Raw genomic sequence first — 67269 nt, 5'->3', positions numbered from 1 at the left:
TAGTTTCATTAGAGTACTGTAAGATAATCTGGGAACTGCTGAGAGTCTTTGGGAGCAACAGGAAGGCTATAAGGAGCGTAGGGAGGCACCTCCTGTTGTGTGCACTAAGATTATCATTAGATGATAGCTGATTGCGTTAGGGCGTTGCAGCTGAAAGGGTAACAGATAATAGGAATTGATTTGTATGATAAGTAGATAAATAAGAACATGAATACATGAATAACTTGAGCTTTTTATATAATATTAGTAAGTCCTAAGTAGTAGTTTCTGTTGACAATACTTTTTTAAAGATATAACACATTTTGGGGTCAGTTTGAAGGAAAGGCAGATATGAAATGTAAAAGTGAAGTCAGAGGTCAAATGTCACATGATACGGATGCACACTATGACACAATATTTAGAATCCCTGACAAATTTTAAAGATAAAATGCATTTTATGAAAGTTTGACCTAATTTGACCTTGAAGAAGAGGTCAGAGGTCATAAGTAACGTGATATTTAGAATCCCCATATATCGTTCCCTGTATACTCATATATTCACAATACAAACAATAGCAGTAAGAAACATAGTTTTAAATAGCTCTATATAGCATTATTGTCACATTCCCCTTCAGATCCAACTGTTGACCTTGAAGGAGAGGTCAGAGGTCAAATGTGACACAACATTTCAAACAAATTCAAACCAAAAACTAAATTTCCTGATTTTGGTCTATTTATTATATTTGTTATATGTAATAAACTCAAATTGTTGTGGTTTATATGTTGCTGATTTACTTATTTATCATCTTTTTTTCAGTTGAGGTGATAACCATAGCACCTAATTATAAGAGTTTAGGTTAATTCTTTTGCGTTATGTATGTAGGTCCTTGAATCTCTTTGAGTTTGTGATTGATGTTGTACAGTGAGTGCTTTGTCTGAGTAATTTGTCTTGACGTTATGTTGTGCAGGCTTTATAGTCGCTCTTTTTCAAACGCAGTCTCGATCTACAACTTGCTGAATAAATTAAGCAAAGACTGTAACAGAATAGGTGCAGTTACATCTACAGTGAGGCTCAGATGAAAGCACCCAGTGGAAAATTCCTGCTTAAGTATTCATAGAGGGTGACAAGGCAACTCTGGATCAGTGTGAGTCTCAATCGTGCTCTGATATAACATTACTGACAGGCAGTTAGACTAACTTTGGCTCTGACTCTGAGTTATAATCCTCCTTGTGTCGGTCATAATTTCTATTGGTTTGCTCATTATATCGCATATACAGTATGTTACAGTGCCTGCATGCTGGTCAGAGATTGCTTTGCCTTGTCAAGGCCCCGCTGGGTTGCACACAATAAGCCTCACAGTGACAGCAGGGTGGCTGACATACAGAACATGTGTTGCATCTGTTTCCAGTGACGAGCGTCCGAATGAGAGTCCATGACCACACAGGATGTATTAACTATGGCAGGATGCAGGTGTCCAAAATTAGCGAGAAGAGTCTAATTTTAAAGAACACTTTGTTTCCAGCCTCACTTCCTATTTTAAACTGGCTGAAAAATATCAAACAGGGACAAAGGATGTGAAGTGTGCTAGGCGGGGTGTCTGGTGAGGAAAAAACCTTGGCTGAACTCTTACATTGTGTATATTTACAAATATCTATGAGGTTTTATTCAACAACTTCTTTACAGAAGGTGAAATGTTGAAGTTGATCTATATTGTGTCGTTTTGTTACAGTTTTGCTCCTCTGGTTTATCTGTATAACTACACCCAATCCTTGGAGTTGGCCTTGAATGCTTCTAACAAAAAATATACTCAAAAACATTAAAGGAACACCCTGAAAACACATCGGACCTTAGTAGGAAAAAAAACCTTGCTGGATGAGGCAGGCTAGTCTGTTTTGCCAAACTTTTATTGCAGCATGAGACCGGGTGTTATTATGCACCACGAGGAACCCAGGACCCACTGCACACCGGGTCCAAGGACTTCATCCTTCAAATGCCTGTTGCAGTATGCCTGTTGCAGTCTGTGCATCATGACATGAATAAGCCTCCCAGACCATCACCGACCAACCACAAAACTGATGTTACAGGCAACACAATGTTTCCTAGCTCCACGCTCTCGAGACTGTGCCGGGAAACACAGCAAACCTTCTGACAATGGCACTTAATCAATGCAGCATGGTGGAAGAGTTGGACTATCTGTACAACCTCCAAATGCAATACTAGTGAAGAAACAGCCAGAAAGCACGAGCAGTGAGAAAATATCAGTGGCCTCCACCTGTAAAACCATTCTTGATTTGGGCGTCGTGTCATTGTTGCTCCTCTAGTGCACCTGTTGCTAATTTCATTAACCCCAAAGCAGCTGAAACTGATTAACAACCCCCTCTGCTTCTTAACTAACCAGATCAATATCCCAGAAGATTAGCTGGCTTGATGCTATACTCTGATTAAAAAGTGTTCCTGTAATGTGTACGTTCAACAGAATGCCTGCTGTAGAAGGGTGGTTTTTGCACCTTGTAAAGACAGGTTTTTAACAGTTGGATTACATCACTCATATTCAACCAATACTTTGGAATAAATATTAAGATATCTCAGCCCCTCCTTTATTTATTTATTTTTTAAATACTGCTCTCATCATAGCCTTAACTTTAAGCAAATTGCAAACTACATCACCAAAGGTTGTACATTCTGCACATAATCCAGACCTATCTGTCCACCACATTGACATAAACCCTCCTTAAACCTGAGAGGTCATGGCCTTCTGAGGTAACCTTGCCCCGAAGAAAGAGGATTAATGGCAAAGATCATCTATATGTCAACTAGTCATGTCATCTTAAAACAATACAGTATATCAGGATACTCTGAACAAAGACACACACACACCTCTTCTTATCTGACCTCTTCAAAGACCACAACAGGGACTTTTGTGTGCTCGTTTTCACCCAGTGAGCTTTGGAGATCTTTCTTTCAGCTCCTCGGGTTTCTCAGTGGCTTTATGGTTTAACCTTTGCAAGGTCAGGGTGAGGTCAGGGGAATAAAGGCAGCTCCAGGATTTACCTTTCCTCCTCTATCATCCACAGTCACTGCGCCCACATGCTGAAAGTGACATATTGTTTTTAAAGCCTGTTTCAAGGACTGGGTCTGGTTTCAGAAGACCTGCAACTACAGGAAGCCCACGGGAGTAGACAAAAGAAATGCAAATATAGAAACGTTGCCGGTGCTGTCAAATTCATTAAGATCTTGTCTTAATTTGTTTGGTTTTTTGTAGGTGTGTCCTAAAGTTGATGATCTTTTATTATCAGAAATAACACAGAGTAGTAAAAAAGTAGAAAAAAATAAAGTAGTGCTCAAAAGAGGAAGGAGAGAATATAGCAGGAGGAGAAAACTGCCAGGACTTTGATCAGTGCTGTCAATGAATTTGCTGCACACAGGGACTAAAGGATGGTGGTCTGATGTTGTGAGTAGTTTACAGAATTGAACATTTTTACCTCTTATATGTTAAAAATAATTCATATTGTAATGTATGTGTGTGATATGTGGTACAATGGAAATGGCTGCTGAATGAGGTATTCTATAAATGAGTGTGCTTGTTTGGCATGTTGACCCATGCAGTCTGAAAACAATGAAAACAATACAAAACTTGCAATGCTGCCATCCTCCTCAGCTGTGCTCCATGTTTATCCCACATATCTGACAATGTTAGCAAAATGATAAGAACGGAAAAGTTTGTTAATTGACTCTTAGTGTTTCTATTTAGTTTATGGTAGTTTACAGTTTATCTAGAGACTGTATATAAACGATGGATATTGTCATTATGGCATTACTCTATGTTGAAGCCTTCAGACAGCTGGGAAAAAAAGAACAAAAAATATAAAAAAAAAAAACCACTTACTGGAAAAAGCTGAACAGCAGACCTCTTGAATGTTTTTAGTGCAACCGAATATAGTCAACAAAATAAAATCACACCCACTTGTCAATCAAGGCAATCACATCCTTAACTAGGCATATCTACAAGCCTAGATAAACTTGTAGCAAAATGTTAAAATGTAACCATAATTCAAATGTTGTGACTGGGATAATTAGTTCTAGTGACCAAAATCATTTAGTGTGCCACTGAAGTTAAACTGATTAACATGGATTGGATAAGAAGTTAACAAAAATGGATGGGTGCCTGGATATGTTAATTTCTGTTGTAAATATGACCATTTTTAACATGATTCTTTAGTTTTGGATCCAGCCTCGTGTGGCCATTGCAGGAATTCCAGTTTTTGGCACTTTCCCATAAAAGCTATACTATACGCTTCTTCTGGGCTATATTCTCAGCAGCATATTGTAGCGGGTCAGGGCTGTTCGGGGTTCTGTTTGTACAGTTATGTTTTGTTTATGTTGCCATAGTGACGAGTGACGCCCTCTCGCTGCGACAGTGTGTCCTTCCGGGGTCAGAGGGCGCCCTGTGTGTTGTTGTTGCTGTGCTGTTGCTGCGCTGAGCAGTTAGCTAGCGGCAGTGTTCTTCTGCAGATGTCAATAAACGGCTGTGCTCCCTGGCTAGCTTACGGGAAGCAAGACCAAACGACACCTCCATCTCCTCGTTGTCTGAGCTCGCCACATTGGTGTCAGAAGTGGGATGATGGTGGCACCCCATGTTCTGACCCGAGTGACTTTTCCCCCGCCGGTCGTGACCGGCCGGTGCGCCAAAAGAAGGCACCTGGACATTTGCAAAGTGAAAGCAAAAAACAAGCGCAAATTCAAACGCGATTTCAATATGTCACATATTGACAGTGGCTCACCGATTCAATGACATAATTACCCAGCTACATTTCCGAAAGAATGCAAAAGCATTGACATATATTTTTCCTTCCTACAATAGCCCGACGGGCAGGGCAGAGATAGATTTTGGTAGCCCGACTGGAAAAATCGCTAGCCCCGGGACGTCGGGCTAGCGATTTTGCAAGCCCTGTGTTACAGGCATGGCCCTTTAAGGATGAAACCTGATGGAAAATGTATTCGGGATGTGTGTAGCGGGACTGCCTGGTGTGTGTGTGAAGAGAGAGAGCGGAGAAGGGGAAAAAGTAACGGTTAGCTACAGAAGAGACGAAAATAAAATAAATAAAAGGAATATAATAACTCCCTCGACAGCCAGAGTTGTGTCGGCGATGCTCGCTGTGAGTAAACTGTTTCAGCCCACTGTACGTGGTGTTCGTGCCTTAGAGAAGAAATAAAGTTCGGTGAAGCAGTTTCCTACGCCTCCTTCGATCTTTTTGCTAGCGGAGTTGACCTGTATAGTAAGCTGTTGCCGGCTACGAGTCAGTTACGGAACCTTCAAGTAACTGCCAGAGGTTTCCTTACTACGGTTCGGGGCCGCGGATCTGGCGCGGTAACACCTGCATCTGATTGAGGAATCACTCATCTTTGGAAAAGAGAGTTTATTACAGAGAAATGGCTCTTTCCAAAATAAAAGCTATACTATACGCTTCTTCTGGGCTATATTCTCAGCAGCATATTGTAGCGGGCCAGGGCTGTTCGGGGTTCTGTTTGTACAGTTATGTTTTGTTTATGTTGCCATAGTGACGGGTGACGCCCTCTCGCTGCGACAGTGTGTCCTTCCGGGGTCAGAGGGCGCCCTGTGTGTTGTTGTTGTTGTTGCTGTGCGGTTGCCGCGCTGAGCAGTTAGCTAGCGGCAGTGTTCTTCTGCAGATGTCAATAAACGGCTGTGCTCCCTGGCTAGCTTACGGGAAGCAAGACCAAACGACACCTCCATCTCCTCGTTGTCTGAGCTCGCCACATTGGTGTCAGAAGTGGGATGATGGTGGCACCCCATGTTCTGACCCGAGTGACTTTTCCCCGGTGCGCCAAAAGAAGGCACCTGGACATTTGCAGGACTTTGTGTGGGGTAATGGGGTCGTCGGGGACGACTGACCCCTTAGGTGGGGGCTATGTAGCGGGTCAGGGCTGTTCGGGGTTCTGTTTGTACAGTTATGTTTTGTTTATGTTGCCATAGTGACGGGTGACGCCTTCTCGCTGCGACGGTGTGTCCTTCCGGGGTCAGAGGGCGTTCTGTGTGTTGTTGTTGCTGTGCGGTTGCGCTGAGCAGTTAGCTAGCGGCAGTGTTCTTCTGCAGATGTCAATAAACGGCTGTGCTCCCTGGCTAGCTCACGGGAAGCAAGACCAAACGACACCTCCGTCTCCTCCTTGTCTGAGCTCGCCACAATATTAAACATATCAGGTTCCCATAAGGAGAATCATGTGCTAACGGCTGTCTAAATGACTCGGGTAAAGTTTGTAGTATGCATGCTTGTTGTTTTTGTCTTTGCACTAGGATGATGTCGGCGTAAATGTGCAGTCATATTGGTTGTGTTCCCACTAGTGCTGTCAGCGTTAATCTCGTTGAAATGACGTTAACGCCACAACACGGCAAATCTCCGTTAACGAGCTACCCCTGCGTGGGGCTAGACAGCCAACACGTTTATGAGCTAACTGCGCTAACACACTAGTTCCCACCCATGTAATTGAGCATTGCGTGGCACATCCAACATACTGTTTTACTTTAGTCCATGACGCGCTTACCTTCAGGGTCATATGTCACATGAAAACCAAAATAATTCCAAACGCCAGATCTGAATGAGGGTGGGGGAGGTTCAATTTGCCATGTTGCAAGGAGAGCTTAACTTCTGTCTTGCTAGCTTGCCCTGCACTCTTCCTTCTGACGATGCTGTCTGTGTTGAACGCTCAGTGGATCTGCGCTCGACAGTGCAGCCTAGGCCTAGTAGTCGAACGCAGATTCACTGAGCGCTCAACACAGACAGCATCGTCAGAAGGAAAGTTGATAAAATAAATTACAAATTTTGTATTGTTCGATACATATGCGTACCGAACCGAAAGCACTGTATCGAACAGTTCAATATCGATACGAGTATTGTTGCACCCCTAGTAACTATATAATTGTAGCATTTCTTCTGTTCAGCATATGTTAGCATGCGAGCATGATGGTAAACATAGTAAGCATTATACCCTCATTATAGTCACTGTGAACACGCTGATGTATTTAGCACAAACAGCCTCACAGAAGCACTAGCGTGGCTGTACACAAACAGCTGAGCTGATATCAGGGAGACTGCTGCAGAGTTATATAAAAGTCTACAGCCTGTCTCATATTTTCTCTTTCAAACACTTCTTTCAGCCCTTGCTGTAACCTCTCGAGGTCTCACGTTACCTCCACTCTTCTGCACAATTACCCAATGAAGTAGAAGCTACTGTGTTTGGCGTGCGGATGAGTTTGCATAGGGGTAGGTTAGGGGCGGGGTTGGGTGGAGGGGGAAAGCTTTTGTTTTTCTTTTCCTTTTTTTCACCCAATCTGACTGGAGAGTTCTCCATATGTGTGAAGTCCTGAAGTGAAAAAAGATTGGGGACATGGATTTTGGGGTGGGGGATTATTGGACGAGATCACAGGGATGCCTTTACAGATTGCATGCAAAGCCCATCAGATTTTAACACAGTCAATCTGCTTTCAGTGTGCAGACATAATGCTAACCCCCCATGTGTGGATCAGACACCACACAGACAGATAATCCTTCCTAAAGTCTGTCATTTGATGTCGACCCCCCATCCCCAAGAAAGGCATCCATGTGTTATGCATACTTACATGCATGTTCTTGCACACACTAGCAAGGATTTGGGGTCACAGCATGCAAATGCTCTTTGGGTTTGGGGGTGTTACTGATTTAGTACCCTGGCCAGATGCAAACACACACCACTGACACAGTGTAGTCTGAATAACAGTGCACAGCAAACCTGTCCAATAAAAGTAACATTTGATTTGTGTAGAGTAAAAGCTTCCCTAAGTAATAACAACCCTGTTAATGTTTCATTCATATCTAATATACTTTAAGTCCATCAATCCATCAGCACAATAGCAGTCATCTCTTCTGTATCAACACAGCAAATCTCTTCATCTGCTGCTCTTCATCTTTGCGTCCTTCTCCATTTCTGCACCTCAGCACTTTACTTCTCAAACATCTTCCTCCCTCTCAGCATTCCCATCACGTCCTCGTCTCCCCATTTGCTCAGATTTGAGGTTTTATTCTCGGGGTAAGATGCAGTGACTGTTTGATATGTAACTGATACATTTCACAGTTCTGCAGCTCAGAGGAGAGCTGCACTCCTTAGCCTACACCTTGCTCGGTGTGTGTTTTTGAACGGCTCTGTGAGCTCGATCACATAAACGGAACTGTCAGAACGAGAGAGCGGGACCAGACTCAGGAAGGAAGGAGCTCTGCTCACATGAATCTCCGCTGGACGGCCCAGCAAAAGGAGCGCTGCCATTTTTGGGAGCAAGGAGCCATCTCCTAGGTGAGTGCCATAGCAACAGCCAACGTGGGCCCCAGCTTTCCGAGCTGTCCTTTTCAAGCTTCCAATCAAAAGTGGCAGGCCAGGTTTTTGTTGTTATGTGGCGTCTCCTACCCTCTCTCTTGGCCATTCTTCTGCCTCTCCTTTTCTCTGCCTCTGTGACATGGGCCTGGCCTTGTTCACCAGGGAGGCTGTGAGAAGACTGTAGAGGGAGAGGCTCTGTGGGAAAATGTTGCCAGACAACACAGGGGTATGTGACAGCGAGGGTAAGCTAATATTGTCTAAGTGGGGGGAAAGGGGTATATTAGACGTTTAGATTGTCAGATTGTCAATAGTCCGCTACTGTGGTATGTAAATTATGCAAACTGCAAATTTAACGCTTTAACTCACACCACAGAGCGTCATATTTAAACACAAACCAACATGCCTGTAAAATAACTGCCCTGATTCCCTCAAGTCTGTCAGCTTCAAGACTTTGTACTTGTTCTCAAACATACTTTTAATTTTGCCTCACGGTCCCATTAAATATTTTACCTTAGAGAAATTAATTTTCTAAACATCCTGCTATTTTGTGGGAAGATCACGTCTTGAAATCTCACTACTTTCTGAGCTTTTGATTTTGGTTTTGCTTGTCAGGTTGTTTTTCATACAGTTAATGTGACTTGTGCATTTTTTATTTATTTGCAGATGGCGGATGGTGGAAGATGGTGACTCTGTGTGTGGACTGGGAGCTGTTTTAGCAGTATAATATGTTGCACTTCACTCCTCCCTTCCCGAGGAGCTTCTACCCTGAGGATGGCACAGTAGTGCATTAAATAGCTAATCTGGTTGTTTGTATGTTGTTTGCAGAGCATGCATGTTTTTGTGCCCTTCCCATGCTTGGTTTCTCTCCAGGGACTTTGGCTTCCTAACTAAAGTCCAAAGGCAAGCTGATTCTGAACGGGCTGTGGTCCACCAGCCAGCAATGCTAGTCCATCACAGGCTGACAGACAACCATACACACAGCTCTGTGGTTGTCTGTCAGCCTGTGATGGACAAGCAACCTGACCACATGTGCGCCTTGTTTTCCCCTGCTACAAACACAGACAGGTAATGATTCCTCTTTATAAGAATGAGATACTTTCAGCTCTCCTCTTGTCTCCTAGGTCAACATGAGTTTTTACACCAGATCCCCTTCATGATGTAACCCCAACAGAGATTTGCATCTCCAGCTGGATTCGATCCAGAGACCTTTTGGTTGTCGAGCGAATGTGTAAATCATCCCTCATAACGAAACTAAAAGTCTTGATCTGACGTCATAAATGTAGTCAAGTAGTTTTCTGAGATAGTGTGCTGATCACTGATCAAAGTAAAGTAATTCAGGCTGCAGTGGTTGTTATTTTGAGCGTTTCTGTATTGCCAACTTTAATGTTTAAAAAACAGAAAAGGTGTTGGGCTGAAAGCTCGCATACCGCAAGAAGCCACTTGCACACCTGCTCTTCATCAGACCATGAAGACGATGACCCTGATGACACTTTGGCTTCTAACCAAATGGCCACAAAACTAATGATACCCCCATCAGCCAGAGTGGGTAGTGCTAATGAGCAAATACTATGCTAATATGCTGAATTAACATGTCAGTCTTGGTTCTACATGATAAACAGCATGCTGTTACCGTGTTAGCATGCCGATTTAAAGATGTGTTCAAAGCACAGCATCACAGAGCTTCAATATGAAACGTGGTGGAAATGTGGTTGGTGTGGCAGAATTATATTTTAAGTATTAGTTCGTAATTTTAGATTCTTTGCTGTTGTTGATGTATTACAGAGTAATGGGCAAAAGTCTTGAGCCACCCGTCATTTCTTTATATTTTACTTCCAAGGAGCCAGAGCAACAATCCTCCAGGCTTTCTGAAGGTCTTCCAAAGTTTTTCTTTGGACATTGGCTGCTTTTTTACAGATTTTCAGTACACTTGTTGTACCTGATAATTTTCAGAGGAGTGTTTCTTAACACTGACCTAGGAGTTGTCCAAGCATGAACAGGACCTGAGAGATGGATCTGACCCTTCAGTTGGTCTCAATGCAAGGATGGCTCTCCAGCAGCGATACTTAGGAAAGGGAAGTGGGGAGAACTGGACTGTAAATGAGTGGCAACAAGTCTTATGGTGTGATTAATCCAAATTAGACATTTTTGGTCAATTTGTACAGAGAAAGTCAGGACAGAGATAGAACAGTGAGTATCTACAGCCATCTGTAAAACATCGGAGACTTTGTCATAGTTTGGAACTGCATTTGTTGGAGATTTTGTCAAAATTGATGGAATTACCGGTATGAACACAGAAAAGTACGATCATGCATCCATCTGGAAAGTATCTGATTGGGAACAATTTCCTTTTTAAACATGACAATGACCCCAAATACACTGCCAATGCTGTAAAAAGCATAACTGGATGGAAAAAACATACACTGAAACACTATCAGTCATGGATTGGCTTCCACAGAACCTGGACCTCAACATTACTGCTATCTTCTTGACAGATAGAGGAACAAAAGGAATCAAACATCCAAAGAAGAGCTTTGAATGTTCTTCAAGAAACCTGGAGACCTATTCCTGAACACTCCTTAAAGAAATTAGAAGAAACAGCCTAAGAGAGTTCAGACTGTGCTGAAGAATAATAAAGAAACAGGGATCAGCCCAAGACTTTTGCACAGTCGTGTATATTCATTTGACATTAATAGTAATGCCCACGTTCTTGTGTTTGATGATCTCCCACAAACTATGACACATCTCAAGCTTTATATGTAAAGTTCTGAAATAATTATAACCTCTTATAACCACAATGACAACGCTGACAGTAGGTGTGGTGTTACACTTTATTACATTCATACAACAGTGATGAGTAATAGTCTTATAAGGTGCATGTCAACGAGTACAGCGCTCAGAGGTTATTAAAACGGTACGTCCACATCACAAAACACATGCTGAATAATTCACACATCTCTCACCGTTTCTGCTGTAGTTGTAGGATACATGTAATGAAAGCTTCTGTCTTTATGTAACCAGAGAGCCACCTTGTGGATAAACGAGACACACCAAAGAGGAACGGAGATGACAGCATATATGTTATGTTAGTTATTAAAATTTTTTAAATACACAAGGACAAGGATAAAGAAGAGACTAAGTTAGAAGGAGGAAAATATTCAGTTTCCCTGTTTTATTATTTATTAACCTGTATTATCCTATTCCATGATCAATAACCTCAGTGTGCTCTCTGACTACCGCTCCTAACGTGAACCTATTCTTTGCCGCAGCCAGCCGAGGTGGCGCGACACCTTCTGGAAGATGTATCCTTTGCTGCAGTCGGCCCCTGTTGGCTGACTCACCACACCAGTGAGGAAGAACACGTCCCTGTACAGGGTGAGCAGGGGGCTGCCGGAGCTCATGGTGCAGCCGGCGTTCTCACGAGGTGCAGTGCAGCCCATCTTGTTGGTCATCAAGTTTCCGTGAGTTTCCAGACACATGGGAAGCTTGTTGTACACCAGGGTGTTAAGAGTGAGCGAGCCCTGGAAAGCAGACCCCTGCTGTGGTTCCTTCCAGCCAGTGACCACCGTTGTGTAGTCACCTGCCATCAAAACGCTCTCAGCAAAGTCTCGTTCTGGCAGACAGGCAGCAATCATGTGTCTTTTAAAGATGATGCGGTCGCGGAGCTCAATCACAGCCAGGTCGTTTTCAGGGCGACCTTCCACATAGCGCGGGTGGACATGAATCACTTTAACATACAGCGTCTGTTGGTCAGTATTACTGCTGCTGTCTTTACCTGTGCAGGAGATAAGGAAGGGCGATGATGTTAAAAGTTCTAAAAATCGAAAAACCGGCATGCAGCACAAGATTTACTGCACTTCTGTGCTCGAGTTCAGTGCAGAGCTGTTGCAATAATTATATTAATAGCTTGATTATTATTATTATTATTAGTATAATTATTAGATTATAATTATTTTATTACATTTTAAAACAGCAAAAGAAACCATATTTAAATAAACACTAATTTGCTGATGTAATATTCATGATTTATAAAATGACAATTTTGGAAACTTCTTTTTTTGATCGATTTATTCTGTAATTTTATTTAACAACGATTATAAAATGGTAGAATTTTTCAATTTGTGGATTTGTGTTTATTTAGGTAAATGCTATTTGTTCTGAGCAGACAATGTGAGCTAAATAAATGTCGGTCTTTGATAATAAAACAGTTTTTACAGTTTTTACTGTGAGTGTTTGTGCTGATATGCTGTGTTTGGTTTTCACCAAACACAATGCTGTGCATTCTGGCCAGTTATCTCCACCTTTATCTTATTAGTCTGTTTCCAGAAGTCTTGTGCTTTCTTCAGTTATAAACCTAAACTGTGCTGCGTCTGCTGACTGAAAAGACTTTTCACTTAAATATTTATATTTTAAGGCACATGCTGGCTTCTATACAATGTGCTGACATGTATGTGTTTTCATGCCATTAAAAAATTATAATATATCATCACAGGTGGACATGTAACATAAACCAAAAAAGAGACAAATTTGTTCTGAATCTGAAAGGAAAGCTTGGATAGGTCCCTCCACACACAGTAACATCTATGGTACTGTTATTATTTATCCTCCTGAGAACCGAGGGGAAAATTAATCGTTGGATTTAATTTTTTTGTGATGTCCTTCCTCTTTGGAGCTGAAAGAGGTCACCCAAACACATTAGATATCAATGGAAAGCCCATGATGTCCTCTATTTAACACATCAGGATTTAGTAGGATAGCTTAAATGAGTCTGAAGATATAAAGACAGAAAACAAATGTCCATTACAGAGGACATAAACTAATTGGCTGGTTCTCAGGAGGATATGTTATGGATTTCCTTCATACAGGATGGAAATCATTACAAATGCAAACACCCCCCTTTTGAATCTATACTTAAACATTTTGTATACATATTATGTACATTTTTTATTATTATTTTAGATTACATTTTTGGGGGGCAATGGAAAACTAATTGTGTATTATAAAATGTACAATACATATCAATCACTACCTACTTGCAGTGTTTGTATAATCTTTGTTTACTCACCAACAACCACCTGGAAGGATGAGTATTTTTTGGCACACTGAGCTGTAGTCAGGACAAAGTTCTCCTTCAGTATGACTCCGCTACAGAAACCTGCAGACTCTGAACTCACCAGAACAGCCTGCAAACAGCACGACAGTTAAGACCCTGCATCTCTTTTTCATACCTTTGAGAAACGCACACCCACACACTGAAATCATTGTGTCTTTATGTTAACAAGTGTCCTCCTACCTGCCACGGACATTCTGATGACAAACAGGCAATTCCTTCAGGGTTGCTGGTGCTGATTCTGGACAATTTGCCTTGCAACTGTTGTAGACGGACCGCCTTACCGCAGGGGTACTCGACTGACAGAAGGAGATGATTATGATTATTTCTTTGACTACATTATTTTTGAAGTACGACGGGCATATCTAGCAATAGTTTTTGTAGTCAAAAGCAGTCTGTGGGGAAATATCAGAAATCCTCTTTTCATCTGAGCTGGCTGGATGGGTGTCTTGATTATATCTTTGACAGCATCATGTAAGCGATACAATGTTAGAAAAATGACTGAAAAAGTAAACAAACATGGGCAGATGGGTCTCTTGTCTATGCCCTCTAAGAGAAAACTGTTTTTTCCTGCTCTAAACGCCATTTTCACTTCAAACCCTTGTGCTGTAATAAATTCAGCTCTTCATGAGGCACTATGGAGGTGTAGGGGTCCTCCATAGTACCTAATAACAGCAATTTTGCTTTGAGGCAACAATGCTGGTTGGTTGGAGGCTGTGTGAAGCTGGCATATTTTCACTGTCCCTGTGGGTTTTCCCCAGTATTCCAGCCTCTTCCCACAACCCAAAGACAGATTGTCAGATTAAGCAGAGATGCTAAATCGACTGCGGTACCCTGGTGTGACCTCATTTTTATGCAGTGTAAAAATGGTCACAGAATTTCTAAACACAGCCAAGTGGTGGAGGGTGGCCTCCACCACTTGCCCTTTGGTGGCCTCAGCATCACCTCTCTTCTGGCTTCATTAGTAGGTGACATGCATCTCGCACTGGGGCAGTTAGCAGCCAAGTGTGAAGCAGCAAAAATGACAGATAGCACCTCCTAGTCTGAGGCCACGATTCCCACTTCAGGTCAGGGAAAAACTGGTACCTGAGAGAGGGAGTTCAAATATGTCAGGGTCTTGTTCATAAGGGTGGAGCGGGGAGACTGACAGATGCATTGGTGCAGTTTCAGCAGTGAAAGTAAAATGAGTATATCTGAAGAGAGAGCCAAGTGTCACAGTTAAGTGTTGATTGATTTACATTCTCGCCCTCACACACGGCCACAAAATCTTTGTAGTCACAGAAAGAATGAGATTTTGGATGCAAAGAATGGAAAAGAGATTCCTCGGCAGGGTGGCTGGGTTCTCCCTTAGAGACAGCAAGAGGAGCTCTGTCATTCAGGAGGGCCACAGAGTGGAGCCACTACCACTCCACATCGAGGAGTCCTTAGTATATCTACTGTGGTGCTTCCTAGGTGAAGTATTTCTGTTATTTCCTACAAAGAGGAACACGATGGAGAGATTATTTATTATATATATCTCAGCTGGCCTTAGTGATCTTTGAAGAGCTGGAGGAGGTGGCTCACTGAGTGGGTCTGTGCATTTATGCTTAGACTGCTTTTATTGAAGACCCACATAAGTGGCAGAAGATGGATGGATAACCTTTATGTATTGTTTTGATGTACTGCCAAAGGTTTTCCACCACCCACAATCACTGGCAACTAGTAATCTGCCATGTTATTCAGTAAATAATAGACACAGGCATAAAACACGGATTTTTTTTTTCAAACTCGAACAAAGAACATGCAGAAAAAAGTAATTTCAATACATGACAGACGTACCTTGAGGCACACACTGTTTCTTGTCTGTGTTGAGCTTCCACCCACGGGCGCAGGAGCATTCGTAGGATATGTAGCCTGGTTTACAGAACTGAGAGCAGCCCTGGTCCTTTTCCAGAGTGCACAGAGTCTCGTCTGCATTGTGAAAACAAAGTGGAAAGCTTGCAGAACTTGAAAAGCAAATCAAAAATGATGTTCACGTGCGAAATCCTGCCGTCTCCTTCTCACCTTTCTCGCAGAGGGCTCCAGTGAAACCCGACTTACAGACACAATCAAAGCCTCCAACGCTGTCTGAACACATGGCTCCATTCTTGCAGGGCTTCTCTGCGCACTGATCTCCATCTGAACACGGAGAAGTTAATAAGCTGTAATGCAGTGCTAATGCATAGGCAGTAATGGACAATCCTTTTAATAATGCACTTACCAACGTAGACTGACCAGAAGATATCCTGGAGAAGAAATAACACGGCACAAGTAAACATCTGGAGCTGCACAGTGGCTTTCTCTTTACAAACAGAGGCGCAAAGGAGGTTTGAGGAAATGAGGAGGGGATTAACAGTGGGCTCACCGTGCGGTATGTGTCTTGGAAGAACTTTCTGGCCTCCTCGTAGCTGCACACCTTCTCCATGCAAGCCTGCTCCAGAGTGGAAGGTGTATTTCTCTTCTGACGGGAGATTAAGGAGGTTGCCTGCTCCTTGTCCAAAAAAACTGAGGGGACACATAAGGTCTCAGATATCATAGCATCAAAGACTCAATATAGCTTAGAAGTACTAAACAGATCATTAACCATTAACTTAATATAAGCCAAATAAGCAGCATCTCACTGACCCAGCGCCAAGACGTCTGCTCCATAAAACGACTGACCTGACTTTCTTAGCACTGAATCCCTCTGACATGTTATTTGCTGTCTGCTCTCACAAACCTGACCTTTAAATCTTTGCTTTTTATTACAACTGACCGCTGTTGAGCCCTGTGGAGTCCCCTGGCTCCATGCTGCCCTCCTTACCTGTCTCAGGGGCGTGAATGGCCACCGATGCCCCAGCCAGCAGACACAGCACCGCAGCAGGTGTGGTCACGAAGTGCATGGTGTCACTGAAGTGTATCCCAGCTCTGAGGCAATGTGTCAGTGATGCAGGGACCGCTGTACAGAAAGACACAGAGACAAGCAGAGTTTTTGATGCATGAGGATTTCTGGGAAAAGACATTAAGCAGTAGAAGGACATGCAGAAGAGAAAGAAGTAGGCACTGTTTAATGTTTTAGAAGGCCGCAGTCAGTTAGAAAGAATGAAAATCGCTGCCTGGGTGTTATGAAGCTGTAGTTCACTCAGTTATTGCGCAGTAGTGGCCGCAGCTGGCTCACTGGTTCTTTATAAAGTTAAGCACTTCATTTGGGGAGCTCTCTGAAGCGAGCATACAACAGCACTACCAACCTGCTAGAGAAACTGGTTAGAGATGTTGAGTCTGGATTCTTCTGCGACATTTAGACGGTTGTGTGAGAATTTGCCAGAAACAACATGAAAGCATGGATCCCTCCTGCTTTGTATCAAAGCTTACAGCTACTGCTGGTCGTGCCATGGTGTTAGAAATATTTTATAGGCATACCTTGGGCCCACAAGTACAAACCCAGCATCATTTAAACACCACAGTCTACTTAAGTATTGTTGCTTCTCATCCCTTTATGTCCACGGTGTAGATGGCACGGGGTGCCCATCTACTGATGGCTGCTTCCAGCAGGATAACAAACCACGTCACGAAGCTCTGATCACCTCAAACTGGTTTCTTGAACATGACAATGAGTACGTACTCACTGTACTCTGATGGCCTCCACAATAATCTCAATCCAATAGAGCACCTTTGGGATGTGGTGGAAGAGGCGACTCACATCATGTATGTGCATTTGACAAATGTGCAGCAAATGCGTGATGCTATCATGTCAACATGTTGAATCTATGACACGAAGAAAAAGCAGCTCTGGAGACAAACGTGGGCCCAACCCATAAAATGCACTTATAAACAAACATCTGCCTCTGCCCAACATAAACAACAATATGCTTTCGGTAGCACGTTAATGGCTCTATTAGTACAGTCTTGGCTTTTTATGCTTCTTTCTAGAGGTACATGGTTGGTATTGCAACAAATACCGATATAAAGCAGCATCTACGCCTTTTAGTAAACAGGATGCTGGGCACCTACATGATGCTACACTGTAGCAGAGTCACTGTTTTCATGGCGGGGTGTCTCAGCAGGCCTGAAGGAGAAATTCTACGAACATTAACAACAACCACAGCAGCAGTGCTGCTCCGTACTTACCGCCCCGGACTGAATGGAGGAGCTCCTTCGCCTCGGTTGTTCTGAGACACGCAGCGGCCTCGCAGACGGATCGGGCCTGTCGATCCAAAATAACGAGTCCTGATTACATCCACGCCTGCCCACTCCTTCCCTGACTCCCTCACTGTTTACAGCTTGTACCGAGTCCGATGACTGAAAACAACCACCAGAGGGTGCTGTGAGACAAGACAGAGCCTGGGTGTGCGGATAGATAGCAATGAAGTTGAAGAATAAAACCATCAAAAACTACACCAGAAGCACAGGCGACTAAGATGACAATACAGGCCTGAAGTTAAAAAAAAATAAAATAAAATAAAGGAGAAGAAAGACAAAGTGAGAGTGAATAGTGCCGATGAACTTAAAAGCCTGTTAATAAATGAGATACTGAACAGAATATAAGAAATACCAAGAATTTTTCTTTAAAGGCTTTATTTCAGACACGTTTCACTGCCATCAAGATATTATGAGTGACATAATCTTTGGGCCTCGACTACCTAAACAGCAACGTCGAGTGGTGAAGTTAAGACAACAAAGAACTGCAAAAGTGAAGTGGAGCGTCTGTGTCTTAGACAGTCTCCACCTGACATCAGGCAATGATAGTAATCAAAGGATCCAATAGAAATGCTTGAGAAGACACCAACAGCAGCACACATACACACTCTGATGAGGTCCATTTTGAATGACTCAAAGTAGTGGAGCTGAAGCCTAGCAGGGCCATCTGTCAATCAAAAGAACCACACAATGGATGTTTTTCTTTTTTTGTTTGGTTTTTGAGTGACTGATACCAGAAGCTAAATAACAAGACAGATTTGCTCTTTCTTTTTTGTGCTTGGCTGATATTTTGGGAATATTATTTAATAAGTGAGTGTGAGGGGTAAGACTGACAGGTGGATTGGGGCAGATCTGTTGTAGTCAAGCTACATTCCTATGACCCTCTTCTATAGACACGAGCTCTGGGTAGTGACCGATAGAATGAGGTTGTGGATATATGTGGCCAAGATGAGTTTCCTTTGAAGGGTGGCTGGGTTCTCCCTTAGAGATAGGAGGAGGTCAGCTGATCGAGAGGGACTCGGGGTACAGCCGCTGCTCCTCCATATTGAAAGCAGCAAGTTGAGGTGTTTCAGACGTCTGAAAAGGATGCCTTGTGCACGCCTTTTCCTGATTGACTCCTCAGCAGGATGTGAAGCAAAAAAGTAAATCACTTGCTTCAAACCAAAGTGATAGATTAGAGGAGTTTAGTATTTCTAATACATAGAACTAATTAAAACATATGTGTTACTGAATTATTTATAGGAATTTGTAGATATGTAAGTCTTTGTTCTGTGATGTTTCTTTGATTGAACTGCTGTCAGCTTATATCCATGCTAAACGGAAAGTATAAAGGAAACCTGAGAGCTATTGCAGAATCCCTTTGATACTGACTAAAAACAAAAGGGAGAGTTTTCCCATCATTACTGCTGTTACGGCCCATATTTCTCTCAGCGGTGTGATCAGAATGAGGAGGTCCTCTAATGTCTGCACACTTGAGCAAACATAACTGGGTCCAATCTGCTGTGATCAATAGGAGAAGTCCAACTGCAAACAAACACACATCAGCTCAGACAACATCAAACAGCCCTGGTCGAGATTGGGGCGCTACAGAAGGGTCTGATCAGGAGGATCAGACAGAAACTGTTGAGGAGCCGATTTCAAAGAGGCTGAGAATATTTTTTTAGGTAAAGCACACAATTAAACCCAATCTTTTATGCTTCATCGCTGCAGCAAATTACAACGGCAGAATGACTTGAAAGGCATTCCTTTAATTCACGAAGAGTTATGAGCCTGCGTTTAGAGCTGTTGCATATTTAATGGTAAACTTTGTGATTAGCGATAGTTGGTGAAGATGATCAAACACACTCACGCACACAGGCAGTGGTGGTAGTTGCTGAAACTAGGTCATCAAGGCTACATTTTACAGAGCCAAAATCCTTCCTCAGTGGCCTTATTTCAATGCAATTGTTTGTGAGAGCAGTGTAATTTACAGACAGGGCCGTGGGGCTTTAGTCTCAGCTGCAGCAGTGTTAAATGTCTCCATTTCCCAAGTCTAATAACAGAAGTATTATAAGAGCCTGGTCAGACCAGCTGGTCCCTGGTGCTGGGCAGGGGCAGAAGCTGGACCACTTAGACCAGGGAGACTCACCCAGGGGTGGCGAGAGCGAACGCAGAGCCTGCTCGGGCGTGCCGAGCTGCAGCTAGATGTGCAAATGATTCTGATAATTTCCCTGGCGTGTCTGGTGTCCGGTGTCCGGTGAAATTGCTAAAGACACGCATGCATAGTATACACACTGTATGAGCGCACATGGGATGTGCAGCGTACACCAGATGTGTTACTGGTGTGTTACGTGCGAGCATGCAGGTGTGCTCAGTGCTGTATGCGCTGGCTTAGAAAGAGGAGTAGAGGAAAACTTGCTCAGTCATCCATCCATCTCTTTCCTTCTGTTATGTTTTATTCAGCATCCCCACTCTTGTGTTGTCTCTCACCCTCCCACTCTCTTTCGCTCTTGCTCCCAATTCTTTCCCACTCCTCTTATTATTTTTGAGTGCTCACTCTAAATTGGAGGGTAGCAGGAAAGAAAGGGTGGCACAGCGCTCACGTGTAACCTCGCTGACCCACTCCTCTTCACATCTATGGCCCAATTTTACAGGCACACTAAACAAACGGCTCATCGCACAAGGCATCTATAATTAATGTCACCTGATACTTGACAACTTTGTGATGAATTTAACAGCCTGGTTGTTAAGTCCACCGGACTCCCTGTCTGGAGTCTCTCCCTCTCTCGCTTTCTGGCTTCCCTTCTTTGCTTTAAAGCTGTGCTAGCAACATGTCGATTTGCCTGCTGTTCCACCACTTTGATCCAGACTCAAATGACTTAACATATTATTCTAAATAGGCTTCCCCAGACATGTTTACACCTGCTGTTCAAACCTGGTTACAAAGCATGGTTGTTTACAATATTAAAAAAGTAACACTAAAACCTGGATCTCCTCCCTCGTCAGTTCGTTAGACCAGAGAAAGGATGCTTCTGAATTTATCGATCCTCAGACTTTTCTTTCAGTCTGTCCAACCATACATGTCAGATTTTAACTTTAAGCAGTGCCTGCTAATAAGCATCGGGTACAATAGCATGCAGATTTAGCACTGGATAAGTTAAAGTTTAGCCTCACAAAGTCTGCATGTAGCCTTGAATATTTCCATTTAGCCCAAGATGGCAAATTATTATTTTTCATGTCATTTATACATACGTATTATACAAACAGCTGTAGATGGGTGATATTCAGAAAAAAGCATTGGGACACCTACACATTACAGCTACAGGAGCTGCTCAGCCATAGGAACTAATGCCATGTAGCTCCCCATGCTCAGATTTTGTTAATGTCAGAGGAGGTTTGGAGCTCTCAGTTGATGGCTGGTGACGTATACGAACTGCACGACCCCGCTCTGTAACTTTATGTGATCAGGCACTTTGTGGCGGAGTTGCTGGGACTCTTAAACATTTCCACTTTGCAATAATACCACTTACCACCGATGGTGGAATACCTGCAGGGAAGAAATTAAACAAACTGACTTGAGGAAATGGTAGCATCTCATTTCAGTATCACCTTCAAATTCAGTGAGGTCTTAGACCGACCCCTTCTTTCACACACGTTTATAAAGGCAGACTGCACGGCTAGGTGCATGATTTTACACACATAACGGGACTGAAAACACCTGAATTCCAATATTAAATGGCGTGGCCCAATACTTTTGTCTCTATAATGTACAGTCATGGTAAAAGGAAAGTACACCCTCTGTCATTTCTAAGTGTTTACATATCAGGACATAATGAAAAATATCTAGATCTTAAAATTAGGTAAATGCAACCTGAGATGAGCACAACAAATTACATATTCTTCCTTAAATATTTGCAATGGTATGGAAGCTTGTTCCCATGGCTGAATGATTGGTCTTATTCACCATTTATGCACCATATAGTGTATGTCAGCATATCACTATGAGACACACAGTCTAAGAGCTTCTGGTTCAGAGCTGGTGCTCTTTTGAAGTAGGACAAAACTGTCTCTGTAGGGATGTTTTCTTAGCTTGTTTGGCACTGTACTTAACATTAGCCAGCTTCTCACAACAGATGACAGATGCTCCACAGAAAAAGCAATCAAATGCCAATAATACTGCACGATACTTTCTTTGCAGTTGCACATTTAAGTATCTGGTATTTCATGTATTGTTAACAGAAAACCAAAAGGCACACCTGAACTGGCCTGGCCTCACACCATTTATAAACCAGTAGACACTCTTTAAGCCTCTGAGCCGGATCATTGGCACCTTTTCTGAAAATTTAGGCTTGTTGCAAAGAATAAAACAAATAAGATAGCTGTTAACATCAGCACAGCACTTGAATTAGTATTTTTATTTCTGTGGCGTTTGCACTGAACACAAATCACCAACCATTTCTTTAGCAACAACCTGCGTTTGTTTTTTTTCTTTTGTGCATCCGGTGCTCGTTTCGGTGATGACCTGGCAGCATGGGGTCCTGAAACACTGCGTGTAATGATGATGTAATGAGTTAATAACACACGTGCCCTGTAACGACCTGCACAAACCTATCCTACCACTGAACTCATCCACGTGCGTCACCGCAGGGCATAATGGGGTCGGGCTGAAGTTCAACCGCGTTCCATAACTAACGTGTATAACAGCCGTCGTCTGTCCTGGTTTGGTTTTGAAAAATATCACTGCATTACACATCAAAAAATACCCTCACACGTACACAGGACAGTATCTGATGTCCTATATTAAATCTAACTGCAAACAACAACCCACATGCACAACACAATCCCGCCTGGATCAAAGCACCACAAGATTACATGTAATCGAGTTTGCGTGACAAGGACCAATGATGATGTTGTATTAAGTACTGGAAAGCAGGCCAGCTCTAACCCTGTGGGGGTTTTTCACAGCTATGCTACCTACTCTTGAAGGATATCTTCCGTTTCCCCCCACATCTCTCTGTGATTAATTCACGTCATCTGGCTATATTTTATTTAACACTCAATCGTGGAGCTCCCCTCCCTGCATCCCTTGCAGCTCATTTGTTCACGTGTTGCAGAAAATAATTAAAAGCACATGATTATTCCTTTCTTTTCTCTTCTACTCTCGCTCACCTTTGTTCCACTTTTCAAGTGGCTTTTAGCAAATACGGGTGAGCCATTACTGGACACTTTAGCGCTCAATTCTTGCTTTCCTTTACACTAGTGCCCATCTGGGTAGAAAATGCTCATAATGCCATAAATGAAGCTCCTAGCGGGTATAAAGATGATGCTGTGATTCCTTCCCTTCGACAAGTAGCTCACGTTTTGTATGGTTCATGCACTGAGAAATAACGTGGCAAATGACACAGAAATGATAGATATAGCAGTGGGTGGTGAGATCTGAGGGGAAAAAAGACCCTCGGGTGTAATTGTAAATCTTCTGCTTGCACTCAGTTGGCAGTTTATTAGGAACATCTGGGTAAAACTAATAAAAAAGCGACTTCTCTCAGCTCTTCCCTTATTCATAAGGAGTCACAACCCAGTCTAATAAAAGTTAGAATGTTTAGTTTTTGTTCAAGCTGCTTTACAGAGGTGTTAATTCAAATACATTCTCATTTTGGAGGAGAACTTTGTTGTGATATTGGAATAAAGTGTTAGGCTGCTTCACTGGAAAGCTAATCATATTCTCTCAATCATGTTCTGCTGAAGTTCAAAGTGAGCATCACAAAGGTGGAAAAAGGTGATTTAAATGACTTTGAATGTAGCACGCTTGTTGTTGCCAGACAGAAACTGCTGATCTACTGGGATTTTCCCACACAGCCATCTCTAGGGTTTACAGAGAATAGTCAGCGAAAGAGAACATATCTGGTGAGCCACAGTTCTCAGGGTAAAAAATGCTTAGTTTATGTCACAGGTCAGAGGAGAATGATTATACTGTTCAATGAACCCAACAGTGGCTCAAACTAAACTCATTCTAACTAAGGTGTGCAGAAGAGCATCTCTGATGTGGCTGATCAGCTACAGCAGCAGATGACCACAAAGGGTGTCACTCCTGTCAGCTAAACAAAACTGGACGACTGAAGATTAGAAAATGTTGCCTGGTCTGATGAGTCTTCATTCCTGCTGTACGCGGCAGAAACGACATGAAATCATGGACCCATCCTGCTGTGTATCAACAGTTCATTTTGCTGGTGGTGCAATGGTGTTGGGGATGTTTTCTTGGTGCACTTTGGGCCTCTTAGTACCAACTGGGAATCATTTAAACCCCACAGCCTACCTGAGTATTGCTGCTGACCATGTCCCTCCCTTTATGGCCACACTAATAATGGATTGGATTTATATAGCGCTTTTCAAGGCACCCAAAGCACTTTACAATACCACTATTCATTCACTCTCACATTCATACACTGGTGGAGGCAAGCTACAGTTGTAGCCACAGATGCCCTGGGGCAGACTGACAGAAGCGAGGCTGCCATATCGCGCCATCGGCCCCTCTGGCCAACACCAGTAGGCAAGTAGGGTAAAGTGTCTTGCCCAGGGACACAACGACCAGGACAGAGAGCCCAGGGATCGAACCGGCGACCTTCCGGTTACAGATGCGATTCCCAACCCCCTGAGCCACGGTCGCTGCACCCATCTTCTCATGGCTACTCCCACCAACAGAGCATACCATGTAATAAGCCCCAATGATCTCAAATTTCACATTTCTTGAACAAAATAATGAGTCCACTATATTCAAATGAGCTCCACAGTCACCGGATCTCAGTCCAACAAAGCACCTTTTGGGATGTGGTGGATGTGGTCCTGACAAAACTGTAGCAACTGTGTGATCCTATCATGTGAACATGGGCTAAAATCGCTGAGGAATGATTCCAGCACCTCGCTGAATCTATGTTATGAAGACTTAAAGCAGTCCTAAAGGCAAAGTAGGGTCAAAGCTGCTACTAGCAAGACACAACTAATGAGTGAATTTTGTATGAAAATCTTGATCTGCAAATAAATCTATCATAGAAATGTACCGTAAATGGCCTCAAACTCGTACCTAAGTAGAGTACATGTTAAAAATTAAAGTGAAAAAATTAGTCACTGGGCTTTCTGTTAACAAGTGTTGATAGAAGAAAAAATTAAATATATATTTGCTGATATTGTTCACTGAATCTAAAGAGCTGTTTGTTTTCTCCTTTCTGTTCCATTAGAATGATTATGAGTCATTGTGAGTCTTTTTTTCTTTTCTTTTATTAAACGAAGAACTTTAGCGTTCCTAAGATCGAGGCTATTGTTTAAAATTTCCACCTGAATAAAACGTAAGTCAATAACGGTTGCAGAACGGCAGAATGCGGACTGAATGGAAATGAGAGACGCTTTAAAAATTTTAAACAAATCTTTTTGTACTGGTGCAATTAGAAAAACTCCAACAACTATTGATAATAACTTAGAAAATTACTTCTGCCTTTTCAGCGTGGCAGATCAGAGGGTAAACTAACAACCCAGCTTTTTAACCTCCTGAAATTCTCAACTCTGACAAATTTGATGTGTCAAAAACAGAGCACAACAATCCCCGTGTCTTTTTAATCTCAGCATTTCAAAGGCTCCTCTTTCGTGATTCTGCCATGCTTGGCAACATTTGAAAAATAGTTACAGGTCGTTACAGTGGTTTCTTTTCTGTTTTTTTAAGCCTAGAACAGCTTACATGAAATTACTCATTACTGCTCTCTTTCTGAAACTCAAGAGCAATTTATTAAATGGTCCAACACTTATCTGTAATATTGTAGCAAAGAGTTTCAGCTACATCGCAATCAGTGGGATGGAGAAAACAGTCTACTATATCTGAGAAGTCTGAGGAATAAACACATCATTTTACACACCAAACAACCAGAGGATCATTTGTAATAACTGACAGATTAATAGAAAATGAAAATAACAGGCAGCTGCAGACCTGCTGTCACACCAACTGATGAACCAGAAATTGGAATCTGTCTTAAGGTGGAATACTTGAGTTTTTAAGTGTCAGCCTAGAGTTCATTAGCACCTTTTAGCTGGAGATTCAAACTGTTCACACTGCATTAGAATTAGACTGTGCAGCCAATCCCAACCCCCATTTCCCACCACACACACACACCTACATGCACACACAAGTCTGGTCATATGTAATTATACTCTGTGTGACATCCAGGATGTGCAAATTGGCTTGTGGATGTAAAGACATTTTAAAGACTAATGGACCCAGCTTGTGATCTGTCCCCTAACTCGATATGCAATCAGAAAGCCACCAAGCAATGAAGAGACACACTGACAGAAAACAAACACAATGACAAGGGCAAATGCACTATGTCCTTTTCAACAGTTGACTTAACCCCCCATTTATCTTTTCTAGTCTATCACATCTGGCTCCCCATCAGTTTTATGATCTCTTTATGTTCTCTGCCCTCAAACCCCTATTTCTCTCCTTAAGCATCCTCCCCTCATCCTCATCCCGCTTGCTGCCTCCACTCTCAGTCTCCGTCTCTCCCTCCCTCTCTTTCTGCCCTTTCTCTTTCCCTCTTCTTTGCCCTCCCTCTCTCCTCCTCCCCGCTGCGCTCCCGACTCGCTCTCATTTCCCTCGCTCACACACTCAGGCAGCATCCTCCCCTCTCCACTTCTACCTTCACACTCACCTCTTCACGCCTCCCTCTCAGCTCCTCTCGCCACCTTCCTTTTTCCGTCACCTACTAACACATATCATCCCTCGCATCTCCCCCGTCTGCTGCCTATCTCGCTCTCCTCCATCTCTTCCCATTCCTCCCTCCTTCTCACTCACTCACTCAACCTTGCGGTCTTGCCAAACGCACACGTACACACACCCATGCTGATTGGCACCCAAGGACAGAGCACCCTCTCCCCAAAACCGGCTTCCAGGCGGTTCGATCTCGTGGCCAGCACGCTTCTTGACACTGAGCTCAGCTGAGGAAGAGGACCAGGAAGAGGCCATGGAGCACAGCCACTTCCCTGTTTTTCCCCCAAACGGGAGCACCTGGAGCACAGGGCAGAATCCCTCTGAAGCTGCCCAGGGATGCCCTCTCGGACCACTACCCGTCATCTATTATAGTGTCCTGCTCTGTCTTGGCCTACCAGGTAAGAGACGTGCACATGAGTGTATTCTTTCACCTGCATGCCTTATTCTGTGTTAATTTGCTCACGTTTTTTGATGACAGTCTGGCTTTGGTGGCGTGCAGTGTTGCATCTTGATTTGTTGTGCACTTACCTGCAGGACTAAGTGAGTGTGTCGTGCACAGCTGCTCCCGAGTGTCACTTCATGCACACATACTGTTGATTCATCAGCCTGACCTTGTGGCCAACACTTGTGGGTGCACATGCACTAAGCATGTATGTGTCTGTGCTTGTGTCCATTTGGAGTTTCTTATGCTTTTGCCTCTTACTTGAAAAGATTCAGGGATAATAGGGAGCGACATACTGATAAGTGAAATTACTCTCTTCCAATATTTCCCAGACATTTGATCTCAAACTATGATATGGCAGCCTCGCTTCTGTCAGTCTGCCCCAGGGCAGCTGTGGCTACAACCGTAGCTTGCCTCCACCAGTGTGTGAATGCGAGAATGAATGAATAGTGGTATTGTAAAGCGCTTTGGGTGCCTTGAAAAGCGCTATATAAATCCAATCCATTATTATCATTATTATTAAACTAAGAGATGACATCTTTTTTATTAATCTGGAGCTGGCATATGTATGTTTGCATGACAAATTGTGGGACTCATGGGTTAACCTCTGGGATGAGTGTGTATGTGTGTGTTACATGTCTCTTCTCTATGACCTGAATTAATGACACTGCCTTGTCGTGTCTATACCATTGAATGATTAGTCCATTCACAGACACTGTCAGACCCATTTACTGTCTCCATCCCAATGCGTGATCTATGAGCACTGACCTAGTCTCACACAGGGAGGCAAAGTGAGGTGTGTGTGTGTGTAACAGAGACAGCCTGAGACACAGACAGAAAACCTGGAGGTCAGATGAAAGAGGAAAAGTGCTGAAGCCTAATAAGAGATTAGGTGAAGACCCAGTGGACTGTCTGCTTTTACCCAAAAACTGAACTCAATCTGGGATTAAAGAGTGTAAAACATAATTTGGAGGTTACACTAATTAACCTCAATTTTATGATCTGATTTATTGGGAGTTCTGACATGACGTGGACTCACTTTGGTGAACAGCAGCACTGACTTCTGATGCCTTATTCATGCTAATCCTCGCGATTAACACATCTTCTTTATTGCCGAACCTCTTTCCTTGATAAAGGGAGTGAGATGTTATCAACAAGCTAAGCTGTGCTGGTTCAAAACAGATCTGCATTGCAAAGTGAAAAGCTCTCGCGTGCCAAGACTGCAGTCGCTCCAGAGATTTGCTGTCTTGTAAAAGTAAAAGTCGTTCTTTCTGATCAAACCTCGCTTAATTGTTTCCCCTGGATGGCAGAGCAAGCAATTTACTTAGCTGTCGTTTTCTGCCGAAATTGTATTTGATTCTGCTGCTGAGTCGTCTTTACAAATTGGATTGAAGCTGGTTGTTTAATCACTGAGTAACAATAACCTGAGAGTGTAAGGCAATCCTACAATAGTCGTCTGAATTAATGGCTGAGTTGAGTGCAGCGGGCTGATACTTTGCGGCAGCAGGTTCGACTTCATTATGACACAGCTCGTTCCACTCAAGCTGAATCATGAATGTTTCATGAGCGCAGCATGTGTGAGTAGTAGCAGCGTGACCCGCAGAACCACACATATTAGACACATAGGAAGGAAAGGAGGCTGTTAATTTGATCGTCAGCCAGTGATTCATTAGTTAACTGAAATGAGGTTTTAGCGAGGCAGCATCGCATCCGTGCAGACAGACTTTGACCTGCAGTGCGGCGGGCAGACAGGGGTCACAGCAAGGCGGGAAGAAGGCGATAAGAAAAGGGATTACGCAAGTGGAGCGGCCGGGAAAGATTACTGTGACCTATAGTGAGATGATGAATTGGAAATGCAGAACAAAAAGCAGATGAATTGGGAGCGAGTCAAAAAAATGGAAGATGCGGACACCCAGAAGAAGAAGAAAAGTGGAGTTAGGAGAGAAAGATCAGAGCACTAATAGAGAGGGAGAGATTAATAACAGCCGAGCTGGCTGAAGTAGCACCTCTGAGCCCCGACTCGGGGTGCTACAGACGACAGAGCTGAAACGAATTGCCACATTTTTAATTAATCGCTAACCCGCTCTCTTTCGTTCTCCACTCACTACAGCACACTGCTTGAGACAGAGCAGACGTGTGGTGGCATAGCAAGCAGTACAATGAAGGCATCGTTTCTCTGGCTCTTCCTTTGACATGATGGAATTATAGAGGTGAAGTACAGCATGTCTCAGAGCGTTCGCCGGTGAGACAAAAATTGTGGAGTGGGAAGCCATCGGCTAATGAACAATGCTGTGTGACAAGCGGGTCCTCGAGAGAGGGTCCCCCTAATGTCTGGGCCAACACAGTCCAACATTTCTCAAACACAATTTGTTGTTTATGGAGCTGTTTACTGACCTGTACCTACACATTTTAAATCCTACTTCCCCTGGTGATTCATCAGCCCTTTCTGCAAACAGAAGCCATTTTGCGTAGCCTGAAGACTTCTGCATCTGAATTAAACACGCAAAACGCGTTAATGAAATGTCTGCGCCCCGAGATAATGCAGCAGGGCACAAAGCCGCTAAGGAGATTAAATTAAACTCTATTGCCTCCAATAATTAACAATTAAAACTTCATTTAATTAGTCATAAAAGATAATTTTACCAAAACAAGCACAGTGTTTGGGCTTGAATAATGGAGTAACGCACAATCCAGTGAACTCATGATACACTGTCCCCGTTGAGATAAAGCTATTCTACACATCGGCCCATTATACTCCATACAAGACAGTCTACAACACAGCACAGCATCTGCGTATCTATGTAACAGTAAGTGTTCTTGGTTTTCAAATATTTTGGTAGCCAATAAGGCCTGATTTAGACTTCTCCGGCGAATCGGTGCAGAGCCTACGATGTAACCTATGTAAGTCTTAGTGCTGTGCAAGTTTTGGTATCGAGCAGATACCAAGTAAAAACAGGGACAGTATTGCTGATACCATTACTGATATCAGTATCCGTAATAGCAGATCAGGCAGATCAGTGTGTCCCGACTTATGAGATGAATCATTATTTGCAGTTTGCAAATTGAACACACGTTTAAAAAAAACACTAAATCACTATGATCTTTACTTTATACAGTGTATAGTTAACACAACAAAACACAGCTTTTCATGTATTTTGAATCTATTTTTTGGGAGTGTCAGAATATAAACGTGCCTGTCTATAAAGCACTCTAGGCCAACTTCTGTTATTTAAATGTGCTTTAAGCTATAAAAGAAATAGACATGACGCAAAAATCATATCCCCCCCCCCAATTTTCATTTACAATATATTTTTATTTAAGTTCATCGGGCTGAATACTGAAATTAGAAAACAAAACCAAAGTATCAATCCAATACCAGCACCAACTTTTAACAAGTGGCCGATATTTGTCTCTGTATTTATATATGTGTGTGTGTGTGTGTGTGTGTGTGTGTGTGTGTGTGTGTGTGTGTGTGTGTGTGTGTGTGTGTGTGTGTGTGTATATATATAACAGTTCTGTAACTGTAACTTTGGTCGTTGCTGTGCTTTTTTTGGAAGTTGAATTTCCCAGAGGAACCCACCCGAGGGATTAATAAAGTTCTATCTTATCTTATCTTATCTTATATCGTTGCCAGCATTTATGTTTGTTCTGGTGCATTATGTATTTATTACTGTGTGGTCATCGCCGACAGAAGCAAATAAATTACTGAGGCTTTTTTTTTTTCGTCTTGGGTTTTGACAGAAATCTCTCTCCAGGTATGTGCTGACATTTTTGAGCCCTTATGCTCATTATATTAGATTATTATTCCTTATATGGAGATGGTGATTGTTATTCTCTAACGGATACATTTTAAAAAACTGCAGTGAAAAAGTAAATGCACAGGAGGTGGTCATAAGGTTATGCCATAGGTTACAGCATAAGGTTTCAGAGAGGTTTGCAGTCACCATGGAGCTATGCCATAGATTTCCTGCTGAAGCATGAATCCTACAGTAAGAAGGAATTAGAAGAAAGTCAGGATAAGAACAAAGTGTCTGCACAAGACATGTAAAGATTATTCTGAATTGCGACTTGCACCATGCCACTTAAAAATATAGAGTTGGAAATTAGCACAGCAGGTCTCCTTTGCACGCTTGAGTAAAGCATCTTAAAATGGTTGTGATGTTCAGTAGCTGAATAAATGTTCTGGTAGAGCAATTCAACTCCAAGTCTGCACACTGTCAAAGAATGTAGCACATTTTTGACCTTGGGAAGACTGAGACTGTTATCTCAGTAAAAAGAAAAAGCACTTCAGCCGTTTCAGTGGGAGACCAGAAAATGATGCTCTTTTTGATGCTTTACTTTCAACATTGTGGGAAAAGAGAATCACATGTGTTGTTTTCAGTCGCTTGCTGTAAAGCTCCCATGGGATTCCTCCCTGACTCCCTGTGCACAAACATATGTGTGCTCACATTTCTGCATGGTACCTCGCCGCTCCTCAAAGCTCCTCACAAGTGTGACTGTGTTCAGGTGTCTCCTCCCACTCACACTCTTGCATCCACGCAGGGGGGGAAAGGTTGGGAAGGTTCAGCACTAACAACCCCTGCCTCCATGTTGCAGTGTAAGGGGCCAGTGTCAGCCGCTGTTTAGGATAATGAAGAGACGGACCCCCATCGATTTTCAGTTTGAGCTATTGATCTGTCAATATGCACCAGCAGCGGGACGTCTGTAGTGGGTTGGTAACTTGTTGATAAAAATCCAATCACTCTAAAGATGTTTTTTTAAAATAGGTGGGGCATGCAAAGGAAATGGATGTGAGGGTATATCCTGAAGCATGAGCAGATTTCAAGTACTGATTTACGAAAGCAGAGAAAGATAGGGGGAGAGTGAGAGCTTGTTATGGGAGAGATGGGCCAGAGATGGCACGGGAGAACAGAGGAGGCTAGAGAGGAGGGAGGTGTTGCTTGAGGCAATAAATCAGAGATGTGCTGTGACAAGAACTGACTTTATTTGACCAGTAGGCAGCAAAATGCTGTCACGGCTGCAGAGAATACAGCAAACTCGGTATGTGTAAGTCGTTTGGATTCTTTGGACAGCAGTAACATATAAATCTATGGCTAATTAGATGACTTTTAATGATTAACATTCCTGATCTTCTATCTGTTTCCCCTTCTTCCCTCCTCACATCTATTATCAAATGTGCTCCTTTTCTTTCTTTTCACACATCACACTCAATTACACGTGCTACATTTTCCTTAGGTGAACATTACAATTGCTGATTTAGTTGACTAATCCTTAAAAAATTAATAGCAGGTCTTTGTCATTCAGTGCACAATACCTGCACCTTATCACCGGCGGCAGCCTTAGCTTTGATGTGAGGACAGTCGTGCCCAAACCTTGACTCACTGTGGCCTGTCTGTAAAATGAATGGCTGTTAAGGTGAGCAGGCAGCAAAGCACTGCAGTCACATCAATACCATTAGCAGCACATAGGGAGAGGGCTTATTTTCTCTTAATATGCCCATTAAACTTAAATATTCAGTTTCCGTACGCATCTCCGTCTCCCCTTCTCTGATTTTTCTCATTGTTAGCTTTATGTTATTGAATTTATTTCTCCTTTGGGCTTCTTCTGAAATCCTCTGTTAGCACTCACCTCACACATCAGGAATCAGGTTGACTGTCACTGCATTTAAATCCCATACTGAATGCAAATGAATGCTTTGTAAAAAAGAAAACCATCATTTTTTATCTTCCCTGTTTGCTTTTCACTGCTTTGTAGTGGGGACGCACCCCTGTTTTTTGGTTTGGAGAAATTAAGGAATCGCCACCCTTCATGTCCAGTCTGACACTTAGAGATAGACAAAAGGGAAATGCTGGTCATCAGGAACAAAGTGCTGTGACCTTTGAAGCAAGCTTTTGATATTCACCCACTCTCCGTCTCTCACCTCGCTTCCTTTCCTCCTGCCGCCCGTCCTCGATACCTCTCTGTCTGTCTGTCTCTGTCCCTGCTCACTCACCTGCCACCTTCCTCAGATCACACTTCACCCTATTCTTATTAGCCTCCGGAAAAGCCATTAAAGCTTGACCTCGATTTCCTCCAAGATTATAAAGGGGAGAAAAATTCCCTAATTGCAATGATGCAATGCTTCTCTTTTTTTAGATCATAATTTCCGTTTTACAATATTGTTTCTGCTTTACATGGGGCCCGTGAGAAAACTTGATGACAGTTGTATAAGAACGTGTCAGTCTCTCTGTCTCTATGTTATACTTGCTGTTGTGAGGGGTTAAACTGTGCTGTGTCATTTGTCGACAGCCCGGCTGAACACGTCCCTTTAGTGGTGGGATGAGTCAGCCTCGTTACACACCTCAGGGAGCACACTCTGCCTTCCCTTTTCCCGCTAAATAACGTCAATGGCCCTGTCCCTCGTTATATTAGGGGCACAGCGGGGGGAGCTGAGACATGCATAAAGGCACACAGATCACCAAAGTAATCACCCGTGCAAACACACACAATCAAAAGTAGACAGACACAGAACAGCCGATTATCCGTCCAACAGGTTATTCTAATTTCCTCTTGGATGGAGATGCTTATTTTTTTCTCCCACAAAGAAAAAAAAAGGAAAGGATGATGAATGTTTTTCTGTCGCATGTGCCTTTCTGTGCGCGCACGGTGTACCTCTCTGCACCTCGGCTTCCCCTGTTCCTGCTGAGACGAGCCCCGCATGTGCCACCCCATACCACCTGAATGCCGAGCAGATCTACCCCCGCTCCAGAGACGACAGAAAGAGCAGGAGTCAATTGAAATGAATAGGCAACCCAGTGCAGGGTGGCTCAGGCTAAATGGAAATGTCAAGCTCTCAACAGATCCCCTTTGTTTGTTTGTAGAGTGCCCTGCCTCGCTGGGGAGCCCAAACAGAATAATACCCAGCCTGTGACAGTCAACACCTCACTGTTTCCATTTTATGTCACTCCCCCTCTGTTCAGCAGTATGTACACAGAGAGGAAAACGGATGGGCAGAGGTACAATAGAGAACGTGAGGCAATGGATTGAAGGTGACGTCTATTATGTGTTTGATTTGTAATGGATCTCCATCTGGAAGACAGCACAAAGTTAGCAATAAACTTTTCCCATAAAAATGCAGTGATAAGACAAACTAATTCATCCATCCTCTTCTGCTTTTCCTTATCACAGACAGACAACCAATGACACTCATATTCACACTTAAACTAACCCCACTATTCTACTCAAATCTATTTACAGTGTTGGGAAGGTTACTTTTAAAATCTATTCCACTACAGAGTACAGAATACTTGTAACGTATTCTGTTAAGTTACTTAATGTGAGCAAAGTATTCTGAATACTTTGGATTACTTAATATATTGTCACGCTTTTTACAACTACATGAATGTACAATTGCTGTGTGATTTATTACTATGACTGAAGCTTACTCGCCATACCAATACCAACTAGATTTTTAAATCTCAATATAAAATGAGTAAGAGTAGGGTGGACATTCGGTAAGGCTGCACTTTTTGCAGTGATCTCGTATAGAAAACTAATTCTGTATCAGTAATATGTTTTCTTTCTGTCTGCTTTCAGAAGTGCACATGATTATCTGCAGCTAGCACGTTGTTAATGCTATCCATCAAGTCTAACAGTCTGCTGTCTATGAACTAACCCCAGCTAGCACCAGCTAACAATGTTAGGTTGGTGGCGAGTAGCCTTCAGTAATAGTAATAAATCACACAGCAATAGTACATCGAGATACTGAAGTGGCACATAACCCAGGTAGCTACCACAACTAAAACAAGTTAGTTGCAGTAGGCTAACGTTAGTTTTTTTTGTTTTTTTTTAAAGAACTTACAAGCAGATGCTTCTTTAGGTTGGAGGTGGAGTCTTTTGATGCTGAGAGCAGCTTAGTTGCGGCAACAGAGTTTGCATTGCACAGTCAGATTTCGCCCATCCTTTTCTTCTTTAAATGTGAAGTGGTGTCAGAATTTCCAAGTAAGAAATGCATTCCTGCCCGTGCACTGCTGGCTCTGTTGTGGTGGCTTCAGGTCTATTGTGTAACTGACGCCACCAACAGGACGCTTACATTAAAGCCTCTTATTGTGTGTTTTGTTTGGGTTTCCACCAGCGTGGAATTACCAAAATTAGAGAGAGACATATGAAACAGGAAAAGACCGCCGTGTAATCCATTTATTTCAACAAAGTAACTGTATTCTAATTATCACCTATTTAAACAGTAACTGTGATGGATACAGTTACTCATATTTAGTTTTTTAAATACATATATTCTGTTACTCCCCCAACACTGTCCATTTATATAGGGCCAAATCACAACAGTTGCCTTAAGGTGCTTTATTTTGTGAGACCCTACAATAATAAAAGAAAATCCCAAATTAGTTTAAAAAAAAATAATGTGAAAGGAGCATATATTTTTCAAATAGGGATTTTTAAAATTTATTTACAATATCTCTGGTGCTGTCAACAGAAACATAGAACCCAAACTGTGAAGAAATATCAGCCAATCGAAAGCCGCAAACAATAGTATGGCACACAGTGTGACACTTTAGACGTTGCAGAACAAAATCTCGGTTTTCCCTGTTCACATATAAACGCATGTAAATTATTACCATGGCTGGAATTCTTTCAAAAACTTAGTTTTCAGTGATCCAAAATGCTGTTCATGTTCCCCAAACACGTAGAATAGAAGCTATGTTTACCAAAATACCTGTATAATACCCTAAAATACCCATCAAGTCAAGTCGAGTAGTAGAAAAGAGGCTATAGTGTTGAAAAATGAAGAAAGCTGCACGTACCAAAAACTGCAGTTCCTTAAATCACCGCTTGAGGCTCTAAGAGCGAACCAGTCCCCATAAACACCAATCAAAATGTCCAGCTTCACCGAAGTGAAAATAGAGTATTTATATTTCAATTCAATTTCAATTCAATTTTATTTATATAGCGCCAAATCACAACAAAAGTCGCCTCAAGGCGCTTTATATAGTACAGTAGATACAGAGAAAAACCCAACAATCATATGACCCCCTATGAGCAAGCACTTTGGCGACAGTGGGAAGGAAAAACTCCCTTTTAACAGGAAGAAACCTCCGGCAGAACCAGGCTCAGGGAGGGGCGGGGCCATCTCCTGCGACCGGTTGGGGTGAGAGAAGGAAAACAGGATAAAAGACATGCTGTGGAAGAGAGACAGAGGTTAATAACAGATATGATTCAATGCAGAGAGCTCTATTAACACATAGTGAGTGAGAAAGGTGACTGGAAAGGAAAAACTCAATGCATCAGTACAACCAGCATCAATGCTGTGTTCGCTTCAGATTACTCCTCACCCCCCACCCACCCCTGTAGCTTGTCATGTCTTCATAATGTTGTGCTGTGGACATTTATGTGCTCTTTGTGCAGAGGAGTTTTTTGTGTTTCCTGTTCTCATGCTGTCCTACCATGGAAGCACAGCATGAGTAGGGGTCTCTTTTTTTCCTCTTGTACTTTCCCCACTGTAGTGTACATTTCAATGTTTTTTTTCTCTGATTCTACCAATCTCCGACCTGTATCCCCATGTAATGTTTGTGCTATATGTGTAAGGTCGGGGGGGGGGTCCCATTTCACTGCAGGGCAACCTGCATGTGACGAATAAAGCTTTGATTGATTGATTGATCATGGGAATCCCCGGCAGCCTACGTCTATTGCAGCATAACTAAGGGAGGATTCAGGGTCACCTGGTCCAGCCCTAACTATATGCTTTAGCAAAAAGGAAAGTTTTAAGCCTAATCTTGAAAGTAGAGATAGTGTCTGTCTCCCGAATCCAAACTGGAAGCTGGTTCCACAGAAGAGGGGCCTGAAAACTGAAGGCTCTCCCTCCCATTCTACTTTTAAATACTCTAGGAACAACAAGTAGGCCTGCAGTGGGAGAGCGAAGTGCTCTAATAGGGTGATATGGTACTACAAGGTCATTAAGATAAGATGGGGCCTGATTATTTAAGACCTTGTATGTGAGGAGCAGGATTTTGAATTCAATTCTGGATTTAACAGGAAGCCAATGAAGGGAAGCCAAAACAGGAGAAATATGCTCTCTCTTTCTAGTCCCTGTCAGGACTCTTGCTGCAGCATTTTGGATTAGCTGAAGGCTTTTCAGCGAGTTTTTAGGACATTCTGATAATAATGAATTACAGTAGTCCAGCCTGGAAGTAATGAATGCATGAACTAGTTTTTCAGCGTCACTCTGAGACAGGATATTTCTAATTTTAGAGATGTTGCACAAATGGAAGAAAGCAGTCTTACATATTTGTTTAATATGTGCGTTGAAGGACATGTCCTGGTCAAAAATGACTCCAAGGTTTCACAGTAAAAGAAAAAAACTGTTTTGGTGTCTATAGAGGTTTTACAGACACATGATCGCTAACCACATCATGCTATCTCATTCATTTATTTGATTGCATGACAATCATGGTGACGGTATATGGTCAGGTAGATAAGGCCCCAGTCATACAGGTGTGCGTTGTGATAGAAGCAATCTGCAAATTCAGAAAATGTGTTGTAGAGTTTGTTCTAGTGTTAACCAGACAGTAGGGAGTACATGAGTTAAGGGGAAAGCCTGTGATTTGATGAGCATGGCATTCGCAGTCGTCTGCCGCCATGTTGTATTTACGCTCTGGTAACAATACGTTCAAGAGTAATAGCGTATATGGCGCGAATGTTGTGGGAATGTTGTGTGAACATTAAATGAGCTATTTGAGTTATGCTGTAAGTTATCCTTCAGCCGGGTTTTGTGTTTTTTTTAAGTTATGAGTATTTGAATAAGTAAAATTATTTTGAATTATTGCGTTTTTTGCTTTTTAAAGTTTGCATTCTGTAACTATTTGAAGAATGCTTGGTTTAATGTGACTTGTACTGTGTGTATAGGTTGAGTGAATGAATGGTAGCCCAGAAATAAATGAGCAAGACGCTAACTTTGGTGTCCTCTCTATTAATCCAGTTTTTTATAATTGGCTACGCAGTGCTCTCTAGCCTGTGTGCCACTTGCTGCTGGTCCACATTTCCCCTAGGTCTGATAGCATCAAGTGGGAAAAAAAGACCAATCATTTCCCAGTGACTGATGACAGTACCCAGGAAATGGATTGCTTAAGCCCCAGTTACACAGGTCTACAGATTGGTCAGTGACTCCCTGGCAACCACCAGTCGCTAAGGAAAAATCGTGCATTCCTTGACTGCTTCATGAAAACATCCTTGTGATTGCTTTGCTCGGTAGCAGATTCCTGATGTTCCCCATAGTTTGCATGGAACACACTGATTAAAAACACTCACCAGCTGCTGTCTGGTTAAATTGCAGGATTAACATTATACATTACTACAGGTGTGGCTGTTTGGAGTGACAGGGGGCTGTGACTAAAGAGTTCATTATTCACACTGTTGTCACCTTCACGAATGGCAGCACAAGAGCACAAGCCAGACTTCAGTGTTGTTTTTTCAGGGTCATGCAACTCTCAATTTTTGTAACCTTGCAGTAGTGGTAGGTTGAAGACAGGAGTGGATTTTTTCTGCCCCCTGGGCGACCGTGGCTCAGGGGGTTGGGAATCGCATCTGTAACCGGAAGGTCGCCGGTTCGATCCCTGGGCTCTCTGTCCTGGTCGTTGTGTCCCTGGGCAAGACACTTTACCCTACTTGCCTACTGGTGTTGGCCAGAGGGGCCGATGGCGCGATATGGCAGCCTCCCTTCTGTCAGTCTGCCCCAGGGCAGCTGTGGCTACAACTGTAGCTGCCTCCACCAGTGTATGAATGTGAGAGTGAATGAATAGTGGTATTGTAAAGCGCTTTGGGTGCCTTGAAAAGCGCTATATAAATCCAATCCATTATTATACTGTATTAGCGCAAAAGCTCAGAAATTACCAGATTATATAGCTTGAAAAATAATTAATTTCTGGTGAAAACTTTGAAAACAACTCAATGATTTCTTTGCTTCCAATTCCCATGTTTTCAATTCCTATATCAGCTCAGATATGGAGGTTTTGTCTGAGTCATGAGGCTTATCACTAAGGAAAATACTGTCTGGCAAGCCCTCAGAACCACTGTAATGGCAATGGACTCACAGCGATGGTTAACAGTGCTACCAATGCGGTCATCTTAAGCCGTTAGCTGTTGTCAGTTGAGGTATAGCTTGCTGTATAGTACAGCCCAGTGAGTGAAATTTTGAGTCCTCATACAGTTATGGATGCAGATTACTAATGTCCTCTCATCCAAATAAAGCCATTTCTGAGTTGGAAAAAAGATGATGTGATGACCGTAATAATAAAGTAAAAGTACTTAAGAGTCATGTGACTAGACAAGTACAAAAGACAATGATACACTGAGTAAGGAAGCAAAACAAAAAGCAATTAGCCTACATATAAATAAAATCATGGTGTCACTAAGTATACTTTTATGTCAGTATGACCCCAGTGACATCTCCTAGACCCTGAGCATTGTTGGCTTGTTAACCTAAAGTAAAATTTATCTGATCAATAATCCCAACCCACATGTATTCAAAATGCTATGAATGACAAAAAAATATAGCAAAGCCATACGTTTAAGAAGCCAGAAGAAGGACATGACATTTTTCCTTCAGACAGTAACTCAGTTAGCCGATTACCAAGATCCAAATGTTTTTTTGGTCTAAAAATCAATGCGCTGACTTTGACTTAATGTCCTGCAAACAGCAACGACACTGTGCTCAGTAACTGGGAGCAACCAACCAAACTTGACCCCTGTTACCCAAATCAACTGCCAACAGTCAAATAAAAAGAAAATCAAGGGTTTTTTTGTTATTAAAGTTTTGTCAAATCAAAGGGAAAAGATTAAAACACCTTCACATGACACAAAATCGCTATACTGTCTCTCATTTGGGGTTAATATACACCTCATAGCACAAACGATTAAGTACCACATCTCTTACTGTTTGATTTGAGTTGTGTAATCTGTAATCTACCAAAATTAAAATCAAAAACAACAACAAGCAGCTTTAAACTCAAAGAATCGATGACACAGTCAGACAAGATTTAAGACGAAAGCAACTCAGCTATGGAGAGGATAGTGAGCTGTGCAATTGTGATGTGACTGATATTTGTTAAGTTGTTGGGTGTTGTGAGCAGCTTTGACGTCTCATTTGTGGTTATTGATAGATCGTTAATGAATTGGTGCTTCCCTAACGATCTGTGTGTTTTTTATGCACATTTGTGGAGCCGCACATGCATTTCTATGTGCGTTTGTGTCGTCTGCTGCACATCCTCCGCACAACTTTAGTCGTTATCCAGAGCTGGCTTTGTAATTTCTAATCAGTTGACAGTGGCAGAGGCTGTGAAGTGTGATGTACCAGACTTCAAGCTGCCATATTTAATCCAATCCCAGATCTTTTACTGCAGAGGGAGGCACAAGGATCACAGAACATACACACACACAGACACACTGTGTGGACTGTGACTGCCACTGAGTGCTTTGATGTCTGTGAAGCTGTTGTGTAAAGTGTAATGTTTACGTGTCTCCGGCAGGTTTGACTTAAAGAGGGTTATGCAGCAACAGCAAAGCACACATGCAATGTTGTGTGTATTTTATCGTTAGTTAGGTTATTGAACTAATAGAGCATGAAATAGAAATCTCTGGATAAACTGGAAACAAGTGACTCAAAACGTGTCTCTGAATTTCACACTGCACTTACGTTCCTGTGAGGACAAAAAAAGGTTCAAATGCATTAAATAAATGGCTGCCTTCACTGAATATTATCAGAACAGAAGGTAAGACTTTACTTGAAGTGCCTTGAATGTTTTCTTTGACCTCAGCTACAGCGGTGCAGGTTGAACAAGGCATGAAACCCCGGTTGTACAGTAACCTAATCTTTGGTAATGTCATGTTATCATAACATTGATGTCTCAAACCATTTTGGTATTAGTTTAAAATAACATAAATGACCTAAAAACACTCACTGACATCGACCATAAACATCAAAAAAGACTCATCCCATGGCTCAGGGTGACACACCTTCAAATAAAGTGGTAGCAAACAGAATTCACGGATCATCGCTTTCAGGGAAAAATAACGTTTATTTTCAAAATGTCAGCATCAGCGTTTCAGGAAGATAGATAACCTTGGTTATGAAAGTTGATAGCCAGAGTCCATTAAAGGTATCCTGAGCATTATGCAGCACAGTTTTTAGGAGAAAGTCCATTTTTCACTTAGAAACCCATTTAGTTGATAAGCAGCCCTACTGATGCTTGCAATCTATTCTTCTAGTGTGTAGTTGGTGGCACTGGTGTATTTAAAAACAACAACAACAACAGGTAGCAATGCACCAATTAAGCAAGCAGAAGATAACTGTTAGCAAACTAATACTGAAAAATGTGTAGAAATAAACAGTAAATATTTCAAGAGAAATGCATTGAGCCGGTTGAGAAGACCTCAAGAATATCACAAATTTGTTTTGCATTGAGTTTAAGTCAGATTTGTTGAAGTAAGTCTACAGATCACAAAAAATTACACTATTTGATGCCTAAAAGAAAAAGCAAGAGAAAACCTAAAGCTCACATTGTATCGTGATGAACAAAGTATTCAAGCTAAAACTTTTTACTGACATACATTGTGTAGGCGTAACAGTGAAAGTCATAATCCTCATCCCTTTGAGGGTTGGATTAGCCACCCATCTATCTATATGCACAACATCTGGGCATGTCTCTGAGGTGATGCTGGGTTGGGTCTTAGGGGGATCTCCTCCCAGTCCTGTATCTAATCTGTGGCACTATTGATCAGTGTCATAATAGGCTGTGTTGATGGTGAAATACACTGCACAAAAAAATTAAGGGACACTTAAATCACAGTATAGCATCAATTCTGTTAACCTTCTGTAATATCTGCCTAGTCAGTCAACTAGCAGAGTGGATTCGTTTCAGATGCGTTGGTGCTAATTAAATTACCAACGGGTGCAGTAGAGGGGCAACAATGAAACAACAGGAATGAAAAAACACAAATAAGCGGAGGCTGCTCCCATTTTTTCTCCCTTGTCATCTTTTCTGACTGTTCTTTCAATAGTTTTGCATTTGGCTAGGGTTAGTGTCACTGCTGGTTGCATGAGGCGATACCTGGTCCCTACAGAGCTTATGCAGGTAGTCCAACTCCACCAGGACGGCACATCAATAAATTCCGTTGCCAGGTTTGCTGTGTCTCCCACCACACCAGTAGGCTAACCAAGCAATCAGAAACCGACTACATGAGTGGGCTGAGGGCCCTGTACTCACTGCCATGGAGCCCCATTGGCATTTGCCATAGAATACCAGGATGAAGAGATTAATTATAGACGTATGATTACGTGTAGTAGCTGATCTCAAAATGAGCTGTGCCATTACATCTACATTACATGCATGTTGTACAATTTGCTAAGCAATTTTTAGTCAAGTATCATGTGTTCTTATTCATATCTGTAAATGTTTATCAAACAGTAATGCTAATAGGGCCTGTAATTGTAATTGCTTTTTCTTATACAGTGAAGATATAGCTTGCAAAGATTATTCATTCAAGAACAACATGTCTTTTCATATATAAATGACGTGAAAAAGTTCCACAGACTTGGCAAAAACCATCCGTAGGGCAGGTTTTTTGTTAGTAAGACATAAAATACAGATATAAACAACACAGAAAGCCTAATTTTCAAAAGTAACACAGGATAAAATCTGAGTATGAATTATGCTCAAAACAAAAGGATCCAAGAATACTCCTCCAAGACCCAGGGACCATGTCAGATCTACAGACACGTAGCATCCCAGAAGGTCTCATTTGAATTCAGCTTTGATCAATACCTTTGAGGCTAGGCACTGCACCCGCTACACCAGCACATGGAGGCCACCTCACAGAAGTAACAAAAAATAAGTGGAAGCATAGGTCCCCAATTAGATTTTATTAGACAAACAGGAATGAGCAGTTAATCAATTGAACGATGTGTACTGAACTGTCAAATTAAGTACCCTCCTTCCTCATACTCGCGGTGATGAAATGTTTTCAATTTTAAAATGTACCAGCAATGCTGATGATTCATTTCACTGATTTTAGTCTTTGTCTCAGTCTTTACTTCCATTCATATTACAGAGTAAGCCAAGCATGCATTTTGTGTGCTGTGCCCTCGAAGTTTGGGAAGGGTTTGAGTGAGGCCTATAAACCTTGCTGACGTGATGGGACTATCTTGGGAGCAATGTGCAATTTGCACTGATTGGAGAAATGGGATGTGCAGGTCCACGTGAGAGCCAGAAAGCTGTGCTGGTGCCTCTCAGATGCACAGCAGTCAGACTAAATGCAGTCGTGAGCTAAATCACATTCAGGCCTTTTTGCACTCCATCTTGGGTATTTACCTGTAAAACAAATGCGTAATAAATCAGCTGGGAGAGAAACTTGGCAGGCTGGATGAGAAGTTATTATGGAGCTTGCTGGGCACATGGAATAAAAATCGAAAACAGAGGCAAATGGAGAGATGGGGTGCCCTTGTGCTTTGTTTTAGGACCGAAATTGCCGGCAGCAGGATGGCACATAGTAGTGAACTCAGCAAATTGCCAAGGCTGCGATGCTGCACGCTGCCCTCCTGTTTTTGTTGTGGGTTCGCTCTTTATTGCAGATAACAATTTGGCCAAAGGCACAGGCAGGTGCTGCTGGAATCACACAGCAGGTGTAGATGAAGGGGATCAATAAACTAGAGAAGGTTTACAGAATAGGAGCTGTTTGAACATGGAAAACACTGTCTGGGAATAATGACAGAATTGAATATTTTTGTATACTGTGGACTGAAACTGCAAGAAAATGTCACAGGGCACAGAGTTCACTCGGCATGCTTTTACACCTGCTTTTAGGTGGTGCTGTTGATGTGCTTTCTTTTTTGCTCAGTTTAAATTTTCTAGCCTCCTAATTTTGGTGTCTGCTTTTTGTGTTGAGCTTGTGTTAGCACCTACCTGTCTGCAGTATCTCTATTGCTATCAACTCCTAGTGATGGGATTTCCAGCTCTTTTTAGAGAACCGACTCTTTCGGCTCGGCTCACTAAAAAGAGCCGGCTCTTTCGGCTCCGAAAAGTGGTTTTATTTATATATGTTTATATGTAAATATATGCGGTGGCCCCTAGAGACAAAGCACGTACAAACTCCAAAACACATTTCTAGCTTTAACTGAACTTCCAAAACAGAGCTACCTAGATCACTTAAATTACACAACTGAAAGCATATGTGTATTGTTTGTGTATTTATACACAAGCACTCATATATATTCACTAGGTAACCACTAGGTAACAAAAGCTCAACACTGCGCCTAGCATCCTGGAGCACTTCTGTTGTCTTTTGTACGTGTTTTGGAGTTTTTACGTGTTTTGAAGTTTGTACGTGCTTTGTCTCTAGGGGTCACCGTAAATATACTTTTATTTATTCACTCCACATAAAATGTAATAAATAAATCATATAATACAAACCCAATTATTCACATTTCAACTTTTAACTATTTAAATTTTCAGCTTTTTCCTTTTAAACCAATTTAAAGTGAAACCACACAAAACACTGCAAACCACAACACAATTAAATAAATTAAAATATGAAAACAAAAAGAACATGCATAATCTCTGTCATATGGACCTGCATGAATAAACTTTCTGAATCCTTTATCATCTGCAACTGAAAATAGTTGTGGATGATTACTATACCATTCTAATGTGATGTTGTCCCTGGCTCTCTTTCTCTGTCTCTCCCTCCCGCTCTGTTCCTGTGCTACTGCGAGTGTAACTATCGCCCCTCCCCCCTCTTCCCAGTGCAAAGCACAAAGCGGAAAAAAGTGCGAGAGAGGGTGCGAGAAAGAAAAAAAAAAACCACGGCTCGCGATAAGGAGCCAGGTCTCGCGTTGTTCACGTCAAAGATCTGGCTCTAAGAGCCATTTCATTCGCGACCGACATATCACTATCAACTCCCTCTCTGTTGCTGTCTTGTTTATTGCTAGCGCTTTCAATTATCTGCTCACTAACACTCAATTTCTCTGTTTTCTCCCTGCCCTAATCCATGCCCATACCTTTTCCCGATCTCATCATACTTTTTCCTTCCTCATCATTTCCCTATTTCCTCTATCTTCTTTCAATCACCTGTCCGCATCCCCCTCCCACCTCCTCCTAGCTAACATCCTGACTGTGGTAATCCTGTCCCAGCTGGTGCTGCGTCGTCAGAAGTCCTCCTACAATTATCTCCTGGCTCTGGCAGCCGCCGACATCCTCGTTCTGTTCCTCATTGTTTTTGTTGACTTTATATTGGAGGATTTTATTTTGGCAGCGCCGCTGCCTCCGTCATTAAATAACGCAGTTCAGGTGCTGGAGTTTTCCTCCATCCACACCTCCATCTGGATCACCGTGCCTCTTACCATTGATCGTTACATCGCTGTTTGTCACCCTCTGCGCTACCACACGGTCTCCTACCCAGCCCGCACACGCAGAGTGATATTCGCCGTCTACGTTGGATGCTTGGTCTCTGCAGCTCCCTACTACTGGTGGCCTGAGTTTTGGCACAGCCTTCCTGGACTGGGTAGTAGTGATCGAGGAGGGGGCGGAAGAGAAGGAGAAGGAGGAGGAGAAGAGGGCGACAAAAGAACGGTGGCCCAGCACGTCCTTGTGTGGGCCCACTGTGCCACCGTGTACCTCCTACCCTGCACGGTCTTCTTTTCCCTTAATGCCATCATTGTGCGTAAGCTGCGCAGACGCCGTAGCTGTTTCCGTCTGCGTGGTTATTCAACCGGCAAGACCACCGCCATCCTCCTCGCCATCACCTCCATTTTTGCTGTTCTGTGGGCACCGCGCACCCTCGTGATCCTCTACCACTTCTACTCGTCTCCCCCGGCATCACAAACTGCCAGCCGTCTGCTCCATGTACTCACGGATCTGGCAAACATGCTAGCACTGCTCAACACCGGGATCAACTTCTTCCTCTACTGCTTCATCAGCAAGCGTTTCCGGAGCATGGCGGCCAATGTGCTGCGAGCCTTGGTCCACTGCCGGAAGCAGCCGCCGCCATTCTACGCCAGCCACAACTTCTCCATCACAAGCAGTCCCTGGATCTCACCAGCCAACTCCCACTGCATCAAGATGCTGGTGTACCAGTATGACAAAAATGGGAAGCCCATCTGCATTTCCTCTTGAGCTCTTAGCCACGAGTTGCTTCCCCTACCCTCAATCACTGGAGGGGTGGGGCAGCGGGTGTATTCAGGCTTGTCTCGATGGTGACCAGCTTTGCCTGTATCTTTTAAGGCTTGAAAATGTCAAAACACCTATTGAGCAAATGGTTCAACTACCTTTGAGCAAAGCAAGGTGGAAAAACAACCAGCAAGGCTTCTGATGTTCAAAAAAGTATTCACAAAGCAGCGACCAGCACTGAATAGGTGTTGATGGTTTCCTTCATGCAAAAAAATAAATCTACTGTAAGTAACTGATGGCTGTAGACTGATAAAAAGACATCACGACCATCTAGCACTCAGTATGAGCCACCATTTGTAACATATAAACTGACAAAACTATAAAAACAAGTCCTCTGTGGGGCGTCAAAGTTACTGCGGGCCGTGCTGCACGCTGCCGATGAAGAGCTTCGAACAGCTGTGTCTTTTGCTGCTGGGAGTCATTTCCAAAAGGCAAAGTTTCAGTAAGAGTGTGGGCACTAAACATCTCACCTCAAGGGGTGATTCACTCAGGCAGAGCCACTGACAGTGTGCCCACTGCCACATGATCCTCACGCTCTTTCTCAAGCAATGTAAAACAGCGCTGTCATTTCCAGTTTAACACGCAGAAGAGTCTCCACGGCATGTTAAGTAGGGCTTTCATAAAACGAGCAGCCCTCCCAGACTTTTCCTTGCGTGTGCTGAGTTCACCCTAGCAGTGCAGGTCACCTCCAAGTCGACACTCGCTGTGGAAGATCGAGTCATCCAACGTCCAAGCTTGCAGACTGCTGTAGGCTGAATAGGCACTCTGCTTATTGTTGGTAAACTATTTATGTGATGGTAGATATGACTGTTATTGTAGCTTTGCAAAAAAAACAAAAAAAAAGATTAAAAAAAATATGACTTGGAGTTGGTGTGGTGCCAAGGTGTCATTTTATGTAGTAATCCCTTCTCCAGTATTAGGATGAGGAAATTTCTGCTGTAAGTAGATAGTCCTCTTTAACTATTAATGGTCCTTGGTGACTTACTGTTAGCCATTAACCGGAAGAATATAATGAATGTAGCTGAACATCTCTTTAACCCTTTATCTTTGTAAGAGACTGAGAAAGAGAGAAAGATAGAGAGGACAGAAAAAGCTGCTCCATTTGTTTGTTTGGGGGGGTTTTGCCCTCCGTCCAAAGTTTTTTTGTTTTTTTGCTCCCATGATGCATCAGTGAATTTGGTCTCAAGCCCAAGGTGACACAGCTCTGCTCTGCTCTTTCTGCTGCTGGGCAATGGCACTTCTGTAACATTTTATACAGAAATATAGTCACGTACATCAACTCTGTCTCAGTATTGCCTGGTAACAAACCATAAACGAGAACACACACACATATACACACACACACACAAACCCTGTACTGTATTGCCCACAGACAGAGTGCACTGAGATCAATGCACATCCATTCTGCAGACACCTTGGGGCATTAGAAGTGTTCATCAATCTAGTGAGAATGGAGCTGTGCCAAAGGGCAGATTTCTGTTAATACCTGGGATGACACACCTCACGTCTTTCTTTCTGTAAGGCTTTAAATCTGATGAATGTGAGGTGTGTCTGTCATAGCTGATAAAGTCGTGCCCTCCAAACTCTTGTTCGACACTGTCTGAGACACTTGAGGGCATGACTGCCTGCATGTCGTTTCTTTGCTTGCACTTTAGAAGCCATGAGAGCAAAAACTGACTAACAATCCTAAAACACAGTGATTAAGTGTATATATATATATATATATATATATATATATATATATATATATATATATATATATATATATATATATATATATTAGGAGTGCAGATCCACTGAGCGCAGCGCAAGACAGAAGCTAAGCTCGTTGCAACATGGCAGCTGCCTCAACGCTACCCGAAATTGAACCTCCCCTGCCCTCATTCAGATCTGGCGTTTGGAACTATCTTGGTTTTCATGTGAAGCATGACCCTGATGGTAAGCGCCATGGACAAAAGTAAAACAGTATGTCGGATGTGCTAAGCAATGCTCAATTACATTGGTGGGAACTAGTGCATCAGCGCAGTTTGCTCGTTAACGTGTTGACGCCGTCCAGCCCCACGCACGGGGCGATCCACGGTAACTCATTAACGGAGATTTGGCGCGTTATGGCGTTAATGTCATTTCAGATTAACGCTTACAGCACTAGTGGGAACACAACAAATATGACTGCACATTTACACCAACATCACCCTAGTGCAAAGACAAGTGGAAGCAGACAAAAACAACAAGCACGCAAGCTGACATTGACATTAACGCCACAACACGGCAAATCTCCGTTAACGAGCTACCGCGGATCGCCCCTTGCGTGGGGCTGGACGGCGTCAACACGTTAACGAGCAAACTGCGCTAACGCACTAGTTCCCACCAATGTAATTGAGCATTGCTTGGCACATCCGACATACTGTTTTACTTTTGTCCATGACGAGCTTACCTTCAGGGTCATACGTCACATGAAGACCAAAATAGTTCCAAAGGCCAGATCTGAATGAGGATGGGGGAGGTTCAATTTGCCATGTTGCAACGAGCTTAGCTTCTGTCTTGCTAGCTTGCGCTGCGCTCAGTGGATCTGCGCTTGACAGTGCAGCCTAGGCGGAGTAGTCGAACGCAGATCCAGTGAGCTCTCAACACAGACAGCATCGTCAGAAGAAAAGTTGATAAAATAAATTAAAAATTTTGTATTGTTCAATACATATGCTTACCGAACCGAAAGCACTGTATCGAACGGTTCAATATTGATACGAGTATCGTTGCACCCCTAATATATATATGTTATATATGTGTATATATATATATATATATATATATATATATATATATATATATATATATATATATATATATATATATATATATATATGTATGTATTGCAGATCATTTTCCCTTCTTCTTTGTACCCTGATAATTGACATAAATAAGGCAAATGTTTAAACAGCCTGTTTTCATTCCCAACTCATTACATACAAATGTTTTGCCCAGACTCCTAGGTGTCATGATTTGCATACGTGCTGGGATGTCTTATGATCGTCAATAGGCTCCTAAATGACTGAAACTGACACAGAGAGACAGCAGGCAAATTTGCTCTGCTGGTATTTTGAATGATGCAGAAGAAGAGTTTGAGACTAATCTGTGACCCCCTCCCCCCAGCAACTACTAGTCGCCAGAAAAAAGTCTGTGAAATCAATAGCTAAACCCCTGTCAGACAGCCCTAGGGATGAGTCAGTGAGTTACTAGGGAAAAATGTGTATTCCATAGTTAACCAGTGGTTGCTGGCAGTCGCTAGGTGAAACTGGTCACAGAGAGGTATATAAGATTGCTTTGGTCGCTAACAGATTGTTTCAATTGCTTAGGGTGACCATATTTTGATTTCCAAAAAAGAGGACACTTGGCCCAGTCATGAAGAACTTTAATAATACTGTTTGCTTAAAGAAACATATTTAACATATTTAAACGATGCCTTCTCTGTGTTATGGCTTTTAGAAGCCAACAAGTGCAAAAAAAATAACTTAAAAACCTCTGGAATTAAATAATGCTACAGTAATGATGCCTCATCTGTATAAGAAAAATTACCAGTACCGGGATGAGGGAAATTTCTTTTTTAGCAGTTCGTCTGAAAGGATGCATTTGCGCTTTGACATCTTTTAAACATCATCTGTCCCATCTGTAAGCCCAGACCAATCACTCACAAAGCAGCAGCTCGGGGATGACGTCACACATATGCGTCCTCTGTAGGCCAATAGGAAAACCCAGGCATTTTCATCCATCTCGAAAATCCCCCCGGACGCCCCGGACAGAACATGAAAAGGGTACATGTCCGTGGAAAAGAGGACAGTTGGTCACCCTACAGTTGCCTGTAGTTAGCTAGCTATGGATGACACCAACTGCTGGCTAACTGCTGCTATCCCAGCAGTGGTGAAATTCAGTTTGAGTTGCATTTTTTCCAAGTTTCACTAAAGTTCGGCTAGTAGTTAGCAAGTGTTTGCATCTTCCATGCAAACTTCAGACAGCTGCAGCAACCTGCTATTGACCAAAGGAATCACAAAGAGGTGTTTGGTGCATCATCCTTTTGATAACCGATTTCACCTTGCAAAGGCCAGCAACCGCTTACCAACCATTCAGGGAACGCATGTTTTTCCCTAGCAGCCAAAGGTTGCCAGAGGATCTCTAGGTGTCACTGAGGCCTTATGGACCACCTAACTAAATTATGCCACCTACCACCCATTGTAAATCTTAACACAGACTCTTTCATCTGGGTAACTCAAGATTCAGAGCAGGTCATTTACTAATCAAGAAGTTTAGTGGGGCAAGCCATGCTCCAGTCTGCATGCCAATGTATCTTTGCACTCCAAGTCGTCCCTGATGTGTTCATCTTAGTGTGAATGTTAGACAAAAGCACTTAGACATAGAAAAAAAGAAGAGCTACTCTACTTGTGAAGTATAAGAGTGCCACATGTGAACCAGTCTATTTACCATCTTCATTAATACAACACGGTATTCCTTAGCTGTTCCATGCATGTTGGAAATGATACTAAAAAAAAGTGATGATGGCCAAGTATTACTATGCAATGAGTTGGGAATTAAATAGTTTTTAAATGTTGTGTTATAGCTGGTGTTGGAGTGCACTTGTAAACATTAAAAAAATATATAAATGTTTTTTATATAATTTTCCTATGCCCATTCTGAAAATTATTTTAAAAAATATGCATTTATAGTGCATTTATGATTAAATCAGTCTTGAACTTTCTTTGGTGAGACAATAAAAGTGGCATAAGAAGATATTTTCCCATCAAATAAAACTTACCATCATTCTGGCAAATAGACTTTGAAGTAATGTAACGTTTGTTTTTTGATAGTCAAATAAGCTTACACATTTCCAACACAATATAACAGTACATATTATGTTAAAATGAGCATATCCACCCATTTATAGCTGACGAATATTAACTTGCACATCTGCTGGGCCCACTTACCCCAGGTGGCACCAAACTGGGCTTTGGTATGCATTTGGTTACATTTTACATGAAAGGGAGGGTATGTTTTCACAAGAATTGATGATGTCACAGATAAACCAAATCAAATTTCTGAACTATCATAGGGCCCTGGAGTGTCTATAGGTGATGAGGAAATGAGAGATAATGAGTTTAGTCCAACTCATTTATTAAGAAATCCTCATTCCACCAGTGAACTGGCTGAACTCCTCACAGAGAGATAAAACTGTGTCCAAAACCTCCATTTCTTTTGTGCTAAAACATTTTCAAGTGCTGCAGTTGTACAAATTCCAGCTATGGGCTTATACAATACAAGTCTTTCCAATTTCTTTTGCCATCAAAGATTTCTTTTACCAGAGTAAACCCAATTTCCCAACTTCCAACCCTCCCGCCTTCTCGGTACATTGCCCGTCCATTCTCGTTTCCAATTTCTTTTTTTCCCACACAAATTGATTTTTTTCCCCCTGAATGCAAACAAACAGAAAAACAAACAAATGAGCGAGTAGCCATCTGCTCCTCACCTCCTTTACTCCTCCTACTCATCCCTCTTTGCTTGCAAAAGGACTTGCTCAAAGTTAATTTCTCAGGTGTCCTCATTAATTGTTAACTGATTACCTTGGAGCCTTTTATGCCTCGTGCACAGCGTATCGCTCCATCTTTTTCACCAGGAAATTTAGGGGCCTTGAGCCGAAACCAGTGGATACTGAAAGCCACGCTCAGCAGCAGGATGTCAGACTTGATCGAATGTAAACGCCATGAAATATGTGCCTCGGTTCTAATCAGCGTTGCCTAATGGCCAACATGCGATCACTAGGAAAGTGCAATTTCAAAAAATTTGCCTCAGCATCAGTGTACGGAGCTCAACCCAGATCAGTGTTGCCATGACATTCATTTGGCGTGTTAACCCCATTCAGTGTTTCGCCAATGTTAATGTGACATTTTATGCGACAACCAGCAGCTCATTGTCACGGCCTCCAGGGAGAGAGGCAGACATGCTGCGAAATCAAAACGGAGGGATGGATGTGTGTGTGTGTTTGTTGGGGGGGGGGGGGGGGGGGGGCGTCACATGCAGGTGTCCCATATTCCCCCACGTGAGGCTGCTGGGAGAAGGTGTTGGTGTGTGAGGGTGGTCAGTGCCAAGAAATATTCCCTATTATGAGGGGGAGAAAAAAGAAAGTGCCCGGGATCTATATTTTCTGCAGCCAGATATTAAAAAGATAACTAAACATAAATCAATCAGAGGGGAAAATTGTATTTTCTCTTTCACGCATCTTTCTCTGCTCCATTTCCTCTCTGTCTCTCTCTACCTGCTCAGCTCTGCAGCGTGTGTGTGCGTGTGCGCGCGTGTGTGTTTGCACAATTGTGTGTGCACAAATGTGTGTGTAAATAAAGTTTATATTAGACAGAAAGGAGCTTTAAAAGTGTTTGTGCCATAGGACTTGTAATGTATAAGATCGAATATGTATTTATACTCAGTCATTAAATGCAGCACACTATTCTAATGATGTATTAATGTACTCATGACGCTTCTGGCATTTTTTGTTGGTATTTTTCTGATAGCGATTTTCTACACAATGACTTTTTCGAGCAGTCTTTTACCCTCCTCCGTGGCAGTATTTCAAATCAGTGTTTTTTGATTGTATTGGAGTGATTATAGGCTTGCATAAATCCACTTTTTTCCTCCTCTTAATGAATGTATTGACTGTATAAGGACTATGTATTACTGTGCTGTGAGAAAGTATGCAGAAAAGTATTGGCACATATTTTTGATTAAATAAATAAAGAGCAGTATGTCTAAGTGTTGAGACACAGAGCTGAAGGTGAAGTGTGTCTTTTTTTTTGTCTACTAATAAAATCATACATTAGTTAACACCAAGGATGTTACTACACAGATGTACATCCATAACAGAAACACAAAAGGCTTAACTGCACTAATGCAGAAACTGTAGAAGTCTTGAAAGATCAGATGTTTTTTTTATTGATAAATGCCCATTATTATTTTTTTAGGTAATCACATAATCATGTTATTTTTTACTAATTTTAAGCTGAAACCCAAAAAGGATCCATTACTATCATTACTATTCAAATTAAAACTCTAAATTAAGATACTCAAAATAAATACAGTTAAGAAACTGTGTTAATAAAATACTTCTTCTGGATATGTGTTTTTAGTCTTTTTAGTGATTTATCAGAACAAAATTTCTAATATGACTAACGCTGACTTTCTAATAGACTTTTTAGTCGTTCTAGCTGAACATGCAAAACTAGGGAAATGTTTTAAACTAATAGGCATCATAAAGATCCAGACTATAAAAACTGTCTGAAGCCTTTAGAGCACTCTAGAGTCTGACTTACTGCACAGCAACTAGTAATACAAATTTTGAGGTTAATATTTCAGATTTTGGCCATTTTGTTGCCTACTGGGTTGCTGAGGCCAGTGTAAGAGAATATATGAGGAAATAAGGAAAGCAAAATAAGTACCTTTTAAGTAGAGCTATTCTTTTTAAATAGTTGCTAGAATGTACACCCATTGGTTTATTACTTACTTATTACTTTATTAGGTACAGCTGTTCAATTGGTTGGTACCAGGTGGGCTGCACTGAGTACCAGAAATTGCTGCTCTAATGGGATTTTCCCACAGAACCATCTCTAGGGCTTACAAAGAATGGCCGGAGGCAGAGGTGAAAATGCCTTGTTGATGGCAGAGGTGGTCACACAACATGTCAAACCTTGAAGCAGATGAGGTCCATGGTGCTGAAGAAACTGAGGCTACAAAAAAGTTGTCTGGGCTGATGAGTCTCGATTTCTGCTGCAACAGATGAACAGAAGTTACTGACGTTTAAAACAGCGGTTCACATTTTTCCCATTTCCATATGAAACACTTTGCACTGCTTATTTTAGCCCATTTATCACTTACTGTGGTGGCAGAGCCAGCGTGTAACACTGATTCAGGACAGCATTTCTCCCCGGTTTGTGCAACGGTGCATAAATCTAGAGTTTCAAATCCAGCTGTGTACCATTAAAATTATGGGAACTACAATCAGTGTGGTTTAAAGCATTTAGAAAATACTGCAGAGCTGGGTAGATGTTATCATGTTGCTACTTACACTGCACTAACAAAGCAGAAGCTCATCGGAAGCAGTCCAGGGGGTTGCTCACAAGCTCATACAGCGAGAGGAGGGATTTGTGTGTGTGTGCGTGTGTGTGTGCGTGTGCAGATATATGTTATTGATGGAATGGAAAGCCAGTCCTCATAATGTAAATCAGTACATTCTAAGGGTGTAAACCTCTAGACAGTGATTGTGAGTCAGTGTCATGCCCTCTGGAGTGATGATGATGCTGTGTGAGTGAGTGTGAGTGTGTGCGTGCCCAATTAAAGTCTTCTGACAGCTGCCCTGAGTCATCCAACACTTTGTTCCTGTCAGCGTCAGTATAAGTGAGAAACGGAGCAGGAGAAGATGTTATTTTATCAGACCATAATCACCTCTGACTGAAGACAAAGCAACACAATTGTGTCATCTTCCAAACTCCCCCTGGTTCGATCCACAGGCAGTAAACCAATCTCTGACTTGCTCATATTCACAGTCTACCAATCATCAATTCACAGAGCTCACGAAAAGCCAATTAGAAAAATAATGCTCACATTTCACATTCCCTGCATAACAGTCACATTAAAAGCAGCTGCACAAAAGAAACGGCGCGTTTGTTTCATGGAAACAACCTGCGAGTGGTCTCTCAATAAATCCACACGGGATTGAATTTTACGATCTGAGGGGACTGCGCTTTTCATCTGCACACTAAGATAAAGTCTGTCTTTTTGATAAATGTGCTGTCCACTCTTACCCATGTGAAGCTTATGCTTCAAAAATGAGGAAATAAGGAGGGAAACATGGAAGGACGAGGAAAAAACACAGAGTCTGTGTATTCACATGGCAAGTGTGAGCAGGCTGTTGCTGCAGTAATAAAGATGGATGAGCCTGTCGGATGCTGCCGATTGTGGCTGCGTGTGCTCACGTGGGCATTCAGTTGTATCCTTGGTATTAACAACAACAATAATATTAAAAAAGAATACATTAATATGAGGCTAATATCCATTGAATGACAAATAATTATGAAGTTGCTATTTTTGCTCTTTCTCATTTTCCTTGATAATGAATTAAAATCATGTCCAGTGCATCAAATCGCATTTTGTGAACGCTGTAAGCAACAATCATTAGAAATGAACGACATCTTGTCCCTATTTATTTGAAGCTTGTATTTGTGCACACATTGACTCCGTGGTATAATTTTTAAACACGTACCCTAAAGCAGATGACTCGTAATCTGGAGAGGAAATGGCGTGTCACAAATTTAGAGGATCATCATTTAGCCTGGAGAAATAGTTTGCTGCTTTATAAGAAAGCCCTCCGCAAAGCCAGAACATCTTACTATTCATCACTGATTGAAGAAAATAAGAACAACCCCAGGTTTCTCTTCAGCTCTGTAGCCAGGCTGACAAAAAGTCAGAGCTCTTTTAAGCCAACAATCCCTTTAACGTTAACTAGTAATGACGTCATGAACTTCTTCACAAATAAAATTTTTATCATTAGAGAAAAAATTACCAGCAATCATCCCACAGATGTAACATTATCTACAGCTACTCTTAGTACCATCGATGTTAAGTTAGACTCTTTTTGTCCAATTGATCTTTCTGAGTTAACTTCAATAATTACTTCCTCCAAGCCATCAACGTGTCTTTTAGACCCCATTCCTACAAAACTGCTCAAAGAAGTCCTGCCATTAATTAATTCTTCGATCTTAAATATGATCAACCTATCTCTAATGATCGGCTATGTACCACAGGCCTTCAAGCTAGCTGTAGTTAAACCTTTACTCAAAAAGCCAATCTCTAGACCCAGCAGTCTTAGCTAATTATAGGCCAATCTCCAACCTTCCTTTCATATCAAAAATCCTTGAAAGAGTAGTTGTCAAACAGCTAACAGATCATCTGCAGAGGAATGGTTTATTTTACGAGTTTCAGTCAGGTTTCAGAGCTCATCACAGCACAGAAACAGCTTTAGTGAAGGTTACAAATGATCTTCTTATGGCCTCTGACAGTGGACTCATCTCTGTGCTTGTCCTGCTAGACCTCAGTGCAGCATTCGGTACTGTCGACCATAATATCCTATTAGAGCGATTAGAACATGCTGTAGGTATTACAGGTACTGTGCTGCAGTGGTTTGAATCATATCTATCTAATAGACTCCAGTTTGTGCATGTAAATGGAGAGTCCTCTTCACACACTGAGGTTAATTATGGAGTTCCACAGGGTTCAGTGCTAGGACCAATTCTGTTTACATTATACATGCTTCCCTTAGGCAGCATCATTAGAAGACATAGCATACATTTTCACTGCTATGAAGATGACACCCAGCTCTATCTGTCCATGAAGCCAGATAACACACACCAATTAGTTAAACTGCAGGAATGTCTTAAAGACATAAAGACCTGGATGGCCGCTAACTTTCTGCTTCTTAATTCAGATAAAACTGAGGTTATTGTACTCGGCCCTGAAAAGCTTAGAAAAATGGTATCTAACCAGATTCTTACTCTGGATGGCATTACCTTGGCCTCCAGTAACACTGTGAGGAACCTTGGAGTCATTTTTGACCAGGACATGTCCTTCAACGCACATATTAAACAAATATGTAAGACCGCGTTCTTCCATTTGCGCAACATCTCTAAAATTAGAAATATCCTGTCTCAGAGTGACGCTGAAAAACTAGTTCATGCATTCATTACTTCCAGGCTGGACTACTGTAATTCATTATTATCAGAATGTCCTAAAAACTCGCCGAAAAGTCTTCAGCTAATCCAAAATGCTGCAGCAAGAGTACTGACAGAGACTAGAAAGAGAGAGCATATTTCTCCTGTTTTGGTTTCCCTTCATTGGCTTCCTGTTAAATCCAGAATTGAATTCAAAATCCTGCTCCTCACATAAATAAATAATGTGCCTTAAATAATCAGGCCCCATCTTATCTTAATGACCTTGTAGTACCATATCACCCTATTAGAGCACTTCGCTCTCGCTCTGCAGGCCTACTTGTTGTTCCTAGAGTTTTTAAAAGTAGAATGGGAGGGAGAGCCTTCAGTTTTCAGGCCCCTCTTCTGTGGGACCAGCTTCCAGTTTGGATTCGGGAGACAGACACTATCTCTACTTTCAAGATTAGGCTTAAAACTTTCCTTTTTGCTAAAGCATATAGTTAGGGCTGGACCAGGTGACCCTGAATCCTCCCTTAGTTATGCTGCAATAGACTTAGGCTGCCGGGGGATTCCCATGATGCATTGAGTTTTTCCTTTCCAGTCACCTTTCTCACTCACTATGTATTAACAGACCTCTCTGCATTGAATCATATCTGTTATTAACCTCTGTCTCTCTTCCACAGCATGTCTTTTATCCTGTCTTCCTTCTCTCACCCAAACCGGTCGCAGCAGATGGCCGCCCCTCCCTGAGCCTGGTTCTGCCGGAGGTTTCTTCCTGTTAAAAGGGAGTTTTTCCTTCCCACTGTCGCCAAAGTGCTTGCTCATAGGGGGTCATATGATTGTTGGGTTTTTCTCTGTATCTATGAAGTGCCTTGAGGCGACTTTTGTTGTGATTTGGCGCTATATAAATAAAATTGAATTGAATTGAATTCTCAGTCAAAGAAGAAATCTCATTACTTTTGTTAAAAGTAATGCAGTACTGGTGCAACCCAGATTAGCAATCTGTATCTAATCAAGTGTATATGTTCATCTATATATCCAAGACAGAGATTAGACATCATCCAAAAACCACACGAAAGGCTGATTTTAACATTACAACAGTTTCTGTGGTTGTTTCAGAGAATGCATCTCACATACATTGAAGGGATTTCATTCAAAATTTCAGCCTGAGTGAAGACAAATTGAGAAAAATTAAATCAAACCCTGGCACATTATTTTATCCAATTTCCTTGTCTGTCTGTCATTCAAGTTCACATAATACTGTGAAAACTTTCATGCAATTTCTTCTCATTTCAAGCAGCAAATCCTTGTAATCAGGGGCTGTCAAACTTCTAATTTTATCATTTACAGTTTGATGGCTAAATTCCACTTAGCTGCTTCAGTCAGTCAACGGGTTTTGTGCGTGCTGGCTCTCTGGGACATGTGAACAGAGTAGAGCAGTGTTAATGATATTAGTCAGCAATGAAAAGTTCAGGCTTCAAAGAAACATTTCAGTCATTAAAAGAAATATCTTGTAAATATAGGATGAAAATTCTTTGATCTGTTTTGATTTTACAGAGACGATGTTTCTGGGCTGTAGTTAGGGGGAACTTTGATTTACAGAGGTTTGAGATTTCAAGAAATCCAATTGTTTTTCTTAAGCCGCCCACATTGACGTAAAGCTCAATGGACATAGGACCACTTAGGAGCGAGGCTTCCTGAAAATCTGTGAGACTTTAAATGTAATTGGATGTGATTGATGGTGCCACACGAAGCTCTGAGATCAAGGAGGATGAAGATGGAGTGCAGACCCAAGCCGGCAGCTGTAAAAACATAATTTAAAGCGCCTGTTCAAATGTTTGATGGAAAACCATATATGCTGTTGATCATAGGTTATGTTTTTGCAGCATTTAAAAAGTAAATGCTGCACTGATGCTTCAGAGGCTTGACTTTTAACCCAGTGAAAATATATCCCATATTAAAATCTTAGTGCACTCAAGTGTACTTCAAAGCAGAGTAATGGTGGGCAAATCTTCAACTGTGTTCATGATTATTTCACTTGAAACTTGCTTTTTGGGAAAACGTATTTTGTATAGAATATTTATGCTTAATTTTGGGGCGGCTATGACTCAGGTCATCTACCAATTGAAGGTCGTCAGAAATTCTACTTTTACTGTATTTTACATATGTGGAAAATCTATTGCAAATGCCTCTAAACAGTATAAGGAAATAGACCATGAATGTCACGGCAGTAAAAGTGTTTATAGTCATAGATTTGTTTTGTTTTTAAATTAGAATAAAATCTCACTTGTAATTAATTACCTTTTTAATTTATTTATTTTAATTTGGTATACTGTGTCCATTACACACTGTGCTATATATATAATACACCTATCTGGTTAACAGCTACACTGTGCTACAGTAGGTACACTGGGTTACCCCTTCTTTTGCTTTCAGGGTTGCCTTAATTCTTCATTGCACAGATTAAAGAAGGTCCTGGAAACATTCCTCTAAGATTTTGCTCCATAATGAAATGACAGCATCACAGTTGCTGCAGATTTGTCAGCTTCACATCTATGATGTGAATCTCCTGTTCCAAAACAGCCAAAACGGGTTCTCCTAGATTCACATGTGGTGACTGTGGAGGCCATTCAAGTACAGTGAACTCACTGCCATGTTTAAGAAAGCAGTTTGGGGTGTTTTCAGCTCTATGACATGGTCAGCAACAATACTCAGGTAGGCTGTGGTGTCTCAGCAATGCTCAGTTTGTACTAAGCAAGACGCAGAAAAGCTGCTACATACCACTCTGACGCCAAATTCTGATGCTACCATCCGAATGTTGCAGCAAAAATCAAGATTTATCAAACCAGACGATGTTTTTCCAATCTTGTATTTTCCAGTTTTGTTGCTTTTGTGTGTATTCTAGTCACGGTTTCTTGTTCTTAGGTGACAGGAGCGGCACCCGATGTGGTCTTCTGCTGCTGAAGCTCATTTGCTTCAAGATCTGGTGTCCTGTGTATTCAGAGATGTTCTTCTGCACAGCTTTGATGTAACAAGTGGCCATTTGAGTTACTGTTGCCTTCCTATCAAAAAAGTTTGACCTCTGGCATCACCAAGGCATTTTCATCCAGAGAATGCTGCTCACTGGATATCTTCTCTTTTCTGGACCGTTCTCTGTAAACCGAAAATCTCAGTAGATCAGCAGTTTCAAACAATACTCCAACCAGCTCCACTGGCATTAATTTCTGGCACCACATTCAAAGTCAGTTGAATCCCTTTTCTTCCCCATTCTAATGCTCAGTTTGACCTTTTGCCGGTCATCTTGACCGCGTCTACATGCCTAAATGCCATGAGTTGCTGCCTTCTGATTGGCTCATTAGATATCTACATTAACAAGCAGTTGGCCGGTGAGTGCAGTCAGCATTTTACCTGCTTAAATTTTCTAAATGGCCTCAAACCCTCCAGAGTTAGAGAAATCGTTTCACATTAGAGTGAAAAATCTACACACTACAACATTTAAAGGGAACTTTTACAATGTAAATTCAGAGCAGAAAGCAATCACTAATAAGCTCTCTAACCTAATTTAATAATACAAATAAAATTTGCGAATATCATTTATTTGCTGAGCAAAATATTTTTGAGTTCGTGCCACATTGTACTTTTCCATATCACCCTGATGAAGCCCTCTTCAGTTTGTGCTTCTTCAGATAAGCTTTTCAGTGCCTATTAACGCTCTAAGCATGACCACTTAGGCAGTACGCACCATGAAAAGCTTTTTAAAGGTTTAAATCAAACCTTTATGGTAATATAAGGTGTATTTAGAGAGGTCAGCGGAGGAGTCTGCATAACAGCAGTAACAGTTCAGCACAGTCATCCTTGCAAAAACCAGTACTAAACAAACTCAGTGTTGAGGTTTTAATAACGTTGTACATGGCTGCATTGCATTTCCTCCTAACACACAGGTGTTACAGCACAAACGTGGGTGTTTCTGATATTTTCTTCAGAGAGACATCAAATTGGATTGCATTATATTGTTATTATATCTGTCTGTGATGTAGGCGTCTGTCACTGCTCCAGGCGCTCTCTAAAATACTCAACTCATCCTCCTTACTGAGCAATAACTGCTGTAAGTGTGTGTTTGGACCTGCCTTCGCACAGAGTTAAATGAAACACAAAGACAAACAACAGCACTCCGTCTTGTGACTCATCTGACGAGGTTCGTCACACAGATGAGCACGATTAGGGACATCAGTAGTAGTTTACAGTCACAGGAGTGTCACACACCTGTGAGTCTTTTTGACTGCAGGAGGTGGCAAATCATGTCTTGATTGTGGTAAAATTATATAGTGGGATGATGAAGCTTTAAAAAGGTTTGTATTCAGAGAACAAAGTGACTGGAGCAAATCAGCTGAATTGTATTGGGGAAATGTATTGAAGAAGGTGTTACAGAATATATGGTACAGACTGGAGGAAATAAGGTAATTTTTCCAACCTGAAAGGCCCTAAAAAACATTTTTTTTGCATCAGTCATCTTATGAGACGCCTGAACGCAAAACTTATCAGCTGTAGCTGTTTCACGTGAGAGATTTATGCACGTTTGTGCCGATCCAGCTGTGCTCATCTGGTAATCTGGATTTTGCAGCATTTGAATCTCCGTGTTTTGACAAATACACTTCCAGGTCAAACAAATCTGATCAAAACACACCCACACAGTCACGATAAGGTGTGCTCTGTACTAGTGGGAACTTTTATAGAAAGGCAAGCAGAGACCAGGAACAAAAATAAAAAGAGCGTTTAACGAGACAAACTGGACCCGATTAAAACAAACCTTTTCATGACTGTGTGCTGGCTTTTATTCTTTCATATCCTTTTCTCTACTCCCTCCTGGTTGAAGAATTCAAAACGTTATCATAATCAGTATTATCGTCCAAATATTTACCATTAGCTGACAAAGAAAAATAATTTTACAAAAATGTAAACGAATGAGAAAACCAACTAGACCAAAAACTAATTGTCATGGTCCTGAGTCTGAGGACTCAGTGTTTTGTGTTTCCTTATGCTTTTGTTCATTCCGAGTGTGTATTCTGTTGTTATTTTGCCATTTGTTAGGTTTCTGTTCTTTGCCTGCCTGCTCCCACTTCTCTGTGTTCCCTCTGTCTGTCCATGGTGTTATTGTGTCTGCTCATGAGTCTGCCTGTCAAGTTCAGTGTCCTGTCTGGTTCTCTGTCTGTTAATTTCCTGTTTTATTCTGAAGGTTCATGTCTGATGTGAGTGTGTTCAGTTTACATTTCCCCTGTCCCGTCAGCTCTGATTTCTCCCAGCTGTGTTGCCCTCCTGTCTCTAACCGGCCACTATGGACCCAGCAGCAGTCAACCCGCCCGAGGAGCTCCGGGAGGACATTATGTACTCAGTGGACAAATTAATTAACCTATGGCTGGAGCATGAGGGGAGAGAATTCCGCCAAAGCATAGCTGTTCGGCTACAGCGCTTACTTTCTGGTCTCCCCTGGTTGCTCAGCTCATTTCACCCGCTCACACAGAATTTTGTTCTGAACGAGCTTCATCTTCTCCCCCTTGCTACCACCCACCCTGCAACTCATGCTTCACTCCCCGACCCGACGGAGAGTGTCCTGCCCGGCCCGTCGGTCCAGCCTTCAAATGGGGATCAGCACTCACGCCGTCGACGCCCCTCACCACAGTCGGACCCCAGGATATCAGAGCGGCCGACTGAGGTGAGTAGGAAGGATAACAGTTCCAATTCGGACCTTAAGACTTTTTCTTCCGGGATTGTTCGGGGTGTGTCAGTGGGAGCTAATTCGCTAAGCCTACCTACCTTCGTGGTAACCGATCTCTCCCAGGTTGGCATTTTTAAGACTTCAGTGAAAGCAAAGGGCTGTTGTTCTTCTGAAACTGTTAAACCCGTGTCAGCCAACCCAGGGTCTGCTAAAACTGTGACATATAACCCAGAGACCATTAACACCAGCTCTGATAATACTAGGACTGTTTATTCATTTGAACCGCGGCCTCAAGCTCAGTTAGCCGCACGGCCTCAAGCTCAGTTAGCCGCACGGCCTCAAGCTCAGTTAGCCGCACGGCCTCAAGCTCAGTCTCTAATTCCACCACCGTTGTCATCACAACCACTATGTCAGTCACCCTCAGTTCAGCCTCCTGTTCAGCAGCCACCAGCCCTGCATCCTGTGTCAGTTGTTCCACCTGTAAAACCATACAAGTCAATTCTACCCGAAAGACACTGCTCCTCACCCATCCACTCCAAGCAGAGAGACAAATCTAACAATACTGTCAACAGTCCTCAAAAGCTGGCCAGTTCTGAGACTGCGACACACTCCAGGGCCTCCCCAGAGGCCGGGGTTCAGCCCCCAGCTGACTCTGGATCCCTGGAGGTCAAGAAGCCAGCTGAGGACTGCACCCAGCTGTCACTGCCTGAGCAGAGTCAACGCTCTGGGCAGCTGAAGTCTGCTATGTGTTTGCCAGGGGCCACTGTGCCTGCTGGTTCTGTTCTGTTTCTGCCAGAGGTCTCCGCACCTGCTGGTCCTGTCCTGTGCCTGCCAGAGGCCCGTGTGCCTGCTGGTCCTGTTCTGTCCCTGCCAGAGGCCCGTGTGCCTGCTGGTCCTGTTGCCTTCCTGCCAGAGGTCCGGTTTCAGCATCTGCTTTGGCTTCATCCTCGTCGCCTGGTCCAGCATCTGCTTTGGCTTCATCCGGTCCAGCCTCCGCATCCTCGTCTGGTCCAGCCTCCGCATCCTCGTCTGGTCCGGCCTCCGCGTCCTCATCAGCTTCGTCTGGTCCAGCCTCCGCCTCGTCTGGTCCAGCCTCCGCTTCGCCTGGGGCTGCAGGGGCCACGCAGCCTTCAGGTCCCCTACTACCACCTCTACATCGTCGGTCATCTGCCAGGCCGCTTGTTGGGCATCTCCGCCACCGTGGACGCCCTCCTGAACGCCCTCCTGAACGCCGCCACTACCTTCCACGTGGTCAGCCCCCAGAGCTGTTTCCACGCCGCTGTTGCCATCCGCACGGTCGGCCCCCAGAGCTGTCCCCACTGCCGCTGCCTTTCACACGGTCGGCCCCCGGAACTGAACTGTTTTGGCCTCCGGGTCGGCCCCCTGACCTTGTCCGTCTGGGCCTTTTCGGACTGTGTCCCTCCGTCCTGGACCCCCACCGCCCGCCCTGGTCGGGTCGTTTTCTGTTTTTTGGTTCGTGGGGGTTTTTTTTGGTTTTGGTCCGTTTTTGTGTTTCTGTTGGGCTGTCTGGTGCCAGCCCTTGAGGGGGGGGGGGGGGGGGGGGGTACTGTCATGGTCCTGAGTCTGAGGACTCAGTGTTTTGTGTTTCCTTATGCTTTTGTTCATTCCGAGTGTGTATTCTGTTGTTATTTTGCCATTTGTTAGGTTTCTGTTCTTTGCCTGCCTGCTCCCACTTCTCTGTGTTCCCTCTGTCTGTCCATGGTGTTATTGTGTCTGCTCATGAGTCTGCCTGTCAAGTTCAGTGTCCTGTCTGGTTCTCTGTCTGTTAATTTCCTGTTTTATTCTGAAGGTTCATGTCTGATGTGAGTGTGTTCAGTTTACATTTCCCCTGTCCCGTCAGCTCTGATTTCTCCCAGCTGTGTTGCCCTCCTGTCTCTTATCCCCTGATTACTGGTGTGTGTATTTAAGCCCTGTGTGTTCTCCTGCCTGTTGCCGGTTCGTCTGTATTACTCCATGTAAGTCCGCGCTTTTCTGCATTCATCTGTGTCTCTCTGCGTTTTTGTATCCTCCGTCAGTCTGCGTCTCTCTGCCTTTCACCCCGTGTCCTGTGGATTTCTAGTTGCTCTTTAGTTTTCCCAGTTTAGATTTCCGTTAGTTTGTCTCATTATTCGTTTTCTGTTCCTGCCACTGACACCTTGTAAATAAACTCCACTAATCTTTTCATACACTGCTTGCTCTTGGGTCCTTTTTCCAACTCCACACGGCTCGCCTCGGCAGCCGTGACACTAATCATGAATCATAAACTGGGAAAACTAACTCTTGAACAGTAACCTGGAACAACTTGAAGACACAAAGGAGGATTAACAGACGACCTGACAAGGCATAATGGATAACTGACACAATATATACGTACACAAGGGTCAAAATAGAGACACAGCTGAGACGAATAGATATAACGAGACAGGGGAAGCAAAACTGAACACAGGACAAGAGACTGTCAAAATAAAACAGGAAACACAATGAGATGCAGACAGAGACAAACGGGCTTCACACTGGGGTTCGGGGAAGAAACCGACATGGATGCATATGACAGACAGGGGAGACATGGAATGAAAGACAAGGAGAGGAACAGAATAGGGAGACAAAACACAAGGACGTGACTAGGACCCGGAGAGCGAGGGAGCGAGCGAACAGAGAAGGAGCGAGGGACAGATAGACGAAGGCAAAGGCACAAAGGGAACCCAATAAACAAGAGAACATAAACCAGAAATTACAAATAAACTCAGAGACATAAACAGGAATAAAAACTTGAACTTTAAGCATCTTCAAAATGCAGCAAAAGGAATCATGAATGCAAACTAAACTCTAAATGTTGGATCAAGTTTCCAGCAGCCTGACAAATATAAATAAATCCTTGTTCTTTGTGCTTGAACTATGACTATGAAGCGCAATCAACACTATATAATTTAGAACCATCTATGACACAACCTGGCAACACACAACACTGGGTGTGTGGGCAGCTAATCTCTGCACGGGCATACAGAACATGATGCTCACATAGACTCTATAGATGTATAATGTTGTAGTGCTATTGTGGCTTCAATACTTTACACTTCGTGAGCATGGAGACACAGTTGAGAGAGACTTTAGAAGACACGGTAACAAACAGTAGTAGGTGGGACAGTAAGACTTCTCCAAAGTTATTGTCAGTTATGCCTGTAGTTATGAAAAAAGACTTTTCAGTGAATTCACTGGATTAAATGTTTTATTTTCAAAATCATATCTAAAGCCAGTTCAGTGGGGTTTTTTTTTTTTTAAATGAAATTTGACGCTCTTTTGCAGCAAAATGTTGTGATTTCTTTTTGTGTGTCCTATGAATCAGAAAATAGTGGCCGTGGGAGTTCTTCACTATTTAGAAATTTTAAAATGCTGCCTTTTTTTAATGAGACCAAGTCAGCAGAACATCACCAGTCTATAGAGTTACTGCTATTAAAAAAAACTCCACAGGGGGCCTTTAAAGAAGTTTTGTTTCCCTAAAGTTAACTTTCACTGTTGTTAATTTAGTCATGAATATTTAATTCTTTAGAGAAATGTGCCCTAAAGCCACATTCTGTCACGGGCTGCGATGGCAGACCGTGGAGTTGCAGAGAAATTAGGGCCCAAACGCGAGACTCTTAGTGAAGGACAGTGGATTTATTGACAGGGGTGGAAAACACACAACTATATACAAAATCCCGGCACTGTGGTCCCGTGGCGATTCTCCCTGAATCCCACACAGTGCAGATGTTCGTGAAAGGTGAAACAGTGGCGACTCCAAAAACACCCATACCGTGACTTCCAAAACACGCACCGCTCCAGATTCCTGGTAACACAAACAGGTTAGCAGGGAATCTACTTTCTCGAAGGTTTATATCAAGTCCACGGCTGTACTGACGAGTTCTGACTCAAGGATCCAGCGTCAGCCTCAGCTCAGCTACAGTCTTAAATACTGCTCCCTTGACGGGCGTAATCCGTTGTAGCTGGCAGAGGAGGACGAGCGGCAGGTGTGGCTGTCTCTAGTGCAGGAACACTTCCGGGTTTGCAGTCTCCACAGCGAACCAAAACGTCTGGAAGCTCACACGGAGACACCAGGAGGAAAAAAGGAGAGAAAGCCAAAACACCACACGAACATAACTAAAATACATGAGTCCTGGGTCCGTAGACCCAGGCCATGACACATAAAGCTCTCAGTGGTTTTAATCTACTTACTTAAACCAGAAAAATGGGAGGTGGGGTTCACCAAAGACTTACAGATCAGTTCCACACATGCCAACCAGCTTCTGTTTTTTTTAATGAAGTGAGTCAGAATAAATAATCAATTAAATGCATTTAAACCAATGCATTTAATGCATTTAAATTTCAAGGCGGTATAAAAATGTTTACCATTAAATGCTAAGACAAGTAATTGGACACTTTTATGCTCCTTTGTGTTTATAGCAACCAATAAACTGCTGAGCCCTTCTGCGAGGAAATACAGAGTAGATTCATGAAGCACTCATGCCTTTTCTGTGATAGAGAATGATGAATCCATGCTAATCCACTTTCATCGTGCCTACTCCTTCTCCCCAGCTGCTTCACTTCTAGCTGTGAATATGCGCCTGTTGAATGTATTACCCGCCGTGTAAGCCCTTTGCTTTCATCTAGCTAACCACGCCACCTTGATGTTGGAGTAGTGCTTAATTCAGGGTGGTTTAGAGCATCAAACAACCTGCAAGTCCAAACAGCTAACAGAAACAAAAGGTCACCTGTGAAGTTGACACTTACAGCAGACGCGCGTTGTCGTTTTTTTCTCTGCGCATTTGTGCAA

The 67269-nt window shown here is 42.5% G+C and overlaps 2 protein-coding genes across 3 annotated transcripts; one reads left to right on the top strand and one right to left on the bottom strand.

The window, feature by feature from the left end:
• Positions 1-11154: 11154 nt before the first annotated feature.
• On the bottom strand, positions 11155-17716 carry proza (protein Z, vitamin K-dependent plasma glycoprotein a). Its single transcript, XM_085403856.1, has 9 exons — positions 17573-17716; positions 16269-16403; positions 15831-15970; positions 15687-15711; positions 15491-15604; positions 15266-15397; positions 13631-13746; positions 13403-13520; positions 11155-12112 (listed from the first exon to the last, which is right to left on the bottom strand). The coding sequence occupies exons 2-9, from the start codon at positions 16345-16347 to the stop codon at positions 11580-11582; spliced, it is 1257 nt and encodes a 418-aa protein (XP_085259982.1). The 5' UTR covers positions 16348-16403; positions 17573-17716; the 3' UTR covers positions 11155-11579.
• Positions 17717-26372: 8656 nt separating this feature from the next.
• On the top strand, positions 26373-45965 carry gpr139 (G protein-coupled receptor 139). Of its 2 annotated transcripts, XM_085405197.1 has the most exons (3): positions 26373-26767; positions 44953-45360; positions 45391-45965. In XM_085405197.1, exons 1-3 carry the CDS (start codon positions 26623-26625, stop codon positions 45963-45965), a joined length of 1128 nt encoding a protein of 375 aa, XP_085261323.1. In that variant the 5' UTR covers positions 26373-26622. The 2 variants fall into 2 exon arrangements, with proteins under 2 accessions (XP_085261323.1, XP_085261321.1); XM_085405195.1 differs by having other exon boundaries at positions 44953-45965.
• Positions 45966-67269: the final 21304 nt, after the last annotated feature.

This window comes from Rhamphochromis longiceps, linkage group LG4, assembly GCF_057381845.1.
Source record: "Rhamphochromis longiceps isolate RC_006_pf linkage group LG4, R_longiceps_female_GT1.1, whole genome shotgun sequence".
NCBI classification, from domain to species: domain Eukaryota; kingdom Metazoa; phylum Chordata; class Actinopteri; order Cichliformes; family Cichlidae; genus Rhamphochromis; species Rhamphochromis longiceps.
Note: the sequence above shows the minus strand (reverse complement) of the source record. Positions and strands in the feature narration are given on the sequence as shown.

Excerpts from the sequence above, each read along its gene's own strand:
- proza (XM_085403856.1), bottom strand. The coding sequence starts at position 16,347 with ATGCACTTCGTGACCACACCTGCTGCGGTGCTGTGTCTGCTGGCTGGG. Across the intron at positions 15,712-15,830 it reads TCCAAGACACATACCGCACG|GATATCTTCTGGTCAGTCTA; the intron begins GTGAGCCCACTG and ends TTTCTTCTCCAG. Across the intron at positions 12,113-13,402 it reads ATCCTTCCAGGTGGTTGTTG|GTAAAGACAGCAGCAGTAAT; the intron begins GTGAGTAAACAA and ends TCTCCTGCACAG.
- gpr139 (XM_085405195.1), top strand. The coding sequence starts at position 26,623 with ATGGAGCACAGCCACTTCCCTGTTTTTCCCCCAAACGGGAGCACCTGG. Across the intron at positions 26,768-44,952 it reads GCTCTGTCTTGGCCTACCAG|CTAACATCCTGACTGTGGTA; the intron begins GTAAGAGACGTG and ends ACCTCCTCCTAG.